The 72,089-nt window shown below is 38.8% G+C and overlaps 2 protein-coding genes and 1 pseudogene across 2 annotated transcripts; 1 reads left to right on the top strand and 2 right to left on the bottom strand.

Moving 5' to 3' along the window:
* The first annotated feature begins 20,078 nt into the window (after positions 1–20,078).
* LOC111896554 (protein MIS12 homolog) lies at positions 20,079–21,876 on the top strand. Its single transcript, XM_023892524.3, has 7 exons — positions 20,079–20,368; positions 20,446–20,503; positions 20,667–20,786; positions 20,893–20,994; positions 21,094–21,232; positions 21,313–21,450; positions 21,539–21,876. The coding sequence occupies exons 1-7, from the start codon at positions 20,247–20,249 to the stop codon at positions 21,598–21,600; spliced, it is 741 nt and encodes a 246-aa protein (XP_023748292.1). The 5' UTR covers positions 20,079–20,246; the 3' UTR covers positions 21,601–21,876.
* A 62-nt stretch (positions 21,877–21,938) lies between these two features.
* On the bottom strand, positions 21,939–23,239 carry LOC111896553 (protein STRICTOSIDINE SYNTHASE-LIKE 11). Its single transcript, XM_023892523.2, has 3 exons — positions 22,979–23,239; positions 22,624–22,878; positions 21,939–22,536 (listed from the first exon to the last, which is right to left on the bottom strand). Exons 1-3 carry the CDS (start codon positions 23,221–23,223, stop codon positions 22,056–22,058), a joined length of 981 nt encoding a protein of 326 aa, XP_023748291.1. The 5' UTR covers positions 23,224–23,239; the 3' UTR covers positions 21,939–22,055.
* Positions 23,240–25,073: 1,834 nt separating this feature from the next.
* On the bottom strand, positions 25,074–42,555 carry LOC128133309 (protein STRICTOSIDINE SYNTHASE-LIKE 12-like; annotated as a pseudogene).
* Positions 42,556–72,089: the final 29,534 nt, after the last annotated feature.

Consider the following 72,089-nt stretch of genomic DNA (forward strand, 5'->3'; position numbering starts at 1 on the left):
CACACTCAAGATTGAAACATTCCATTGAACAGTTCAATGAATCTCAAAAGATCTAGGAATTTCAAATCCAAGAAAAACCTAATAAGATTATTTCGTTTTCATGGTGGAAATTGGTGAATCGCCATTCACCTACCTTCAAATATTTTATAGCTTGGATTACAGCATCCTTCTTCCAAGTTATAAAATAGTTTGTTGGGTCCTAGCCTTAATATTTCATATTGGGTGTTATATTAAGGACTTTAGATCAACTATCTTGAATATCTCCCAAAAGATGTCTAGTTCAGACATCTATGATCCTCCCAAATCTCTTGGAACTTCACTTCCTCCACCTCCTCCAATTATTCTCCATATCCCACAAGTTCAAGGTCACTATAGCCCTATTGGCAAGCAAGGTCTATGTGTGATCACATGTTGGAGATGAAGTCACATATTGACAAGCCGGGAGAGTTGGGTGTCAAAGTCTTGAGAAAGTTGGTGGTTCAATCACTTTCTAAGTCACATAGTGAGTTCCTTTGGGACTCCTATGAAACAGACTATGACATGACCCTTAATGATCTTATATATTTGCTTGGTACTGCTGAATCAGCAATGATTTGGAAGGCTAGTAAAGCAAATTTGATTAGAAGATCGACTTCCCAAAACTTTATGGACATTGACAATGGTGACACTGGAAATCCGGAAAAGGCATTCTCTTCCCAATGGAAAGGGATCGGCTATAGTCAACTCGGTTGACCAAATGGTAAAGAGAAAAAGCTAAGTCTGTGATAGTCCCATGTACCATTACCAAAGGGTCCATTTGTTAAAATTGCCAAAGGAAGGGGCACTGTTTGCAAAGCTGCCAAATTTACCTAAGGATGTTAAAGTCAATAAGTTTGAATCTACTTCAGGTACAGTCCATTGTCTAACTCTGTTAAACTCGTATTTGGAATTCTTGTTACATAATGTGACTAAGTCACATGGTGATGTTATAAGAATCAAAGAAAAAAGAGAAAGCTTAAAGGAAGTATATGTTGCTTTTGATCGCGAAGATGGACTTCGATCACATCAAAATTTTAAAGTTGTTACTTACGAGTTTTGACACATTGCTTAGGAATATATAACAACAAGGTTTTCATATAGATTATAAGGATAAGTTTTTCCGAAAAGTTTTAAATAAAAGAAAATTTTTGATTTTATTTATTTTAAGTATCCTTACAATGGCATTTGTGAAAAAAAAAATTGTTGTTTATATGATTCCATTGCTAGTAATATAGGAAAATGCTTTTGATTCTTTCATTTGTGGTAGTGTCTAAATTTACCAAATAAGGAAAGTTTCTCATCACCCAAGTTTCAATTGGACTTAAACTTGGAATCATGCAAGTTGTATAGTATGATGAAGGAGAACTTTCAAGCATTGGCAAATTAAGACTAATTACTTGTTCACATGGATGTGTGAGTCAAGTAAAGGACTAAGGGATCGAGTACACATTCTTGTGCATTGATCAAGCCCACCACAAATAATCGTTAAGACTATTCGTCATGATTTACTAAAGTTTAGTAAATATGGTTATACTTACAGGCTTTAGTGTAATTCTGATACATTGGAAAAATTTTGATGTATGGCAGAACGAATGAGAAGAATCAAATTAGGCATATGGATAAAAGTTTCTCAAATCTGAAAAGATGGGAGAGTACTTTAGTATCATGTTATATGATCATCTTAATGATTAAGAGACCTTATCACAATTCATCCTCTAAGTGCATTATGATAGCTAAGAAGAGGAGCTATGAATTGTTGAAGTGGTCAAATCAAGAAGATGAGTCATACTTCGTTTCAAAACAAGTCTTAGAGTCATACTCCAAGACTGTAGGTTGAGTGACATATCTTAAAGAAAGGTTTAAAACACTTGTCAAATGTAAGAGTAAAAGTGTCCTACTCTTGTACATTTAAAATTGGTAAGTTGTGATGTTTTGGATAAAACAAAGACCAACTTAGGCCAATTGTGTGAAGTGTTTGTCTTGATAAAGAATCCGCAATATCTCTTGAATATTTGGCAAGATAGTCTTATATGTCAAGAGGATAGTGGGAGTCTTAAAGATCCTAAAAAGAATTTCAAGATCTAATCAAGAATAAAAAACCTGTTGTTGACATATTTATATTTTTGTGCCCATTCCAGTTAAAATTGGCTTTGCATATGAGTTCTTAGAGTTCTCAATTGATTGCATATCAACTTGGAAGCAATGACAAGCCCTTGAGCTGCCAGGTGGCAAGAAGTTAAGATTGCACAAGTTCGATCCATATGAGTTAGAATTTGTCACTAACCTAGTCTTGTGATTATGGTTTTGACAAATTCATGTGGATAAGAACACATACACCACAAAAATCTAAGGGTCATAAGGTTTCTCTTCGATTCATGAAAATGATGGTGAGGAAACACTTCCACCAAGTAGAATTTAAGTAGATAGCAATCTTTTCATTCTCAAAGTCTTTAGTAGAGCACACCAACTTGGACTTATGAGAAATACCAAAGGTCTAAACAATTGAGACTATGATTACGACATCCCTTTTCATAGTTCTGAAATTGTTTAGACACACCTGTGAGCTATCTAAGAAAAGGTGTGTGATTTTGATAAAGTCTTATCAAAGCAATCTAGTATCAGAAATCTTAACTTTGGTAAGAAAGTCAATAAAGTATTGATTTCTAGAAGTCCAGCTGATTTCTGAGTACATGTCAAAGCTAGTGGGAGCATAAGTGTTATGCTAATAATCATCATGTTAGTGGGAGCACGATAATTATGATAAGTATTGCAAGTTAGCAATGTTAATTATAGAAAACAAAAGTTTCAATTCATTGAAAAAGGTGTTTTGTTATAATTAAGGGAGAGGAAATTATACTTCATGTCAATTCTAAAAGGCTTAGAGTGAGATTTTAAGCTTAGATTGAGATTTTAATCATATTTAGTCAAGAATATATATATATATATATATATATATATATATATATATATATATATATATATATATATATATATATATATATATATATATATATATATGAATTTCATGTTGGATTGGTTCAACATAAGGAAATTATATATATTGCGTTCTCAAAATTCGACTATGATTACGGCATCCCTCTTTATAGTCAAATCTTGAGAACATGGCAAATAAAAAAATATTGTAGCAAAAGACTGATCTAGAATCAAGTTTTTATGTGAAACATCATGAATAGTGTCCCATTTGCTTTGGGTACATGAGCGATTGCATGTGCTATAATATTTATCCTTTCTAAATTTTCCAAATGCCTGGGGCATTAAGAGGGGAAAAGGTCTAGAATTGGAATTGACTAAAGTGATTAAGCAATTGTCGAGGACAATCAAAGGTTTTACCATGGATTGGTTGTTCAAGGACAGTTGGAAGTATATTGTTAACTTTGGAAGGACCATATTGACCTAATCTGAAAAGAGGCAACTCTTGTTCAGAAGGGGTAGTCAAAATGGGAATATGGAGTTGTCTCCATAGGTGGAAGATATCTGTGTAAGATTAGGAAACTTAATGCAAGAAGAATGTTCAAAGACAAGGAACTTTGAGTATGAGACTTCGGTTCCATGGAGTTGATCTCCATTGGAATACTCTGTAATGTTTGTTGACAAGTCTTTGTGACTTTGGGCATGTTCATTACAAGAGGGTAGTGCATATAAGTTTAAAATCTAACAGATTTCGATAAATATAAGGATTTGGAATTCTTACATTTACGATAACGATTTGTGAGTGTGAAATTAGAATCATTGAAATTAAGGTCAATTGGTTTATTTCACAAAGTAAGGGTCATAGAAAAACATAGAGTGCATACTTGGTGTATGACAAAGCTATTGTTTAGAAAAACATAGTGTACATGCTTGGAGCATGGGACAACTATTGTTTTAATTCAAGAATAAAGTTGATAGCTGAAACAATATGCAATGAATAATGTGTAATCATATGGTGATAAATAAAAGGTGTTTTATTTATATTCATAAGTTCTGATACCATATTGGATTCAATTATTTTTGTGTTTCATTTTGCATGTTTTGACTTCCAGAATAACTAGGTCGTTCTTCCTGAATGACTAAGTTATTCAAACCATCCACAGTCGGTCGTATGTTGGAAGTAGATATGAATCAAGACTGTCATGGGTTGGGCTTGTAGTGGTCTAAGATGTTGGACAAGATGGTGCTACAACACTCATGAGTGCTCATAAGTTCTAAGTATTGGATTCAACCGGCGCTCATTGGAATCACTTCATGGATTTTATCACGAGTGATCATGAGACGATAATATCTTATGTTCTTCAAACCTAGAGATATGAGTTGTTACTATGAGTTGGTTGTACATTGATTGCACGAAAACGTATTAGTAACTCGATGTTATAATGTAACAATTGGTAAAAATAGGAACGATCGTACGATGCTATCTTTTGATTTTTAAGCAATATGAATATTTTATTAAGAATTGTTGAAGGAATTTAACCTCTTTTATTTAAATAAGTTATTGTGAAATATAAAACAAGTAACTATTGATAAATTTCGTTATGATGTATGACATCGAACCATCACCGGTTTGTGAAATTAGCATATAACATCATTTAAATGCAACAAACTTAATTTTTGTATCAACATGTCTCTAGTTGATAAGTAAGTTAGGTTCTATGTAAATCGTTTGCTTAATAGATGTGAAGGATCTAAATTTGACAAATATACGAACCAAAGTGACAAAACGTGTTTAACGATATGGTTAACCGGTTAAATGTCACGAAATTATACATTGCTCAATAAATTTTATATTTAAATAAATTAAAATATAAAATGAATTATTATAAGGTATAATTAAAATGTATTTAAGTGTTTTTGAATAAAAAGAATAAAACATAAACATTAAAGTTCAAATACACAAAAACTACATTGTTATTTTATACTAAGTATACATGTATGTATTTGTATATATGTATTATTATCTAGTGAATGACTAGTTATAAGTCATGAATTAAAATGATTTCATGTAAGTTTTATGATGTCTAAATCAATTAAGATAAGAGAATTGGTGGAGATAAGTGCCAACTTAACTAATAAGTGCTTAATCACTTAAGACATTTTACTAAGAATGCTTATTAATCCCTCTTCTAATTTTCGAGATTAAGACCTTCCCTCTCCTTAACTAGAACTCCTAAATAACTAAATAACTAGTAGTTAGTTAGTTAACTAACTCTATCTCTAAACAACCACCCAAGCAAGTGGCTAGACAAGATCACATCACTTAAACTCACATCCCATCACAAGCTAGTCTAGGTTTTGTCCCCTTATCCTCTTCCACTCTTTCCTCCTTCATAATCACGAAATTTCATCTTCATTTTACCCTCATTTGACCAGCCAATACTCCAGGGAATTACTCTCAACCTTCATCTCATTTTCAAGCACAAGAACTTCCTTCCAAAGCCATCAAAACCATGAACTAAAGGGCTGCCGTCCCTTTTGTGTTTCAGCCACCATTTCACCCATCTACACCTTCCTTTTTGCTTGATACTTTTACCACCAAATACCCCTGGAAGTTACTTGTTTTGATACTCAAAATTATTGATTCAAAACAGTGAGTAAACTACCCTTTTTCTTGCACTTTTGCTGTGAAATTTTCGTGACAGCAACATAGCCAAAAGAGTGGCTGTTTTGGAGCATCAAACCAACAACCAAAAGTTCATCTTCAACTTTCCATTCTTCAAGTATTCACATAAGGTGAGTTCATACCCTTACATTTTCATGTTTTATTCAAGTTTTAAGGGGGGGAATACAAGTTAGAATGCTAAACATAACTTAAATTTAAATGACAGCTTTCTACAGAAAAGTTGAGTCCTGTTCACGGACTGTTTTGACCATCTTAAACTTAATATCTTTCAAAACTGTACAATATGCAAATAGTTCAAGTTTATACCTTTCTAATGACTACTCGCACGCGTTCATACGATTTTTCTACAATTTATGGCGATTTTTATAAAACTGTCTGTCATTTCAGAAGTGATTTCGGACCAGTCTGTGAAGATGTTCATTTTCACACTAGTTTGAGACCACTAAAAATCATAATAAAAATTAGGAACAAAGTAGACTCATTTTATAAACTCTTAGAGGCGACGGATTCAGTTTTTGACTTACGAGGATTTTTATATGAGTTTTCTAAAAACAGGGACAGTAAAGGGTAAAACTGTCAAAAGTGGTTTATACATTTATTAACACCTTCTAACATTTTTTTTGCAATGTTTATACATTAAGGAAGTTAAAACACAATCATTTAAATATGTTTAATTACCATTTTTACAAAAGTGATAAGTTCAAAAAGGTCTTTAGTATCAAACTTAAGGATTATTTCATGCAAAGTTTCTAATAAAAACGTAAGAATACGAACAACAATTACGAAACATACCAAATCATCTTTTAAAATTTATACATATATATAACCATATACATATATATGTTTTGTTTACAAAACTTCTTTATGCTTTTATATTATAAATTGCATGCCTCTATATGTATAGTTATATAAGAAATGTTTAAAAGACTTAGAAAGGCTATCCACGTTGTTTCCTTTTCCTCGATTTGGATGTGGTCTGGTGGGATATCGGGTACTCCTCCGAAGGTCGTTTAAATATTAGTTATATATCATGTATACATATATGGTCATAAATGTTCCACCAGTTAATTTAGTTTCGATACTCCTGGGTAGCAAAGGTGTATAAACCTACTTGGACACTCATCAATTACATTCTAGTAAACTATTATAGGAATAGTTTAGAGTAAACAAAACATTTTCACTACTACAAGAAATTACACCAGAGTCAGTTCATTCATGAGTCCAGACTACATGTTATATGAAGGAATACTTTTACATGAATACTTATACATGAATACTTTTACATAAACATTATATGGCAAATTACTACTACATGTTATATGAAGGAATACTCTTACCTGAATACTTATACATGAATACTTGTACATGAATACTTTTACATAGACATCATATGGCAATTTAATATTACATGTTATATGTCTAGATACGGTTATATTGTTCGCCTTTCTATCTTTACCTTGTGATTCAATCACATCATCGACGAGGTAGACTGGGACTTTATCTCCTAGTACCACATCATACTTTGAGGGACTAACCATTCCGATAACCACTGCTAGCTACAGAGGTAAATGAACAATCTACGGATGTTCTAGGTTGATACCATCGTGGGTATACAGAAGGGACTAACTATTCCTAAACCCGGCTGTTAGCAACAAAGGTAAATGAACAGTCTACGGATGTTCTAGGTTGATACCATTTCAGGTATACTTAAGAGACTACTAATAAGAGTTAAACAAGGAAAAACCATCACATTTTCAAGAGATGCGTACTTTCAAAACAGTCAGGTCTAGGTAAAAGACTACTTTCAAAACATTCGAGTCTTGGTAGAAGACTACTTTTATACTAGTAGGAAATATGGGATTTTCTAGAGCTTTTCGTACTTATACTAAATGTTTCATCATTCATTTACCAGTCTTTCATATCAACTAATCAAATCAATGACATTAAATACTTATGAACTCACCAGCTTAAATGCTGATCTACTCTTTCAAAATAACTTATATTCTCAGGTTACAAATAGACAGGTGTCGATACAAGGTTCAGAGAAGACGGAGCAGTCAAGACTCGTCTTTTTCTTTTTTTTGATAAGTTATTATCATATCTTGTACAATGAAAGAAAACACTTGTAACTAAAATTATACTATTGATGCAATGGATGATGTTGTTGCTTGTTTACTACTTTACATTTGTTGTGATGCATACATGACGTCCTCCGCCCCAGAACGTTTCCGCCGTTCGTGGTTTTGGGGTGTGACATATAAAACCTGCCTTTGTGTATGATTCAACAAGTAGTAGAACAAGCCATATGAGTCGAAGTTTATCCATTCCTTTTACCTTCGGGATAAAAGCGATATATGTGGGCCCCTTGATGATTTAATGATGATACATGTGAGTGCTTGGCCAAGCCAAGACTGATTTGATTTGTTCAATCAGTCAGTCATCATGAATCGGAAATCGGGAAACAACAAATAGATAGAGAGAATGATTTATAATCCATGTCTCATTCCATATGATATCTAGAATGGAGGAATATATGATCCCTTATCTAATGGACAAGTCATTGACAAAGGTCAGAGTTCGACGGAAGCTTTTGAGAGCTACGATTGTCAATCGGTTCTTGAAGTCATACGCAATAATAGTTTTAGATTTATCCATGTGGGAGACTGTTGGATTAATGTCTAAGTCCATAACTATAATTGGTAAGACTTGACCCGACCCGACATGGTCCATTTGGGTTGCATGGCATCGGGACAATTGGATAGACAAGATGAGGAAAAAGGATACTAGTGATTTATATTAATATATTATAAGTTTTAATATATTAATATATAATCATATTATCCAATTAGTATTGATCAAGAATTAATTTATAAATAATTAAGTGATCAAAAGGAACTAATTAAATATGGACTCTTAGATATATTTGCGTGATAGGCCAAGTTTATTTAAGTTGGGCTAAGCTTTCATGGATAGTCCATGGAGTGTTTAACCCATGGATCATAAGAGATGAAAGGTCATGGGTATTAGGGTTTAACCCTAATCTCCACACTATATAAAGAGGTCATTGGCTGATGAAATGACACTAGTGTGGGTACACTAAGAGGGCTAGCCGATTTCACTAGAGAAAAACCAAAGTATCCTTATTCTCAAGGTTATTCCAAGTGTTCATGGTGTTGTGTGAACCATTTGAGGTGTCACACTTGGGGCACTAGGCACTCAAACTTCATGAAGACAAGATACATCAAACAAAGGTATGTATTCCATCCATTTGATTACCCAAGTATCAATTATTGTATGCTAGATAAGGTAATACCTTGGAATATTCATATTTGTATGTATAATAGAGAAAACATAGATCCAAGGTATTTAGGGTTGCATGTACACTTAGGAGTGTTAGAATGCTCAAAACCCAACACGTGCAGGGTGGGGAGTTCGGGTTGCTTCAAATACGTCCGAACAGGGCATGTGAGTAGGGATTGTACTGCTGCTTCTACCACCACTACTTCCGTATTATCTGATCTGATTTGCTTTCAGTACAATCAGAGGGGCCACAAGAGGTCCCAGTGTCCGAGTTTAGCAGCATCAGGGAAGGCGACGACACCCGCCCCTGCTACATTGAGGATTACAGACGGCCTTCAGGGTCAGGCTGAGACGCAGTGGCAAAGAGCAGAGTCTTCCAGTTGACAGCAGAGGAGGCACGTGCAGCTCCTGATGTGGTTACATGTATGTATCTTCTCCATGATCTTTTATTTATTTCTGCTTATTGCTTATTTTCATGTGTTTTGTTATAGGATCGTTCTTAGTGAACGACATATCAGCTATGGTATTGTTTGATTTGGGGCTACCCGATCTTTTTTGTCGCTCTCACTTAGTAAGCGATTTAGTAGAGCTCCGGGAGAGCTGGATTGCCCACTTAATGTAGAGATAGCAGATGATAGGACTGTCAGAGTCGTGAGGGTTCATAAGGGATGTACACTACAGTTATTTGATGAGCAATTCTCAGTGGATTTGGTTCATATTCCCCTGCGAGTGAATAAGGTTATAGTGGGTATGAATTGGTTGAGCCCCAACGGGGAAGTGATTGATTACGAGCTGCAACTAGTGAGGGTTCGCACTCCTAGTGGGGGAGAGTTAGTTATTCAGGGCGAAAGGCCACAGCGCAGACCAATTCTCTGTTCAGCGGCGAGAGCGAGGCACTACTTTCAGCAGGGTTGCGCAGGATACGTCACTTATGTCATGGATACCCGAGACAAGGGTAAGGCGACCGTAGATGATGTACCAGTAGTGAGAGGGTATCTGGATGTATTCCCGGAGGATTTACCTGGGATACCTCCAGAGAGGCAGGTTGAGTTCCAGATTGACCTGGTCCCTGGTGCGACTCCGATAGCCAAGGCACTAGATTGGTTGGCTCCTCCCGAGATGTAGGAGTTATCTATGCAGCTACAAGAGCTAATAGACAAGGGTTTTATCAGGCCGAGCAGTTCGCCATGGGGACCCCGATCCTGTTTTTGAAGAAGAAGGTCGAGTCGCACCGTATGTGCATAGATTACCGGGAGCTGAACAAGGTAACGGTGAAGAAATGTTACCCACTCCCGAGGATAGATGATTTGTTTGACCAGCTTTAGGGAGCATCTTGGTTCTCCAAGAATGATCTATTGTCCGGATATCACCAGATGCAGGTCAGAGATGATGAGGTGCATAAGACCGCTTTTAGGACCCGCTATGGTTATTATGAGTTTGTGGTAATGTCGTTTGGGCTCACCAATGCTCCATCCACATTCATGGATCTCATGAATCACGTATGCAGACCGATGCTGGATCGATCTTTAATAGTATTCATCGATGACATACTGGTTTACTCCAAGACTCAGGAGTAGCATGAGGAGCACCCGAGAGAGGTACTAGAGACACCAAGGAGGGAGAGACTTTATGAGAAGTTCTCCAAGTGTGACTTCTGGTTGTGCGAGGTGCAAATCCTTGGGCACCTTGTCAACCAGAATGGTATTTTGGTAGATCCGACCAAGATAGAGGCTTTGATGCAGTGGGAGACTCCAAGGTCTCCAACTGAGATTCAGAGCTTCCTGGGTCTGACAGGGTATTACAGGAGATTTATCCAGGACTTCTCTAAGATAGCAGTTCCATTGACCCGACTGACCAAGAAGTCGGTGGTTTTTCACTGGGGTCTTGAGCAGCAGACAACCTTTGAGACGCTCAGGTAGCGATTGTGTGAGGCGCCAATACTCACCCTGCCAGAGGGAGTAGATGAATTCATAGTCTACTGTGATGCTTCGATAACAATATGGGAGTAGTGTTGATGTAGCGGGGTCATGTGATAGCTTATGCCTTGAGAAAATTAAAGCCTCACGAGGCTAACTATCTGACGCATGATTTAGAGTTGGGGGCTATGGTGTTCGCCCTCAAGATTTGGCAGCATTACCTCTACGGGTTCTGGTGTACCATTTACACGGACCACAAGAGTTTGAGGTACCTCATGGATCAGCCGAATCTGAATATGAGTCATCGTCGGTGGTTAGACGTGGTTAAGGATTACGATTGTGAGCTCCTTTACCACCCGGGCAAGGCCAACGTAGTGGCCGATGCCCTGAGTTTCAAGGCGGCAGCGACCCCAATCCGAGATATCTTTCTGAGGATGATAGTGATTACTCCATCACTGGAGCAGATCTGAGAGGCGCAGGTTGAGCGCCTGAAGGAGGAGTGCCGGAAGTGAAAGAGGATTACAGGCCAGGTGGCCTACTTTTATTACAAAAGCAGGGGGTTGTTGAACCTGCATGAGAGAGTCTGGGAGTCGTACTGGGGAGGAGTACGAAAGGTATTGATAGATGAGGCCCACAAGTCCTGGTTCTCCATCCATCCGGGAGCGACGAAGATGTATTAAGATCTTCGCCCAGACTACTGGTAGCCCTGCATGAAGCGGGACGTAGCCTGGTACGTGGAGAGATGAATGACATGCAGGAAGCTTAAGGCAGAGCACCAGAGGCCTCACGACAAGATGCAGCCGTTAGACATTCCTGTGTGGAAATGGGAGGATATCACCATGGATTTCATTACTAAGCTTCCCATGACAGCACGTGGAGTTGATTTGACATGGGTCATCGTGGATTGGTTGACCAAGAGTGCTCACTTCATACCGATCCAGGAGAGTATCTCGGTTGAGAAGTTGGCCAAGATTTATGTGCGGGAGGTAGTAGCACGTCACGAGGTGTCTGTCTTGATGGTATCATACCGAGATGTGCATTTTACTTCCAGGTTTTGGAAGCGGTTTCATGACGAGATGGGTAATCGTCTCCACTTCCACCGCTTTCCACCCCCAGACGGATGGGCAAAGCGAGAGGACGATTCAGAATCTCGAGGACATGCTTCGAGCATGCGTGGTAGATTTCGGTGGTAGTTGGGAGACATATCTTCCATTAGCGGAATTTTTGTATAACAACAACTACTACTCCAATATTGACCGACCTCCCTTCAAGATGCTTTACGGGAGGAAGTGTAGGATCCCAATATGCTTGGGAGACGTTGGTCAAAAGGTCATGGGGAGTACGGAGGTAGTACTCAAGACCACATAGTAGATCTAACAGGTCCGGAGCAGGTTCTAGACTGCTCAGAGCCGACAGAAGAGCTAATCCGACAAGCGGCGTTCGGATTTGGAGTTTCAGGTGGGCGACATGGTCCTCCTGAAAGTGTCACCTAGGAAGGGGGTTATCAGGTTTCGTAAGCGGGGAAAGCTAGGCCCCAAGTCCATTGGTACGTATAGGGTTTTGGCCTGAGTAGGTCGGGTTGCTTACCGGTTAGACCTTCTAGCAGAGCTCAACTAGATCCACCGCACGTTCCATGTTTCCCAACTATGGATGTGCTTGGTGGATGATTCAGCAATAGTACCCATAAAGGATATTCAGGTTGACGGCAGCCGGAATTACATAGAGAGACCAGTGGAGATTTTAGATCACAAGACGAAGGAGCTGAGGAACAAAAGGGTTGAGCTAGTGAAGGTGCAGTGGCAGCATTGCAAGGGTTCGGAGTGGACGTGAGAGCCCGAGTAGGAGATGAGGGAGCACTACCCATAGTTATTTTCAGACACAACAGACTTCGAGGACGAAGTCTAAGACAATTGGGGGAGAATTGTAACGCCCCATTCCTGGTACGCAATTATTTAATTAATCAAGTATTTATGTTTGAGCTACACGACAAGTTGGTAGCCCTGACTCGTCGAGTAGATTCCAGAAAGGACGCGAGGTTTGAAGGGTCTACTTGACAAGTCCAAGCATGGACTCGACGAGTAGGTCTGCCAGGAGGAAACCTTATTTTAGGGGTTTTGCACCCTATTTAAACCACTTAAGCCCCCTTTGGGCCTCCCTTACCAGCCTCACTGTCCTCCAGAAACCCTAATCTGATTGAGAGCTTCATCATTGAGATTTTGAGTGTGTTTTTGTGTTATTGAAGATAGTTGGAAGAGATTGGAGCTAGCAAGCTTGTGGAAGAAGAACAAGATCTAGGAATACATTCATCTTTGGCAGCTTTCTGAGGTAAAAAGCTCTTAGCTTGATAACCCATAGCTTAGATCTCCTTTAATGTTGATTTATGGGTCTTTTTGACCCTTTTGAGTATGATAAGTTGCTTTTCATGGGTTGTATGCCAAGAAATCCCTCTTTCCTGTGATATTTAGCCTCTAGAGTCATAAAAGGGGTCTTGAAACCATTTTCATCCAAGCCATGGTCATATTCATGGAAGTAGATTGCTATAACTTGAGTTTGGGTCCATTTGAGGTGCACAAAGCCGTCAAGTCTCCAACTTTATATAAATGGACCATGGAAACGACATAGATTTGTATTTTGGAGCTGTAGAAGTGTGAAACCAGTTATTTAGGTTAGATCTGCAAGGGACTCGACGAGTTCATAAGGGAACTCGGCGAGTCTGATGAAGAAACCTCGATGATGTTCATAGGACTCGGCGAGTTAATTAAGGAACTTGGCGAGTAGGAGGATCTTGTCCCTTTTCTGATTATTCCAAGACCCGACGAGTCTGAGGATGACTCGACGAGTCAGTTCGACCAGTCACAATGATAAGCAGCTTGGGAACACGACGAGTCATAGGGTGACTCGACGAGCCGGGTCGCGATTCTAGAGTTTTGAGTTCTATAACTCGACAAGTCACAAGGTTGACTCAACGAGTTTGGTCAACTTGGAGAGTTAACCTTGACCAGGATGTTGACTTTAACCAGGGGTAAAATGGTCATTTTACCCTAAGAATGGTTATCAGTTTCTGACTAAGTGTCATTATGGAATTCATAGCCGGAGAGTTACCGGAGTAGCAGATAGGGATTTCTCACTCATATTTTCAGCAGTCAGTCATATGAGGTGAGTTTCCCTTTAGTAGGAATGGGTTTAAGGCACCAAGGCCGGCCCATAGCATGTTATGATAGTAGCTAAGTGTGGGCGGGGCCCGTATCTATTTATAGTCGAGTGTGGGCGGGGCCCGTATCTCATAGCTGAGCTTGATTATATTATATGTCTGAATGATAGATTTAGTTATACTTGTTGTCTATGTGATACTTGTATGTTTTTCTGGTAGTTGAGTGTAGGCGGGGCCCGTATCTCGTAGTAGTCGAGTGTGGGCGGGGACCATATCTCGAAGTAGTTGAGTGTGGGCGGGGCCCGTATCTCATAGTTAGAGGAGTATGGGCGGGGTCCATATCCCCTAGTTAGTGGAGTTTGGGCGGGGCCTGTATCTCCATGAGTGTGGGCGGGGTCCGTATCTCCTAGTTGCATGTTATATGTGTATGGTATATGGTAGTTTGGGGGAGCCCACTAAGCTTCGTGCTTACGGTTTTCAGTTTTGGTTTCAGGTACTTCCACTAGCAAAGGGAAGGGATCGGGATGATCACATGGCACACACCACATTCATAGCCTGGGAGTTTACTCTGGTGTTTTGTTATGAGATCTTGATTTGTGATAGATACTATGATGTTTTATGTAACATGATTCATGATTTTACTCGTTACTTTGGATGATTTATGATTTTAATAATGATTTGAAAACGAAATTTTTGGTCCGTATTTTTGGGATGTTTCATGGCAACAACCATGACCACACATATATTCTCTTTTTTCTCTTCCATCACAACAACCATCATCGTCTCCATCTTCGCTCGAAACCACCATCACCATTCGTCGGCGCACCACTATCGTCGTCTTCTCCCCTACCCTTACCTGAAAGAAAAGGAAGAACGGATCTACGATTTTTTGCCTCTATCTCCATTCTAAACCCTAGCTCCACCTCCAACTCAGTTTAAAATCCTAAATCTGAGGTACATTTTGCCGACGTATTACGATAGGGAGAAGGTTTAATATCGAATCAAACTCAACAAAGTTTCATCCTTGAAGAAATAGAGTCTTCCATTGTTAACCTATTTAGAAAAAAATGAGTCTACCACCACCTGGAGTGTAGATCTATGAGGATGTGGTGATGGTAGGTGTTTCTGTCTCTCTTGCTCCGACTGGTGTTTCTACAAGACCTGGAGGTCGACGGCGGTAGCATAAGGAATGCTGGGAAGAAGAAGGAGAGAATAAGAGGTCATCGATAATGTTTTTGAGAGACAAAGATGTGGTGGTTGACGGTAGTGTGTGGTGGTCTAGTGGTGGTACACGGTGGTCGATGGTGGTGCGTGGTTGTCCGCCGGTGGTGATGATTTTGCTTTAGGGGAAAGTGGGTTTAGAAGGGAAGGGGTTAGATAAGGTGGGTGAGGTGGGGTTTTTATTTTATTTTGTAAATTTTTATTAACCGTAAGAAAAATAAAGTAAAACAAAAATAAAATAAAAAGGGCAAAATAGTCCTTTAATGTCACATAAGTTGTAACACCTCGTTTTAAATAGAATAATTAAATGGCTAATGGGGTGTTGGTTTTGGGAAGTCAAATGGCAAGAATTGAATCTCCAGGGGTTAAAGTGTAATTTTAGGACTTAATTTGTAAAGATTTTCATAAGTCAAGGAGTGTTTGGTATTATTTGGGCTAAATATGTAAAGATTCATGGAAGCAGGGACTAAAGGGTAAGTTCTGGACTTGAATGATAAGATTTTCAGAAGGCGGGGTCTGATTGGTAAATTTTGGATTCGTTTTGAAAAGAGTATTACAAAAAGGGACCAAATGCATTATTATGGAAACTTGTTCAAGGGATCGGGTATTTAACCTCTTCATCCGTCACTTTCTAAACCCTAACCCTAATCTCTATGTGTAGCCGCCACTCTCCCAACTATCTCCGACACCACCATCTTTCACACTCGACTCACTTGTTCCAACCAACCAAAGACCACCTTCCACCGCCGCCTCCTTACCTGTTGAAGCCGGAGCACCTTTAGCCGCTAATGCTATAGGAGTCGGAGAACCCCAATCAAACAATCGTTGGCACTGTTAATTATCGGAGAAGAAATGAGACGCAACCCCGACGTATGATAGTCGGGTGGTCAGGAGGGCGGGGGTTTTATGGTTCACAAATATTGTTGTGGTTCTGATCGTCCTCGTCCCTTCCGTTGTCTCTTATTACATAGCTCGTGTTGCCGGCTATCGCTGCAAGCTACCGTGAAGAACGACTGGGTCGAGTTTTCACCATTAGGAAGGGGGTGTGTTTGTCGTTGAGGATGACGGGATTCACGTGTATGGGTTCGTTTGGCCAGAAAAAAATCTGAGAAGAAAACCACCATGGCTGCTGGCCATGGTGGTTGTCGCCGACAACCGCTGCTGCTGGCCGTTTTCCTTGCAGCCGGTGCCACCATGAGCCGCCAGGGTGGCTGGAGTATATTCTGAATCGGATGTGTGTGTGTGTCTTGCAGCCGTATCTCGCAAATTTGTAGGTGTCTCGGGTTGCTGCTGCCGGAGAAAAGCCAAGGAAAACCACCATGGCTGCCGGCCATGGTGGCTGCCGCCTCAAGGACCACCATGGAGAATGTGTATGCTTCTGTAGGGTGTTATTTTATATGTGGGGGTTTATTAGTGTTTGTGTGTGTTAATCAGATGGTATTGTAAATTGTAACAAGTGGAATAATGAAAGAAAAGTCTAAACCACCACTGTAGGGTGGTGGTTGCCGCCTCTTGTCGCCGGCTGCCGTGTCGGGTGACGGTGTGCTTTGATTACATTTGGACCTCGTTTGGGGATGTATGGACAATGTGGGATCAATGAAACCCTAATGGGCCCAAAGAAACCCTAGTGGGCCCAATGGAACCCTAATGAGCGAATAAGGCCCAATGTGACCTAAAAGCCCAACCAATGGACTAGTGAACTAGTATTAGGTTGGAAAACCCTAATTAGGGTTTGGAAAACCCTAAGGGCACAAATCTCTAACCTGTGGAAATTGATCAGGACACACACACGGGAATTATTTAATAGACTTGAAATATTAAATAATAATCATTGGCAAACTAACTTAAGGCAATAATGGACTTAATGGATAAGCCCTTAATGGATTAAGTCCTTAATGGGGTAAGTAAGAAACACTTAACCCTAATCATCATTTCATGTGAAAGTCCTAATCTCACTCGGGCCTTGAATTGGGCCTTCCTTTTGGGCTTTGGCAATTGGACTATTGGTGGGCCATCCAAGAACAAGTTAATGGACCAAAGTAATTAGATGGGCTTTAGGATAAGGCCCGTGTAAGGACTTGGGCCCAATTTGGAAAATTAGGCCATTGATGGGCTATAATTGGGCCTTTATGATTATGTGATATTGGGCCATGAGAATTGGATTGGAATAATTGGATGGGCCTTAAGGAAAGACCAAGTAGAGGTTTGGGGCCAATTTGAAAAGTTGGGCCATATGTTGGGCTTTGGCCCATTATTTGACTTTTGGGCTTTTGTAGTGTGAGTTGGACCTTGGGCTTGGAACCTAATTATTAATTGGGTATTGTTTGATGTTGACAGTTCGGGAACCTGTCAACCAGTAGCTAGAGTTTTATCTGTGGACTTCAGCAATGTCATGTGAGTTTTCCTCACTATACTAAGGGGTCTAAGGCACCAAGGTCGGCCCATTGGATATGTTATCCTAGCAGTGTTGGATGTTGAGTATGTGTTAGTATTGCATGCTAGTGGTTATGACACTTAGGTAGATCTGTAGGACTACCTGTGATGTTATATGATTATTGCATGCTCAGTAGTTATGTTATATGTTATATGTTATGTGGGATGGGTTGAGGTTGTACTGCTCCGTGCGGTAGCCAACAAACCCCAGAGTATTCCAGATATGAGCTGAGGGCCCGATAGGCATTCCAGACTCATACTGAGGACTCGAGAGCATTCCAGATACGAGCTGAGGCCCGGTAGGCATTCCAGAATTATACTGGGGGCTCGGTGGCAATCAAGATGTGAGCTGAGGGCTCGGTAGGCATTCCAGAATCACACTCACACTGTGGGCTCAGGGGTATTCCAGTCTGTAAAGTTGTGGACCCGTTACGTGCTGTTCTGTTCAGTTTGTTATGTTATGATATTGCTGACATGGTTATGTGGACTGTATGTGTATCGGTATTTTGGGGGTAACTCGCTAAGATTTTGGGCTTACAGTTTCAGTTTATTGTTTCATGTATATCAGGGGATCGTGGCAAGAAAAATGCATGATCGTACATCTCCTCACTTTTTATGACTTTGTTTCTGGGATACTCTGATATGATACATTTTGAAAACAAGTTTTGTAAACGTTAATGGATTTGCAATGTTTTTAAATGTTTAAATTGGCTTGAATTTTGCGGGTGTTATATAAGTGATGAAAATGTAAATTTAAACTAATGAGGAATGACATGTGCAACTTTTAACCAAACAAGGGGCGTTCCGAATTAATTTTTGAAAATAGAGACTGACCGTGCTTTTTAACACATATCAAAAGACGATTCAAGTAATTTACTCAAAATAGAAACTCCCATTATTCGAAAAACTTTTCCAAAATAACTTTAACCAAATGCAAACTAACTATTGAACAAATATTTCTCATGACTAGAGGACGATATATTCATTAATTTTTATTTTTCACCCTTCAAAATTCATTTTGTTCCAAAATAGCAAAACGACCACCACAATTTTGATTGGGTAAATTACATCAATCGTCCTTCGTGCATATGCGTTCAATCTTTATTTTCAAAAATTAACTCGGGCCATCACTCGTTTGCTTAAAACTTGCACGCTTCGTCTATGATATATGTTTTTGTTGCAAATGTAGTCCACGCCAAATTTGAAATGAGCATTGTACCATTGGATATTTATTTTTAATTAATCAAATATTATTTATTACTTCAAAAAACAAATCTCTAATCTCTTTCTCTTTCATACGCCAACAAAATACCACCACCATTGATCTCTCTCTCTCTCTCTCTCTCTCTCTCTCTCTCTCTCTCTCTCTCTCTCTCTCTCTCTCTCTCTCTCTCTCTCTCTCTCTCTCTCTCTCTCTCGCGCGCGCGCGCGCGCGCACACACACACACACACACACACACACTCGCGCTCCCTCTGTCTCTCATCCTCCTCCATAATTTCATTCACTTCTTCATTTTCACACGAAGGAAAATGATGAATATGTTATTCCGGACTCTTGACCTTCTCTTCCGTGATGACTAACCTCCTGTCGTTTGTGCAATACTTCGTTTGTGTAATACTGTTTCATCACCGTCGACGTTTGAATCAGTAATGACATAGGAAGTTCCTTCCGTTTCTTTTTGGTCACTGATGATGTAGTACTCATCCCCCATTGTTTCCGATTCTCCGATCGATGACTACTGTTAGATGACAGTGCCAATTCAGTCCCCGTCTCCAAAATCAACACAACTATCAACGAATAAGGTTTTGAAAGATCCTATCAACGACGGATAGGGTTTCGATATATGCATGGAGCTCCACAACTGCCATCGGCAGTTGCTAGGGTTTTGATCTTTGCCTCCATCGTGGCTGAGATATGGAGACCATCAAGCTCCACCATTGGAATCGAATCCGACATGAAGATGAAGGGTGGATCGATCGCAGGTTTATATATTTCTATCACCCCACCTTTTCGCCCCTCTTTCTCTCGATCACAGATTCCTCTTCATCATTCTTCTTTCTTTTTGAGTTACAATTCTGATCATGTGAAGATCAGAGTAAGGTAAGTGATGGTCCTGATAGTAGTTTTTGATGGATGGTTTTCTTGATATCAATGGTCATTTGTGTGAGATTAGGGTTGTGGAGAAGGCGCTAAACAGGAAAGAGTTGGCAGTGATATGTGGTGGTGCCGGAAGAGCCGGCGTTGATATGTGGTGGTGGGTCGGGAGAATCTTGTTGCAGGAAATGAAAGGGGGAGGGGTGGAGATATATATATTTTTTGTTTTGTTTTGTTTTTGTTTTTTTTTTTTCTAATTTATAACTGATAAATAAATAAAAGAAATTGAAAAAAAAATTATATATTTGTTTTGTTTTGTTTTTCTAATTTATACGTGTAAGAAAAAACTTAAGTACGGTTTAATTTTTGAAAATAAAGATCACAAAACGTGACCTGGATGAGGGACGAAAACTGTGTAATTTACCCATTTTGATTATATCCGGCGGGAAATTTCCAAATTCTTCCAGATCCAGCGAAAGAGAAGAGATAGTGGAGATGGAGGGCAGCGAAAGCGAGGTGATTTTTGATTCCTTAAACCTCAACCCGCAGCTATTCCTCAACGCCGCCCTAAACATCGTCGACGAATTGATCGCGAGCGCCTTCGAGCATCTTCATCAGTCCGTTTCTATCATCATTTCCTGATATCGTTTCTATTAACTATTCACTATGCAAAAGACTAACTGTGCTCTTACAGGGAGGCTTCAGCTCAACTCAAGGTCGATGGTTCAGATAGGGCTGAAGATTTAACCAAGGTTTACCACCTGTTTCTGTTTTTCACTTCTCTTTTATTTCAGATGTTGTTCAAATCGCCTTAACTGTTTGCTATCTGCGTTTCTACTTGGTTCTGTTGTTGTGCCCTAAATTGTGGATTATTTGGTTAACAGGTTTTATTTTTCCATTCTAAATGTCATTTAGGGCTTGGATTACATTCGAAACACAATTCAATCCGCCTTGGACAAGCGATTGACTATGTGGGAGAAGTACTGTTTTCTTCGCTTATTTGTGGTTCCAGAAGGATTTTCACTGCCCAAAGATGTACATCCCTTTACTTTTTCTTCTAATCTATCACTAACTTATGTGTTTGATTTAACCCAAATATGAACTTCTAAATCTCCAATGTTTGTGTATATACAATCTTCAGGATGAGGCATCTGTTGGTGATATAATGGATGTTGATGTTGTTGGACTTGGTATCCCTGATCTTGACTCCCAGTTGGTTTCCTTGAGAACAAAACTTACTTTGGTAATAAAATTCTGATTCTACTCAATAAATTATTCTTGGTTTATATTGTTCCTTGTTATGTTTGATAAATAATAAGTTTTCTGTTTAATTTGTACAAAGGCTGAACAGGAGTCTGTTCAATTGAAGAGAGAGATTCAAGCATTGGAAAGAGAATCTGCCATTAACAACCATCAAGCAACTGCAATAAGTGAATTAACAAAGCTATCTGACCAAATTTCTGAAAATGATGCATTCCAAGGTACTTACTTCTGTATATAACCTGCCATTTTTTCTTGGAAGAATAGTCTTTAAAATTTTGGATGCCATTGTTTGTTGCAGAGCTGCAAAAACTTGCAGCAGAATTACACATGAAAGTGGAGAAGTTAAAGACTGAAAGAGAGGATGAAACTCAAAGGGATAGGTTCCAGAAATTGCATTTATGGAATGAAGATATATTAAAGATAATTGGTGGAAATGGTAAATATACATTGCAAGTTAACAATCTATATGCTAATAGTTATTATGTGTATAGTGAAATAGTGTTTTAATATATATAATAATGCAGGCCTTTCCAATGCAAAGCCAGAAGAAGTTGAAGGATTTCTTGCAGGTTTCAACACTCGATGAACTTCTACAAACCTGTTAAAGCCAAGTAAGAATTCTTCTTTTTGCTTATATGTGTATTAAATGGATCAAATATTTAAAAAAACATCAAGAACTGAACATGAATTTGGTGCTTTTAGAATGACCATGATTCAGTTATAATGTTTCTTCCTCACTCCCCATTCCCCAACACCACCACTATGTCTCTTTCTTGTTGTAGTAAATCATAACATATTATACATTGTATTAATTTCGATTCCTATGATATCCCAAAAATACCCCTAGTGATTACTTTATGCATAGAGCTAACTTGGTATAACCATTGTTTATAAAGTACTATTATTAAAAATTTCATTCAGAAATGGATATAAGTATAAAATTTTATAAAAAGGAAATCAACCTTTATACTAGGTTGCCCTTTTATTTTAACATCATTCACCTTTTATTTCATAGTAAAACACAAAGCAACACACACATGTCTAATTAGAGTAGACACCGATGAAATTAGTAAAACGAGACCCCACATACAACTTTCCATCTTGTTCTTGAACCAAACTAATCGTCTTGTTGATAAACTCTTTAGCAAACGAAACCGTTTGTAGCACAACCCCATTTGAATCAAACCGCACCCCTTGAGGTGTAATGAGAGGCGTCGGTGGCATGAATCCATCTGAAACCGCCACCCAAAACTCTCCAAGTCCTCCTGCTCGCTTTATTTTATTTGGATTCGTAACATTTAGCAAAGGTTCTGCCGTATTTGCTTTGGGCCCCGCAAGCCAGTATTTTGAAATCCGATTCCCAGTAAGCTCAGGTACAAGAACAAATGCCCCATCGCTACTGACGGCAGGCCCACCACCACCAGAGAGACCACTCAGCAAAACTGACACCTGTCTGGTACGTGGGTTGTAACGCATGAACCTCCCCGTTGAATCAGGCATAAATCCTGGTTGTGTAACATCTCTACAGAATATACAAAATATCCGAGAATTTGTAATAGCGTATGTTATAACTTATAACGTGTGTATTGTATGAAATCAAAGTGGTTACCTGATAGTATAATTCATACTAGCATCGCTGAAGTAAACATTTCCTGTTAACAAGTCAACGTCAACGCCTACAGTAAACTTGAGCCCTCCAACTATTTGAGTTGCAAGCCCTCCGAGGGGGCCCACAACTAGAAGTCCATGATATGCATCGGCTATGTATAAACGGTTGGTTGCCGGGTGAAAACTAAGAGCCATTGGCCGTCCGCATGTTGGTCCCATATTAGGATCTGTGGTGCCATCACATCGTCTTTTTGTCCTGAAAACATATTCCAAGAATTTAAAAAAAAGCGCATAAGTATATTACCACCTTAGGGGTGCATAAATATAATTAATTACACATAAAGTTGAAAACTAACCTTGTTGGAGATGTAAATGCGAAATCCACAAAACCGATTCTAGGTCCTCTCCATCTCATAATCCTACCATCGGTCACGGTAGTAAAGGGCCCGTTGACTGGACGTCCTGTAAATGCAGCTGATTCAGGACCAGTGACGCCTGCAGGCAATACTAACGTACTAAAATTGGTGAATTGGCTAGAAACAAGGTTTCCAAAAATGCAAAGAAATGTAATATAAATCAAAAGTATTTGTGGAGAAGCCATATTTGGATATGTGAAGGGAGCCATGAAAGAGCATTGCATGATGCATGTCTTTATATAGGAATGTATGTATTATTAGCCGTCATTGGGAATGAGTATCATAACAACCATGATGTGAGGTTCTTACCCATACGGCGCCATATTGGGAATAAAAGTCTTTCTAAGTTTAGAAAATCACGACAAGTTGTGATATAAAATTTAGTTATAGTTGAATATTAAAACATAAGTTTATATATAAAAGAAATTGGGCTTAGCTTAGCTCTAAGCCTCTAACTGGGCCAAGGCCCAAATTATTCAAAGCCTAATCCTCAAACGTTGGGTCAAATAGGGCTTGAGTGTGGTCCTTATTTATGTATTTATTATTGGGTTTTGCTATACAAATTTGCTTATTTTTTAATGTTACAAAACTGATCTTAATATCATTATGTATAAGATTATAGAATTACTACACTAAAGTTATAACATCGATTCTGACATTATTTGCATTTACTAAATACCATAAGCTATTAACAACAATACAAATAGTTTTCAAAAATGCAAATAAAGAATCAGTCATATGAAATAAACTCAAACCATAGGCTAAGACTCCTCAAAACATCGAGTAATGGGAAAGGTACATGTTTGCAGTGTGTTGTATGTTAAATGGAATTATTTTAAATCTCAAGACTCAAGAGTATTGTTGCTATTACATATCTCGAAAGCATTGAACTTATGTTGTAATTCGCATGTGCAACAGTCATTAAATGTTCAAGAACATTGTAGCAATTAACTTACCTGATTAAGAAGACTTGGAACTTTGTATCAATCAAAGTTACAGAAAAATTCTAGGATGTAGTGTAAAATAAAAATCCAATAGATGAATCTTCTAGATGAAAATATATAATATTGATTTATTTGTAATGATGATAACAGAGAAATAGGTAATGTACCATGAAAACTTTCGCCAAAACAAAATGTTCCAATTTTCATGGGACGGGATGAGTAATGAGAAGGAAGTAATAAGAGATTGCAAGGGTTGTTATGATTGCTATGAGAGACTTCTTTTAATAAAAGGGTTACATGCAAGAAACAACAACATATTTTGACTGAAAGTTTTATTATAATATCATTTCACTTCTTCCTATTACAACATTATATTTTCAAAAATCTACCAATTATAGCAATGCCATTCATATACAAAGCAATTTTTATTGTTATAATTAGGTATATTATTTTAAGTATAAATATGTAATGGTCTAATAAGGAAAAATTGAATGTACAATGCTATAATTGAGTTTTGTTGAGAAGCTTTCGTTACAGAAAAATTGGGCGTTTTTGGAAAAAAATTTCAAAGAAAAATGAGAATTTTGTAAACTTGTTTAGTTAATAATTTTTTTTTCAAAATTTTTCCAACAAAATGAAAAATTTTCATTTTCCAAAATTACAAAGAAGTTGGAAAACTTTGAAAAACCAATAAATATTGTTTTCCACAGTTTTCCAACTCCAAATATTTTGTAAAATACACATACTTATCCCCACCCCTTCACTCACGACAACCCAACCACCCCAGCTCACTCCTCAACTCACCCCACCCTACTCTTCAACTCACCTCAAATGACACCACTGCGTCCCTTCCTTGTTGTAGTAAATCATAACATATTATACATTGTATTACTTTCAATTTCTATGATAACCCTAAAATACCCTTAGTGATTACTTTGGGCATAGAGCTAACTTGGTATAAACATTGTTTATGGAGTAATATTAATATATATTTTCATACAATATAATTAAATAATTTATAAAAACAAGTGAAACATTGTTTATGGAGTAATATTAATATATATTTTCATACAATATAATTAAATAATTTATAAAAACAAGTGAAAGGGATAACAACATATAAAAAAATGCAATCAACCCTTAATTGGATTGCCCTTTCATTTTAACATCATTCACATTTTATTTTATAATACAACACAAACACATGTACATATGTCTAATTAGAGTAGACACCAATGAAATTAGTGAAATGAGACCCTACATACAATTTTCCATCTTGTTCTTAAACCAAACTAATCGTCTTATTGGCAAACTCTCTAGCAAATGGCACTGTTTGCAGCAAAACACCATTTGAATTGAACCTTAACCCTTGAGGTGTAATCACAAGGGCCCGTTGAATGTATCCGATTGAAACTGATAAGTTAAAAACTAACTTGAAGATCGTTTAGATCTTTAAAACATGTAAAATAATAAACAAGTAAACCGCAAGAACACAAGAATGGATCAAAGTGTGTCGAATGATTGATTCAATAATCCTCAGCAGAGCTCGATAAAGAACTTCCGCTGTAGAGGATTTAGGGTTTACAAGAACGATGAAGAAATAATCTCTAATCTATCGTAATCGCTATCAATCGTTAACCTAATATGCATGCAAGCATATATATTTATATTAAACCCTATCAGCTCACGGTTGGACAGGCCCAAACCGGAGTAACAAAACTTGGACTAAGAAGCGAGCCCAATAGACGTAATACTTAACAAATCCGCTACCCAACAATCTCCCCCTTTGCGTCAAATTGGAGCGAGATCACTTCTTCTTCTTGCTTGGGCCAGCAGCGGGGACTTTCTTCTTTACAGTTTCAAACAGACGTGAGATAAGCGCCAGGATCGTCTGTCTGAACCGAATGTACCATTGTATCATATCGTCAAAATACTTGATATCATCCGCTGTATTTTCTTTGCATCTATGGATGATCCCCAACACATGCTCTAGGCAAGCAGTGGTATACAGATGTTTATCCGCTAAGGCAAAAAGACATTTCTGTCCTTCATTCCTAGTGAACATGACGGATTTTCGCCTCGCGTCAATCTTGCCCATCTTCATCTGGTTCAGATCACTGGCCGAGCCAACAGGAGAGATCGTTGGTTTCTTCTTGAAGACGCTTGCAATCTCCTGATCCATCAGTGCAACTTCCATGATGTAGCACACCAGCATCCTCTTGAGATGGTCGATGATCGGACCATATTCAGCTTCGTTGGTCAGTAGGATGTTGTGCAAGATGATCCAGTCATGGGGATTGAGGTTCGGTAGATCTGCTAAAGAATTGGCGTGTTCGGTTTTGGCAGATCCCCTGAGCACCTTGAACCGAACGTTGATAAACTTCCCTTCAGTGTATGGTTTCAAGACCTGAACGTTGATGATCTTCTGAGCGCTCCAAGTTTGGTATTGAGGATGAGCAGCCTTCAAATAGAAATCAATCAAGTCCCGATCAACCTCCGGATGAGGATGAGGGAACTCGGCAACATTGGAGAAGGCGTGAAAGATGAACGCCTTTCGGGTCAGTGGCATGTCGAACTGAGAGTCGACAGTATTGGAACAGTCAAAGGAAATAACTGGTTCCAGCCACAAGATGCTCGGAGTGTCTATTGCTTCCTTTATCATCCTCTCGAGAGTCCAAGCAGGAAAAAGAGTTTTCCTACTCTCGAGAAGGTCGTGGGCTTCCTTCTGTTTTCGCTCAGCTTCTTCAGCTTCTCTTGCCACACGAACACTATCATTATCATCATTGCGTCGACTTTTACGTTTCAACAAGTCGGAAATGGTTTCGTTGTCTTCTTCCTCTTCTTCCTCAGCAAGTTTCTTGCCTTTATCCTTCACACCCGAACCGGAGGCTTGGCCTACATGAGGAGGTTCGGTTGTGTGAGTCGCCTTTGAGGAATTAGGTGGTTGAGATCCAGACTCCTTTTCTCCCCCTTGTTTCGGATTAGACACGAAATCGGGTAGCCCTTCAATTTTGCTTAACAGATCCAGGGCAGGAGCGAGCTTCTCTGCAAGGGTACGCCTCACAGAATGGTTAAGGATAGATGGCTGAGTGGACATCCGAAACACACGATTTAATGACCTCCCGTTCGGAACGAAGAGTGTCAATTTGTTGTTGAGAGTGGGAAAGTTGAGCACTCTTGACCTTCAGGGCAGTGGTCTTCTTTGCCAAGACATCCATTAACGAGTTCTCAACAGCCAAATCTTCTTGGAGTTTAGAGAGACGCTCGTCAATAGAAGTACGGAAGGCTGAGTTGTCGTCTGTCAGGGATTGACGAAGTGAAGCAAAAGACTTCAACTCAGTAGAGACAAACGTGGCCAACTGTTGAACAATTGGTTCCAACGTAGTCTTGGTTGCATCAGCACTCTCCTGTAAAGACTTTAACAGGGCAGAGGCATCAGAAAATAGTTTATCGACTTTTTCGGTCGTAGCCTGGCAGGCTTTCGTTGAGGCATCGATAGCGGCGGTTGCAGAAGCGACAGAATCTTGCTGAGCCCTTGAGAAGGCATCAACAATCTTCTAAATAGCAGCTTCAGAGAGTGATGATTGAGACGTAGAAGAAGAGGCAATGAACAAGTCGACCTTGTCATGGAGCTCCTTAAGATGTTTCTTTGTGACCGGAGCGTCATCATCATCGTCGCTCTGCACTTGAAACAGACTGTAGTAGACCGAATCAAATGTCATGTTTTCCCCGCCAAGGAAAGTGTCATCTCTGTCAGAGGCATGACCGGGAGATGGTGGTGGTGGTGAAGCTGGTGGTTCAGTGGTATGAGTAGGTTCGAGTTGGGTTGTTTCGGGTGTAGGTGTAGGGGTAGGTTCGGGTTGTTTTTGAGTAGGGGTAGGTTCGGGTGCTTTTTGGGTTTCGGTTGTGTTTAAGGTTTCGGGTGCTGGTGGAGGTTCGGTGGCATCAGTATGAACCCCCGTATCAGATACGTTGGTTGTAACCTTTGCATTGAATGTTGTTGTTGCATCGGTGAAGATGGGTGGTGGCATTGGGAATGAAGTTTTTGGAATGTGGGTAAAGGGGTTTATGGTGGGAATGGAAGTAGGAATAGTTTGAGGAGGAGAGGGAATTGGAGAAGGAGGGATTTGAATCTTCGGGGTAGGAGATCTGGGTGGTGTGTTGCCTCTTGGAGAGTCGTCAGAATCCGAACTCTCACCCTCTGACTCACTGGAAGAGGAAGCGATAATCAGCTTTCTCTTTGGTTGTGTTTTCCGCCTCTTGTGCTGCGGAGACTGAGCAGCTTTAGTGGGTTTCCTCTTCTTAGGAGAAGGGCTTTTAGACCCTTTGGCCACCTGTTTCCCTTTGTCAGCCTTCTTGCCTCTTGGAGCAGGCTTGTCGGTGTCATGGATCGACTTCAACATCTCCGGTGTGAGATCCCTCGGACCAGAACGCTTGAACTCTTTGTAGGTTATGATAATCCGGCTGTCAGCTGGAACGTCGGCATACATTGATTCTGGAATGGAACCATTGAAAGGAAATTTGGAAGCATCCGAGACGATGATCTTCGTGGTGTGGAATGTACCAATCGAAGACATCGGTGCGCCGGCGACAGTGGGGATGCTGTACTTGTCTATGACCCACTTCGTAATCAGGGTCCAAAACCTAGCATAAGACACCTCTGAATGTCGTGAAGAAGATGAGAGACTTTGGAGGAGTTGTTGCCAAAGAACAAACCCATAATCGACATTGATGCCATTGTAGACACCATATAAGATGGACATGAACAATCGACTTGAGCCATCAGAGCCAGAACTCCGTTCAGAAAGGCCTTTGAATAACACAGTGAACATCCCGTTCCACTGTGGCGGCAAGCACGACTTCTTGAACTTGGCGACGGAAGTAAGCGCCTCCGTATAACCCATATTGTAGAACATATTGAACAGGTGCCCCATTGGAATCGTCTCTGGATTAACCCTCGTAGGATCAGCTTCAAACCCTAACAGGGAGCAAAAGCATTGCTTGGAGATAGACGCTTTGTGATGAGAAACGTCAAAGAAGATCCTATCAACCACTTTGTCGTAATGAGCAGTTGCATAGATCTGCGACAGGAACTCCATTGGAACTGATTCCGCCCTTGAAAGTGCAGGTGCAATCGGCGAATACTTCAAACACTCGATAATGGGGAACATATAGGAATCATAAGCGTGAGGGGTTAAATCGATAATGAGGCATTGTTGAGGGCGAATGGGAAGAATGTGAGAAGTGGCGTGAACAGAGGATGAATCTGCCATTGTTGAAGAGAGTGAAGAAGATGATGAACAGTTAGGGTTCAGGGATTTCTTGCGCTCTAGGAATTTTGATTGCAGTAAAGAGGTAAATGGTAGATGATGTCGCCTTTTATACTGGGGTTTAAGGAGAGAGAAAGATCTTCCCAAATCTTCTATCGAAATACCAAGAGTTTTCCGGAGTGTGACTGATGCGTGACAGTTAGGTAACCGATGATCACGCATGAGAGAGAGTGTCAGATTCCTAAGAACACACCTCCCATCAAGCGTCGTTTGGAGACAAACCGTTTCAGATTCACACGCGCCCTTTCTGTGCCATTTAGAGAAGAACCGTGTCAAATTCGCACACGCGTCTGCGACGTCTTTTGGAGATTAGACGTTTAAAATTCGCACGCGTTCTCTTTTACCGCCGTTTGAAATCAAATTGATTGGACTCCCGCCTGAGTCAGCATCTCTTCATCTTATCCCTTTAAAGTGTAATGACATCTTTTGAATAATACTCCCACATGGATTAAAATTGACCACAACTTATAATCAACCACCAATCCAATAAAAAAGCCTGTAATTATTAGAACCAGAATTCTGGAAAATCAAAGATTTTCGTGCTAAGGGTGTAAAAGAAAAGAAATAAAGCAATCCTTTTTAGGAAAAATTGTGATGTCAATAAAGACACGAAACAGATGATCTCGGGCACGAATCTCTTCCTTCAAAGTCAAGAGAGACCTTAAAGTGTTAGTGTGGTATCCCGTTGAATAACGATCAAACACTTATTAAGAAGTGTTGAAAGGCTTCTTTTAATTAGGCTTCTTAGGGTGGCTTTTGCTTTGATTCAACAGTCCTAATCTTGAAATAAGATAGAAAGTGAACAAAGTACTTGTGAGACCGGTGTAGTCTGTTGAACAAGTAGGTGGGTAATAATTTTAAAGTGGCTGGAAAATATAAAATCTCAACAAAAAATAAAAACTGGATCCCAAGGGAAGAAATGTTATGGTGTTTAACAATTTCATAGGAATCACACAAAATAAAAATTTGAGATTTCATTAAGATACGTCCGTCAATTCATTAGTGAAAACTAGAGCAATATAATTGTTCACCGTCAATTCAGATTAGGTATTGAATTTTGGGTTTCACTCAGCTCGTAGTGGCACGAAACTAAGATCATAAACACAGTTTTTGAGTAACCATAAACCTCAGTGGTAATTTCTGAGAGTCTCAAGGTTACGTTTGTGAAACAAATTTAATGGAGAAATGCAATAGAGATGGTGTAAGAAATCAAAGTACCTCTGCTGTGAAAAATAGGACTTAGCAGAAAACTCTTATCTCATGTGAGAAGAGAGTTAGGTAGCTCACGATTAGAATAAATGTGATAGCTTAATTGGGAAGACAAGGTTTGTGTATACCAAGTCATTAAGGCTATTATTCAGAATCTGATGAGGCTTTGGGCACATACAACAGCATGCTTCTAGGGACACTTAACTATTTCAACAATTTCCCCATAAACGAACGAACAAATAAAATTAAAGCCAAAAAGCAAATAAAGAGCAAAATAATTTTGGAGTTTTTGATATTAAAAAAAATAAATGATAAAAGAAATAAATAAAAAAATAAGATTGAGAAAGAAAATAAAAAGATAAAAAAAAACTTTGGAACCGAACCCGAGCATTCGGTTGATTTCGGTTGTGAAAATTTTTGAAAAACTTTCGGTTTTGAAAATTTTTGGAAAACCGAACCCGAGCCTTCGGCTGGTTTCGGTTTTGAAAAGTTTTGGAAAACCGAACCCGAGCCTTCGGCTGGTTTCGGTTTTGAAAAATTTTGGAAAACCGAACCCGAGCGTTCGGTTGATTTCGGTTTTGAAAAATTTTGGAAAACCGAACCCAAACGTTCGGTCTATTTCGGTTACCGAAGAAATTAGATTTTCAAAAAGGAAATATTTTTGACAATAAAAGAAATGTAATAGGAACAATTATACATGAAATTTACAACCTAGAAAACCACCTTTGATTGATGAACGAAGTGCAGATTATCCAACCGAACCCGAGCGTTTGGTTCATTTCGGTACATGAGTACAAAAACCGAACCCGAACGTTCGGTCTATTTCGCTTCTTACTTGTGAGTTTGAGAGGTGATTAGTGGTACTGAATCTGATTCCATCATACCTAGCCCTTGTAGAATTTTGTTGAACGACGCTTCAGGAAGAGCTTTGGTAAAGACATCAGCCAGTTGATCAGTGGTTCTAACAAAGTGAATTTCAACGTTTCCATCTTCCACATGATCTTTGATGAAGTGATACCTCAGTGCTATGTGCTTAGTCTTGGAGTGTTGCACTGGGTTATGACAGATCCTAATTGCACTTTCAGAGTCACAATATAGTGGGATCTTTTTCATATTGAGTCCATAGTCTCGGAGTTGACTCTGGATCCAAATCACTATAGAAGTACAGGATGCAGCTGTAATGTATTCTGCTTCAGCTGTAGACAAAGACACACACGTTTGTTTCTTTGATTGCCAGCTAACCAACTTCCCGTCAAGGAATTGGCAGCCGCCAGTGGTGCTTTTCCTGTCTAGTCCACAACCTCCAAGGTCTGCATCTGAGTAGGCTTGAACGAAGAAGCTTGAGTTGGAAGGATACCATAGACCTAAAGAGGTAGTTCGCTTGAGATATCGTAGAATGTTCTTTACTGCAAGCATGTGAGGTTCGCGTGGGTTCGCCTGAAATCTAGCACAGTAACAAACAGAGAACATTATGTCAGGCCTGCTAGCAGTAAGATACATTAGAGAGCTGATCATCTGGCGATAAAGCGTAATATCAACTGCCGGTTTATCCAAGGATGGAGTGAGCTTGGTGCCGAATGCCATTGGAACTTTGACCTTTGAATCTCCCATCATGCCAAATTTTGCAAGGAGAGTCTTCGTGTAAGCTTCCTGATTGATAAAGATGCCTTCGGGTCCCTGTCTAATATTTAAACCAAGGAAAAAGTTAATTGGACCCATTGAGCTCATTTCAAATTTAGTCTCCATCAGCTTTTTGAATTCAGCCGTTAAGCTGGGATTCGTTGAGCCAAAGATGATATCATCGACGTAAATTTGAACAATCATAAGGTGGTTACCTTCCTTCTTACGAAAGAAGGTTGGGTCAACCGAACCTTGTTTGAATTTGGACATCTTTAAAAACTTTGTCAGCGTTTCATACCAGGCTCTCGGAGCTTGTTTCAGTCCATACACGGCTTTGTCCAAAATATAACAATGATTATGATACCTTTCATTTACGAATCCAGGAGGTTGCTCCACGTACACAGTTTCTTCAAGTTCTCCATTGAGAAATGCACACTTGACGTCCATTTGGTAGACTTCAAAGTTTTTGTGCGCAGCTTAGGTGAGAAATATTCTAACTGATTCCAGCCTAGCTACAGGAGCGAAAGTCTCTTCATAGTCAATTCCTTCCTCCTGACAGTATCCTTTCACTACCAGATGTGCTTTGTTTCGTATCACGTTCCCTTCCTTGTCCATTTTGTTCCTGAAGACCCATTTTAGACCAACAACCGAGGCATCTGGAGGAGTTGGAATGAGTCGCCAAACTTTGTTCCTTTCGAATTCACTCAGTTCGTCTTGCATAGCTTGAACCCAATCGGAGTGATCAAGAGCAGTGTTAACTGTCTTTGGTTCAACTTTTGATACGAAGGAGTTAAACATATAGAATTCTACTTTTGAAAACAAGGAAGTCTGTTTTGCCTTGAGTTGTGATCGAGTCAGAACCTTTTCAGATACATCACCAACAACTTGAGAAACAGGATGATCTCTGGTCCATTTGACGAGAGGAGGGTAGTTTGGATCAAAGGTTGGATCCAATTCAGCGTTTATCATCTCTTCTGGTTCGGATTGAATTTCATAGTCGTAAGACATATCGGCATGCTCCCCCTCAACAGATAAGCTTTCAGGAATGTCTTGAGTATCTTGAGCTACAGAGGTTTCTTGTGGTGCTGAACTTTCGGGCGTTGATGCACCTTCGGGTGGTGTGGTACTTTCGGTTGGTGAAGTGCGTTCAGGAGCAACTTGAGAACTGTTCTCCCCCTCAACATGTGAGCTCGGCTGTGATGATGATGGTGGATCCTCCCCCTCGACTGAAGCATTGTGATGTGGAGGGTCGTCAGAACTTGATTCTTCTTCATTCATTCTCCTTGCAGCATCGTCGACAAGTTGCTTTAAGTGATCTACCCTGTTGTCAGCTGCGCTGGCTTCTGAGAGAGTGGCCCTCTCTGGTTCATCAAATAGCTCAACGAACTTCTCAAATAGATTAGCGATTGAGGCTGTGACTTGGCCGGTTTGAGGAAAGATTTCTCCAGCTGTGTCTTCGTTGGCCTTTAGCTTTTTTACATAGCTATCATCAAAAGTCACGTAATAAGTTTCTTCTATTTTCCTCGAACGCTTGTTTAATACCCTGTACGCTTTAGAAGTGAGAGAATAGCCCAGAAATATCCCTTCGTCGGCTTTGACATCAAACTTGTTGCGGTGTTCTTTAGAATTGAAGATGAAACACCGTGAACCGAACACATGGAAAAACTTGACATTTGACTTCCTGTTGTTGATGATGTCACACCCCAAAACCGAGAACGGCGGAAACGTTCTGGGGCGGAGGACGTCATGTATGCATCACAACAAATGTAAAGTAGTAAACAAGCAACAACATCATCCATTGCATTAATAGTATAATTTTAGTTACAAGTGTTTTCTTTCATAGTACGAGACAACATGATAACTGATCAAAATAAAAGACGAGTCTTGACTGCTCCGTCTTCTCTAAACCTTGCATCGACACCTGTCTATTTGTAACCTGAGAATACAAGTTATTTTGAAAGAGTAGATCAACATTTAAGCTGGTGAGTTCATAAGTATTTAATGTCATTGCTTTGATTAGTTGATATGAAAGACTGGTGAATGATTGATGAAACATTTAGTATAAGTATGAAAACTCTAGAAAATCCCATATTTCCTACTAGTATAAAAGTAGTCTTCTACCAAGACCCGAATGTTTTGAAAGTAGTCTTTTACCTAGACCTGACTGTTTTGAAAGTACGCATCTCTTGAAAATGTGACGGTTTTTCCCTGTTTAACTCTTATTAGTTTGTCCCTTAAGTATACCTGAAATGGTATCAACCTAAAACATCCGTAGATTGTTCATTTACCTCTGTTTCTAACCGCCGGGTTTAGGAATAGTTAGTCCCTTATGTATACCCGCGATGGTATCAACCTAAAACATCTGTAGATTGTTCATTTACCTCTGTAGCTAACAGTGGTTCTCGGAATGGTTAGTCCCTCAAAGTATCCTGTGGTACTAGGAGATCAAGTCCCAATCTATCTCGTTGATGATGTGATTGTATCACAAGGTAAAGATAGAAAGGCGAACGATATAACCATATCTAGACATATAACATGTAATAGTAATTTGCCATATAATGTCTATGTAAAAGTATTCATGTATAAGTATTCATGTAAGAGTATTCTTTCATATAACATGTAGTAGTAATTTGCCATATAATGTCTATGTAAAAGTATTCGTGTATAAGTATTCATGTAAGAGTATTCTTTCATATAACATGTAGTAGTAATTTGCCATATAATGTCTATGTAAAAGTATTCATGTAAGAGTATTCTTTCATATAACATGTAGTAGTAATTTGCCATATAATGTCTATGTAAAAGTATTCATGTATAAGTATTCATGTAAGGGTATTCTTTCATATAACATGTAGTCTAGACTCATGAATGAACTGACTCCGGTGTAATTTCTTGTAGTAGGGAAAATGTTTTGTTTACTCTAAACTATTCTTATAATAGTTTACTAGAATGTAATTAATGAGTGTCCAAGTAGGTTTATACACCATTGCTACCCAAGAGTATCTGAACTAAATTAACTGATGGAACATTTATGACCATATATGTATACATGATATATAACTAATATTTAAACGACCTTCGGAGGAGTACCCGATATCCCACCAGACCACATCCAAATCGAGGAAAAGGAAACAGGGTGGATAGCCTTCCTAAGTCTTTTAAACATTTCTTATATAACTATACGTATAGAGGCATGCAATTTATAATATAAAAGCATAAAGAAGTTTTGTAAAACCGTTGAAAAGTCTAATGAAGAATTTGTGACTTGATGTCAGTTTATAAAATGGTTGAAAGTATTTTGTTTGATAAGACAATTTAAGTACACGGAAAACCACTGTTTGAAAACACCTTTGTAACCGAGTTTGAAAGGAAGCTTACAGTATGTAAGACAGTTTGATAACGAGCTTTAATCATGTAAAAACGTTTAAGAAAGTCATTTGAAGTAATATGTTTAGTAAAACTGTTAAACTTGTAGTAAATCCATTTGTATACTAGTTATAAATCACATATGATTGATTTATTAACAAGAAGTATCCCAAAATATTGATGTTTTTCGTGCCAAAATAATCGTATGTTTGTAGTATGAAAGGTGGACACATATACATACAGTATAAGCAGAGTGTTTGATTTATATATAGATAACAAAACTTTTCATTTCAAAAGATATGATGTTATCGTGATACATTTTGCATACGAAAGTTTCTTTATAATAATTATAAATCACATGTGATTCCATTGATAAAAAGTGTATAATGAAACTTTATATAACATACGATAATCATCGTGTGTTTTACTTGTATTCCCCCCTTAAAACATATAAAAATATTTATAAAACATTTAAAAGTGTGGATTATAGGGCTATGAACTCACTTGGAAATTTGAAGATAGAGAGATGGAAAACCGGGCAGAGTTTCGTCTCGGGAAACGAATTTTTCTCGGGATTCTCGGGAATCTCGGGAGTAAAATCGACCTTCAGGACTTGAGCAAAATGACCAGGGCTTCGGGTTTGAACGGGCACGGAAAACGAGGCAAAACGTAAGAGAAACGAGAAGAAATGAGCCCTTTTCCGGAGACCCTCGCATCTCTATTTATAGTGGTGCTGTACCGCCTCGGTACGCTGGGCGTACGAGGGTACGCAGCGCGTACTGGGACGTCATCGCTTACGCACTTCGGATGGGGCGAGTCGGATGGGACGGCGGGTCGGATAGCTTCGCATAGGGGCGCCGTGGACGGACCGAGACCAAGGCCCTCGGGTACGCAGGGCGTACGGGGTTACGCGGCGCGTACCTCGGATGAGGACGCTGACTCCCCCTTCGGATATTGCCGGATTTTTGAATTATTTTTATATATAATTTATTTAATAAACTTCAAAAAATCATATCTTCTTCATACGAACTCCGTTTTCGATGGTCTTTATATCCACGCGTAGGTGAGACTAAGATCTATAACTTTCGTTTAGATTCCTTTGGAAAATTATGAAATAATTTTTATTATTTATTTATTAAAATGACGTGATTAAGGAATTTCTTTAAAAATTCATAACATCTTTATCTGACGTCGGTTTTTGCCAGACTTTTTACCGCTGAAATACCATTGACGAGACCTTCAATTCTCGTTTAGGTCATTCCGGCCAAAAGTCGCTCGATCTCCGATTCGAGTTTTTACGTAACTTCGTATTGCTGGTTTTGCCGAGAATCTTTGGTTGGTCATAACTTCTTCGTTATAACTCGGATTTTAGGGTTCTTTATATGTATGAAAACCTTGATACGATTCCGCCTACTTTATTTAACCCAAATAAGATTTTAGGAAAGTTAAATTTTGACCTAAATTTGACTTGCGTTCCATCATATCGTCTTCAAATATCGGGTTGTCACAGATGATCTCATAAGGAGTGAGATTGAAGCGCTTATTGAGATATGACCTGTTCTGTGTAAAACAAGCAGCAGAAATAGCATCAGCCCAAAAATATAAAGGTAAGGAAGCGAAACTTAGCATAGTTCGGGCTGCTTCACACAAAGATCGGTTTCGTCTTTCGACAATTCCGTTTTGTTGATGTGTGTAGGGAGCTGAGAAGTTGTGACTAATTCCCTTTTCTGCCAGGAATTCTTCGAATTCTTTATTTTTGAATTCCAGTCCATTGTCGCTCCTGATGTTGCGAACGACTTTCTTCAGCTGTACTTCAATCTGCTTGATGAACACCTTTAGCTTGTGAGTCGCTTCAGATTTAAGCTTTAGAAAGAACACCCATGTAAAACGCGAAAAGTCATCAACAATAACAAGAATGTACTTGCTACCACCGATACTTTCGATAGATGATGGACCACACAAATCAATATGAAGTAATTCTAGTGGTTCAACAACTTTAGTGTTTATTATAGATGGATGACTTTGACGACTCTGCTTCCCCATTTCACATGCAGCACACAAATGTTCTCTATCGTACTTGAGCAATGGAAGACCTCGAATATGACCTCCAGTGACAAGTTTGTTGATATCTTTAAAGCTGAGATGAGAGAGCCTTCGGTGCCACAACCAGCTTTCGTCAGATTGTGCTTTTGATAACAGGCAGATACCTGGGTTTCCTTTGATGGGTTTGAGGTTTAGGGGAAACATTTCACCTTTACGCTCCGATTTGAGAATAACTCTTTTCGTCTTCTTCTCAATTATTTTAGAACCCTCATCGTCGAATGAAACTTTGAGACCGGTACCTCCAACAAGCTGAGATACGCTGACGAGGTTATGTTGTAGTCCTTCCACATAAGCAACCTTTCTAATCGTGAAATCACTGTTTGTAATCATTCCATATCCTTTTATGGTGCCGAAGGAGTTGTTCCCGAACTTGACATTTCCACCGTTTGAAAGAGACCTATATTCCCTTAGCTCTTCCTTCCTTCCTGTCATGTGACGCGAGCAGCCACTATCAATGTACCATTCTTCGTCAAACTGCTCATCACTGATAACCTGCAAAAATTAAGCAGATTTAGGAACCCAAAGTTTCTTGGGTCCTCGTGAGCCTTTCACAGGAACAAGAATTGTAAGAGAGATGTCAACAAGATATGTTCTTTTTATTAGTGTTGTTTCATCTTTCTTTTTGATGGTGAAAACCTTAATTTTATTGAGATTCGTTGCTTTTGGTTTGGACTCTGGTTTAACTCATGAAACCTTCTGTTTTCCTTTTAGTTCAGTTGATGATTGAGGTTTTTGAGAGTGAATAGAATGGAATTTAGAATGCGGTTGAGAGGAATTAGAAGAGTTTGAAGAATTAGAAGAGTTAGAATGAGAGAGCTTAGACTGAGATGATTTCTTGGCTGGAGATTCTAGGTGACCCTTTTGCTTTTGAACATTAGTGGGACCGACCCTAGAATTTTGATCTCTTTTGTTCTCTGAACCGAACCTTTGCTTTCGGTTGATGTTGTTCTCTGAACCGAACCTCTGCTTTCGGTTGATGTTATTCTCTGAACCGAACCTCTGCTTTCGGTTGTTATTGCTCTCTTGTGATTCAACAGGACTTTTCTCTGACTTTAAGTTCCTATCACGATATGAGAAATAGGCATTTTGTGACTGCCAAAACTGTTTTCTTTCAGAGAGATTCTTCTTGTATCTCTGATTCCTTTGTTGTTTTTGATTTCTCATCTGCTTCGGTTGATGATGGATATTGGCTTTTGGTTTGTGTTTTCCTTTAGCTGGTTCACTCTGAACTGATGAAGTTTCGCTTGAAGGAGTGACTTCTTTTGCAGGAATTCCTTTTTCTTGAGGAACATCTTTTGTACCACTAGTACTTGGCACATCGAAGCTATCAGGCTTATTCAAAGGTTCTGGCACATATCTGCCTTTGCTTTTCCATGAAGTCCTTTCAGACAGACCTACCCTTTCGTCAGCATTATCGATGGGGGCTGACCAGAAGAATTCGTCACAGCCATCAGCATTGTCTTCGTTTACAATGGCTGTGAGTTCAGCAGTCTGATGTTCGGTTACGCCTGTGACCTTATACACCTGATTTGGAGTGGTTCTTAGTTTTTGGTATACTACTGCCTTCTCTGCAAGAATCGGGGACTTTTGTTGGGACAAACGAGCAAACTCCACTGAATTTTCTGAAATGAGATTCTTGTGGTTTTCGGGTTCGCTCTTGACAAATTCTGAACAATCAACTGTGTCCTCTACAGAAATTTCACTCATATTGTCGTCCTCATTAAGCTCAGATGCATTTTCAACATCAATTTTATTTTCTGAGCTCAAGTTGGCATTCAATGAGTCAAATTTTTGTATGGTTTCGGTCCTCAGTTTCAGTTTATCATTTTCATCCAAAAGGTTTTTAAGCATGTCCTTAGGGTCCTTGGACTTTATGAAAGATTCGATTTTGTCTAGTCCATACATATACATTGGATTAACATCCTCAGATGAAATAACACTTTCGCAATTATACGATTCAGCATCAATTTCATCCTCCTTAAACTCAAGGAAGGGTAAAATCATGCGATGAATCTTTTGTCCTATTTCACAATCCAAATGAAGCTGAGTGATATTAGTGTAAAGACGTTTAGCAATCAAACAAAAAACATTTCTCTGTTTTAAAAGCTTTAAATTGTCTCTTTGTAAATAAATGTTTTCATCTTTTGTTTTGATTAACTCCGAATCCTTCAGTTCGATCCACATCCTCCGTTCCTCACTCTTCGAAGACACCCTGCTTAATTAGTCAGTTAGGTTAGAATTGGTGACTCGAGTTTGAGTTAAACTACTGTCTAGATGAGAGATTCTTGAATTAACACTTTTTAATTCTTTTTCATATGAGCATTGTGGGACTTTGAATGAAACAAAAACAAATTTTACCTTCTTGATCAGTTCATCAAGCTCGTTGAACTGCACACTGAGCGGTTTAGCTGTAAAGCACAAATTCTGTTGCTCCTTCGTGTCTTCATTCCCACCATCTGTGTTGTATCCCCTCATCTGAGATACGTCGGATACCATCAAGCATTTTCCACCACTGCTCTCTTCTTTCGCCACATAAGCCTTTCCATGAGAAGACTTTCTTACTTCATCATCTTCAGAGTCGGTTGACCAGACCTCCACGCCACCGAACTCATCATCCGCTACCGAACCCTGCACAATTAAAGCATTCATAGAAGGGTTAGCAGTAGATTTCTTCTTCCTGATCTCATCCAACTTTTTCAGCACCAAAGCTTCTTCATCCTTTTCTGCCATTTTCTTGAGGACACAATCTTTTGCATAGTGGTTCTTTCCTCCACAGTAATAGCAGCTCACTCCCGAATCTCCTTCAGCTTTCGGTTCCTTCTTTGATTCTTCTACCTTCGGTTCATCTTTGACCTTTTCAGAACTATAACTCCCCTTCCAATTTCAGTTCTTGTTGGTGGGAAATCTCTTCTTGATGAACCTCTTGGGGTTTGACACCATCATAGCATAATCTTCAGAAGTGAGGTCATAGTCCTCCAAGTTGAGGTCTTCTTCTTCCATCACCGCTTTGCTTTTGGACAGGAGGGCCAACGAACCCAGGCTTGAAACCACATTTTTCTCCTATAACACGATCTTTTCTTGAGATTTCAGGATGCCCACCAGTTTCGCCAAAAAATAGGATTTGAATTGCTCATGCGCTTTAACTGTGGACACAACTGCTCTCCACTCAGATCTGAGGCCGTTCAAAAACGTAACCTTCTGCTCAATAAGCTTCCTTTCGATGTCATGTTTAATCATCTTGCTAAGAAGATGATTGAAGCGATCGAACGTTTGAGTCACGGTTTCTTCGGCTCCTTGCTTGAATTCACCAAACTCGGACAAGAGTAAGGTTTGAATGGAGTGTTCAAGATCTTCGTCCATAGAGTACAATTCTCGTAGCCTGTCCCATATTTCTTTTGCAGTTGTGCATGAACTCACCAGCCTGAAAGTATCGGATTGAAGAGCAAATCTGATTAATCTCAATGCTTTGATATTGCACTGAAATTTATCTTTTTCGTCTAGAGCAATATCTTTAACGTCTTTCAAAAGATCATTATACTCCTTCTGAGTTTTAATAATCCTTGAAGTTGCTGAATGAGAAAAGGGTCCAGATACGATTGCTTCCCAGATGAGGTATCCATTGTCCTCAGATCCTATAACATAATCTTCAAAGTGATGTGCCCAGACTTCATAATCATGGGTGTAAAGGATGGGAATCTTCGTTGTTGATCCAATGCTGTTCGAAATATTAATGGGATTGGATTGCGACTCGTCCATGCTTGATCGAATAACCTATTAAAAGATCAGACTTGTAATGTATTAAATTAGGGAAAAACAATAAATACCGAGTTACGTCAATTATGGGATGACGGCTCAATAAATATCAGTAAATGCGGAATAACCCTAATCGAAACCTTTTTCACAGAAAAGAAGTGTATGAATTACACAACCTCCTGCTCTGATACCAATTGATAAGTTAAAAACTAACTTGAAGATCGTTTAGATCTTTAAAACAGGTAAAATAATAAACAAGTAAACCGCAAGAACACAAGAATGGATCAAAGTGTGTCGAATGATTGATTCAATAATCCTCAGCAGAGCTCGATAAAGAACTTCCGCTGTAGAGGATTTAGGGTTTACAAGAACGATGAAGAAATAATCTATGATCTATCGAAAGTGCTATCAATCGTTAACCTAATATGCATGCAAGCATATATATTTATATTAAACCCTATCAGCTCACGGTTGGACAGGCCCAAACCGGAGTAACAAAACTTGGACTAAGAAGTGAGCCCAATAGACGCAATACTTAACAAATCCGCTACCCAACAGAAACTGCCACCCCAAATTCTCCAAATCTCCCCGTACGTTTTATTTTATTTGGATGTCCAACAACAATTAACAAAACTTCTGCCGTATTTTCTTTGGGCCCACAAGCCAATATTTCGAAATACACTTCCCATTAAGCTTAGGTACAAGAATAAATGTACCATCACTACCAACGACAGGTCCACCACCACCAAAGAGACCACTCAACAAAACTGATACCTTTGTCATAAAAGGGTTGTAACGCAATAACCTCCCCGCTAAATCAGGTTGTGTTGTATCTCTGCACTATATATGAAAAACTTGTAAATTTGTGATATCGTATGTTATAATGTGTGTATTGTATGAAGTTAAAGTGGTTACTTGATACCTGATAGTATAAGTCAAACAAGCATCGTTGAAGTAAACATTGCCCGTTAGCACGTCAACATCAACGCCAATAGCAAACTTGAATCCTAGAGCTAGTTGAGTTGCAAGCCCGCCGATGGGGCCCACAACTAGATGTCTAGTTATGACAACTATGGTCTTCCTTATCCTTTTGGATAAAGCCTTCCTAATGAAGATGATATCCCACATGGCAATAAAGGTGAAAGATTAATCCCTTTGTTGTGCATTAATGGGAAAGGAAATCATACTTCAATTCCTCCACCTCCTCCAATAATTCTCCCTGACCCACAAGTTCAAAGACTTGAAAGGTTCAAGGTCACTCAATCCCTATTGGCAAGCAATTTCTATATGTGTTAACATCTTGGAGATTGAGTCACATATTAACAGGCTGGGAGAGTTAGGTGTCGAAGTCTCGAGGAAGTTGACTGTTGACTAGGTTCTTTAGTCACTCCCTGATGACAGATCACAACATGACCCTTATCGATCTTACCTATTTACTTGCTGCTGCTAAATCAACAATGATTTGGGGCACTGGTAAAGAAAATTTGATGGGAAGATCCACTTTCCAAACTTCCATGGACATTTACAATGGTAGCATTAGAAGTCCAAAAAAGCTTTCTCTTCCCAATGGAAAGGGATCGGCCATGGTCAAGTCGTTTGACCCAATGGTAAAGAGAAATGCTAAGTCTGAGATAGTCTCGTGTACCATTCCCAAAGAGTCCATATGTTTCTTTTGCCAAGAGAAGGGGCATTGGTTGCAAAGTTGCCCAATTTACCTGAAAGTTCATAAGGATGGTAAAGTCAAAATGTTTGACTCCACTTCAGGTAAAGTCCACTATCTAACTCTACTAAGTTCATGTTTAGAGATTCTTAATACATGATGTAATGTAATTACATTTTGATGTTTTGAAGAATCAAAGGAAGCTTAAAAGAAGAGTATGCTGATTCTGATCGTGAAGAAATGGATTTTGATCGCATGGTTCGATGATCAGAATTTTGAGCTGCAACTTAAGAATTGTGATAAATTGCTTAGGAATAGATAACAACATATTTTTCATAAGTATTAACATTGTAAGGATAAGTTTTTCCGTAATTTTTAAAATAAAAGAAAAATTTTGATTTTATTTATTTTAAGTATCCTTACAATGGCTTTTGTGAAATTTTTTTGTTTATATGATTCCATTGATAGCAATGTTGGAAAATGGAATTGATTCTTTTGTTTGTGGTAGTGTTATAATTTACCAAGTAAGGAAAGATTCTCATCACCCAAGTTTCAGTTGGATAGAAACTTGGAATCATGCAACTTGTATTGTATGATGAATGGGAATTTTCATATTTAGGAAATTAAGACTAATTCCTTGTTCACATGTATATGTGAGTCAAGTGAAGGACTAGGGGATCGGGTACACTTGGTTGTGCGCTGATCAGGTCCACCACAAAGATCAATAAGACTATTCATCATGATTTACTAAAAGTTTAGTAAATATGGTTATGCTTACAAGTTTAAGTGTAATTATGAAACATTGGAAAAGTTTCAATGTATGGCAGAACGGATGGGAAGAATCAAATTAGGCTGAAAGATAAAAGTTTCTCCAATCTAAAAAGATGGGAGAGTACTTGAAGTATCATGTTTTATGATTATCTTAGTGATTATGAAACCATATCACAATTGATCCTCTAAGGACATCTTAGTGCATTTGTATGACTAAGAATAAGAATCGTTAATCGTTGAAATGGTTAAATCAAAAGATGTATCATACTTCTTTCCAAAACAATTCTTAGAGTTGTACTCCAAGATTGTAACTTGAGTGACATAATCTTAAGGAAGGTTTATAACACTTGTCAAATGTAGAGTAAAATGTTTTTCTTACTCTTGTACATTTGAAATTGGTAAGTTGTGGTGTTTTGGATAAAACAAAGACTAACTAAGACCAATTATGTGAAGTGTTTATCTTGATAAGAATCCACACTAACTCTTGAATATTAGTTTTGTCAAGGAATGGTTCTTGAAAAAGAGAATTCTATGTGTCAAGAGGTTAGTGGGAGTCTTAAAGACAAAACCTATTGTTTTTCACTAGCACACGACTTGAGGTTTGTATCCTATCGTGTTGACATATTCTTATTTTTTGTGCCTATTCCAGTTAAAGTTGACCATGCTTGTGAGTTCTATGAGTTCTCAATCGTTTGCATAACAACCTGGAAGCAATTGTAGGCCCTTGTGCCACCGGGTAACAAGAAATTAAGATAGAACAAGTTCGGTCCATATGAGCTTGAATTTGTCACTAACCTTGTCTTGTGATTATGGTTTTGACAAATTTACATGGATAAGAACACATACATCATAAAAATCTAAGTGTCGTAAGTTTCTCTCCGATTCATGAAAATGATGTTGAGGAAACGCTTTCACTAAGTAGATTTTAAATAGTTAGCAATTGTGATATTTTCATTCTCAAAGTCATCAGTGGAGCGTGTGTGGTTAACCGACACATTAACATGGACTAGTGAGAATGGAAAAAGGTCTAAACATTATGATTACGACATCCCTCTTCATAATTGTTTAGACACATATGTGAGCTTTCTTAGGAAAGGTGTATGATTTTGATAAAGTCTTATCAAAGCATTTTGTATCAGAAATCTGAATTTTGGTAAGAAAGTCAATAAAGTATTGATTTCTAGAAGTCCAGCTGATTTCTAGGTACATGTCAAAGCTAGTGGGAGCATAAGTGTTATGCTATTGTGGAAATAATTATATTATGCTAGTGGGAGCATAATCAATTATGGTAATTGTTGCAAGATAGCAATGTTATTATAGAAAACAAAAGTTTCAATTGGCCTTAAAAAGTTGTTTTGATATAATTAAAGAAGAGGAAATTATACTTCATCCCAATTCTAAAAGCTTAGATTGAGATTTTAATCAAATTTAGTCAAGTATATATATGAATGTTATGTTGAAATGGTTCAACATAAGGAAAATCTATATATGGGAACATTATTTGCGTTCTAAAATTCGATTATGGTTACGTCATCCCTTTTCATAATATGAATTATGAGAAAATGGCAAATAGTAATTAAAACATTATAGCAAAAGACTGGTCTATTATTATGTCTTTATGTGAACATCATGAATCGTGTCCCATATGTTTCGAATATAGGATCGATTACATGTGCTGTAATATTCATCCGTTCCAATTTTTTTAAATGCCTAGGGCATTAAGAGGGAAAAGGACTGGAACTAGATATGAATAAAATGATTAAGCAATTGTCGAGGACAATCTGAGGTTTACCAAAGGTTGGTTGTTCATTGACAGTTGGAAGTATAGTGTTAATTTTTGGAAGGACCATATTGACATATTCTGAAAAGGCAACTGTTGTTCAGAAGTGATAGTCAAAATGAGAATATGGAAATGTCTCCATAGGTGGAAGTTATTCTTCAAATCTATGTAAGATTAGAAAACTTAATGCAAGAAGGATGTTCAAAGGAATGTACTTTGAATGTGAGACTTCATTTCCATGAAATTGCTCTTCACTGGAATACTTTGTAATGTCTGTTGCCAAGTTTTTGTGATTTTTGTGCATAGTCATTACAAGAGGATCAATGCATACAGGTTTAGAATCTAATAGATTTCAGTAAATGGCAAAGAATTTTGTATTCTTACATTTACGATAAGGATTTGGAATTGTGAAATGAGTATCTTTGAAATGTTGTCAATTGATCTATTTCACAATGAAAGGACCATATGTGAACATAGTGTGCATGCTTGAAGCATGACATGATTATTGTTTTAATTCAAGTATTAAGTTGATTATTCGAAACATTATACAATGAATAAAGAGTACTCAATATGGTGATTAAATAAAATGTGTTTTATTTACTCTCACAAGTATTGGGGCCATATATGATTAGTATTATTCTTTTGTTACACTTTGCATGTTTTGACTTCCTGAATAACTGGGTTATTCAAACCATCCACAGTCGATCATACATTGGAAGTAGGTATTGAGGCAAGACTATCACGAATGGGTCTGTAGTTTGTCTAGGTGGCCTAGATATAGTTGCGGTATTCATGAGTGCTTCTGGAATAAGATTCGAGTATTGGATTAAACCCACGCTCATTTGAATCACTTCATGGATTTTATCACAAGTGATTATGAGACGATAATATCTTATATTTTTCAAACCAAGAGATATGAGTTTCAGTCTACAAGTCGGTTGCACATTGATTATGTGAAAACGCACCAGTAACTTGGTGTTATAAAACAAATCTTTGTGTGTTATTTGATAAGTAAATAGAGCAAAAATATGAGTCAAATTTTATCCATTCCTTTTACCCTTAGAGGGATAAAAGCGATATCTGTGGGCCCCTCAATTATTTAGTGATGAAAAAACGTAAGTGCTCGGCCAGGCCTGGACTGATGGACAGAGAGAATGATTATAATCCATGTCTCACTCCATATGATATCTAGAATGGAGGAATATATGATCCCTTATCTAATGGACATATCATTGACTAGGTCAGAGTTCGACAACGACTTTTAAGAGCTACGATTGCTAGTCGGGTTTAGGAGTCGTACTTACAATAATAGTTTTAAACTTATCCAAGTAGGAGACTGTTGGATTAGATGTCTAAGTCCATAACTATTATTGGTATGTACTTGACCCAAGAGTAGCATGGTCCATTTGGGTTGCATATCATCAGGACAATTTGTTAGGATGGACTCTTGAGAGAAAGGTGTAGGGTCGAAAATGTTGTAAATAGTCGAAGTCTTTGTAATTGTCAGTTCGTGTATTTTTGTATGTATTTTACTAAGGCATAGTTTGGTCGAAACTGAATGTCTAGTCATTAGTATTTTTTGTACTTCCACACTCCTATAAATAGGGGCATTACTTGGAGTTAGATAAGAGAGTCTTTACAAGCCCTTATCTAGTTTTGTACTCTGAGAATTTGGAAGTAACTGAAGCTGAAACCAAATTATATTTACTTTTCCGTGTTCATAATTCATTGATTAACTCTGATCTTATTTCTTATACTTGAATTAACACTTCATCAGTTGATATCAGAGCAGGAATCTAACTACTGAGATCTGATTTTCACGTGAATCATTTGTTTTTGAGTCAAATTTTTGTCTCAAAAGTTTCCGCACATTTCTGGTTCTGAAAATCTTATTCGATGTTCAGTTTTGATTTGATTTTGCAATCGAATTGTTAATCGAGTAATCTCATTTGAGTTTCTGATCAATTCAATAATTCAATTCTTAATTTCTTCAAGCTTTTGAAAATTCTCTTTCGTACAACAATGACAAACTTCAACATGAACACACTGAATTCATTCTCACATCTGTTAGGATCTTTCACTGAAATCCTATGTTGATACCAGAGTATTACAATCAATGGGCTGATCGTATGGAGGACTACTTGAATGGATTGGATGAGGAGCTATGGAACTGTATCTCTGGAGATGTTCTTCCACCACCTGTTGTTCAAAATATCAGAAATTCTGGTTCTACTTCTGCTGTTAATGATCAATTAACAAGGATGAAAAACAACGAGAAACGTTGTATGAGGGAGCTGAGAGGAGAACCTCCTGTTGTTTACAACTACGTCCGTGGTTGTAAATCTGCTAAGGAGATCTGGATCACATTGAAGGAAAAATTTCAGGGGAGTGAGAAGACGAAGATTAACTCTGTTAAACAATGTCTAGTGGAACTGAAGGAGTTCAGACCAAAGGAGAGTGAGTCAATTGAAGTCTATTACGATTGTCTGAATGAGTTAATTTATAGATGCAATCATTGTGGAATCACAAGGTCATCAATGGAGTTCAATCTCACTTTTGTTATGGGTCTTCATAAAGAGTGGAGAAGTCTTAGCATGATGGTAAAGAATCAACAAAGCTTTGAAACTTCTTCTCTAAATGATGTGTACAATCAAATGAAAACTCACGAAAGTGAGGTTAATGAAATGGCCGAAGAGTCGAAACTGAGTATAGGTGGTCCTTTGGCTCCAGTTTCGAAGATATCAGAGAAAGAAACAACTGTTGTGAAAGCTGATTCTGACGAAGAAGGCTTCCTCATGAACTCTGATGATGAAGCAGTGGCTTACTACTCTAACAATCGAGTCAAGAAATTTTTCAAGAAGCCTTTCAATCCAAAAATGAAGCAATCTGATTCAAAAGGAAGTTTTGTGAAAAACGCTGAGAGTGAAGAGAGGAATAAGTTTGAGAAGAATGAAGAGAAGACTGTGGAATCGAAAAATGAAAAGAAGCTCAAAGGAGATTCAGGCATTGATTGTCACTATTGCAACGGAGCAAATCATTTAGCTAATGATTGCATGCTTCAAAAGAAGGACGAAAAGAAGAACCGTGTAAAGGATGAAGCGTATTATGTTGAACGCTTGGAGGAAGTACGTGCAAAAGCCAATGGAACGTATTTAGTTGCACGTGGAGAAACAGAGGATGATGACACGTATCAGATCTGGTCTTCTGGATCTAATGAGGAAGAAATGAGAAATCTGACTCATGGTGCCATGTACGTGAAATTTGAGGATGAAGACGAAGGAAAGGTGACTGCTCGATACTGTTGGATTAGTGTCTAAGTCCATAACTATTTTGGTATGTAGTTGACCCGATTATGAGCATGGTCCTTTTGGGTTGCCTTCACCATAGCAATATGTAGGATGAATTAAGGAGAGAAAGGATTAATTATGATTTATTAGTATATTATGAGAATAATATATTAAAGGAGAAATCATAATGTTTAATTAATATTAGTCAAGAATTAATTAAGAATTAATTTTGTGGCTAAAAGAGATTACTTAAACTTAGGGGACTGGAGTTGTAATTATAAGATAATTACAATTGGGGTATGGATCACCTAATAATATATAGGTTGGACGAATTCTATGGGAAGCCCATAAAGAATTCGTCCAAGGGATATGTTAAAGGAGTCCATGGGCTGCTTAGGGCCTAAGCAGTCAGATTAGGGTTTCCTAGTTGCAAACCCTAATAGCCTACATGTATATAAAGGACCCCTATGCCCCAAAAACGTGGCTAAGTGTTCCTTTAGGGTTTCCAGCCGTTTTTGGTGCCTCCCCTCTCTTCTCTCCTTCATCCAATTGCTTAGTGGTGTTTGTGAATCCATTAGAGGTGCAACACTTGAGACAGTAAGCTTTCTGAAACCAATCAAAGCAAGGAATTGATTGTTATTGCTATATAACAATCAAAGGTAATTACTAAACCCTTATTTCAGTTCAGAATATGTTAGATCTAGGGTTTATGGCTTCGGATAATCAATTGCATATTCATTAGACAAACTAGATCCAAAGCTATTAGGTTTTGCATGTACACCATAAGAATGATGTAGTGCTCAAAACCCATCAGTGGTATCAGAGCTTGGGGCTATTTGTTTGATGTATTTGATGCTATAGTTGATTATTCATGCTTAAAATCGAAATTTTTTGGTTTCTGGGGGCTGGACTTGCCGAGTCCATAGTCAACTCGATGAGTCCAAGCCAGACTCGACGAGTCAGAGTCGCAGATGGAGCAAATTTCGCGATTTTCTTGCGTTTTTGCTGTGGGATAATTACCAAAACGTTTTTATTGATAAAAATCAGATTTTTATGATATTGGGTGATTATCCTTCCCAAAATAAAAGATATTTTCATATTAATTGAATAATTACTTCCTTATATGATAAAATTTAATTATTTGGTGAATTATCTTGCAAGAAATTGAACTAGGTCAAAAATTAGATAATTACGTTATTTGAATTGTTGATCTAGAATGTTCTTGACAAAGTTTGAATAGTTTCAAATTACTCCCTTTAGATTTCATAGTTTAAATTTGAACTTAATAGTTTTAGTTTTTGAAATTTAAATAGTTGAACCAAAATGTTTTCAAAAGTTCAAAACTTGCCCTCAAGTTTTAGAATTTAAAATTTTGATTAATAGTTTAATTATGTAATATTTAAATTCTAAAACCCTAGTATTTTGAAAAGTTCAAATTACACCCTCATGGTTTTGTTAAGTTAATTAAAAGAGAAAGTTAATAAAACCACCTACTATTTTAAAAGTGTAAAATACACCCTATACTATATATATGTAACATTAAAAGTCTAATATTATATATATATATATATATATATATATATATATATATATATATATATATATATATATATATATATATATATATATATGAGTAAAGAGTCAGTCTTACCGTTAGTAGGCCTCATTCACGAAGCTGGTCTATAAGGGATGTTTAAGGAAATTGCCTATAAAATGGCGATCGAATGGTTATCCACTCTTACCCACCACACTCTTGACTAGTGGAGGGTCATTAGCCGAACGGGTAGGATAGGACGAAACCTTCCATTATAAGTATAATGAAGTATAAAAGTAACTAAATGTTTTGCAAATTCCCAAATCATAGTTACTTTAGGCAAAATGTGAAATTGTATGCTAATCCATGGAATTACACTTTGTACCCTTGTCGAAACGTTAGTGGAGCGTGTGTGGTTAACCGACACACTAATTTGGGTTTGACATTGGTGGCGAAGGGTGGCTCGATGTTTATCATAGATCAATGGAGCGTGTGTAGCTAACCGGAACATTGATTAGGTGATAGTAGCATTGGGTGCGCCACATGATTCGTATGGTGATTCTCACCTTGTTTGTGATCCTCGGTATCCCAGTCGCAAACTTGAAGGGCATAATCGAGATTAAACATGCCATTGAAAAGTTCAATGAATCTCAAAAAATCTAGGAGTTTCAATTAATTTAAAACTTAAACCTCATTTTTGTTTTTCATGGTGGAAATTGGTAAATCGTCATTTACCTAACTTCAAATATTCTGTAACTAGATTATGGCATCCCTTTTCTAGGTTGTAGAATATTGTATTGGATACTAGCCTTACTATCACATTTGGGTGTTTTATTAAGGATTCTAATCAATTAACTTGAATTTTCTCCCATTTTGTAGATGTCAAACAACTATGGTTTTCGTAAATCCCTTGGAACAAGTTTTCCAAACGAAGATGATATTCCACGATATGATCGAGGAACAAGAAATAATGCTTCACTTCCTTTACCTCCTCCAATTGTTCTCCCTAACCCACAAGTTCGAAGGCTTGAAAAGTTCGAGCTCACTTAATCCCTTTTGGCAAGTAAACAAGAAGATGGGAAACCTATGTGTGCACACGTCAAAGAGGTAAAGTCGCACATTGACAGGTTAAGGATGTTGGGTGTCTAGATTTCAGGTGAGTTGGCTGTTGACTGGGTTCTTCAGTCGCTTCTTGAATCATATAGTGAGTTCGTTAGAGAGTACTATATGATGAATCATGATGTGACCCTCATTAATTTGACCTATTTGCTTATAGCTGCTGAATCAAAAATGATTTGGCGAGCTGGTCAAACAAATTTTTCTGGTTAATCAAACTCTCAAACTTCAATGGACATTGAAAATGGTGACATTGGAGATCCAAAAAAGGTAATTTCAGAGATAGTTCCTTGTGCTATTCCAAAGGAGTCCATTTGCTTCTATTTCCAAGAGAAGGGGCATTGGATACGAAGCTGCCCTATTTACCTGAGAGATCTAAGAGATGGGAGAGTCAAGACGTATGGCTCTACTTCAGGTAAAATCCACCATCTAACTCTTTTAAGTTCCTATTCTAGATTCTAAATACATGATGTGATAAGATTACATTTTGATGTTTTGTAGGATCGAAGAAAAAAAGGAAGCTTAAGGGAATAAGCGAACTGAATCTGTTCATAAAGAGATGGATTTCGATCGCATTCTTGAAGATTGGGTTCTTGAGCTACTACTTGGAGTTAGAATAGATTGCTTAGGAAATTGAAATATCATAGTTTTCATTTCAATTGCATTGTAAGGACAAGTTTTTCTACAATAAAATGAATTTTGATTTCGTCTTATTTATTTATCCTTGCAATGGCATATGTGAAAATGGATGTTTATGTATTTCTAATTTTAGCAATGTTGAATTGGATGTGATTCCTGATTTTGAGGAAATGTCGAGAATTTACCAAATAGGGAGAGTTTCTCATTGCCCAAGTTTCAATTGGATAAAAACTTGGAATCATTCAACATGCATTGCGTGATGAATGAGAAACTTCATATTTGGAAATTAGACTAAATCTTTGACAAAGTGTCAAGTGAAGGACTAAGAGATCGAGTACAATAGGTTGTACGTTGATCAAGTCCACCACAAGAGTGATAAAGATATTCGTCATGATTTACTAAAGTTAAGTAAATATGATTATACTTATAAGATTAAGTGTAATTATGAGTTGATTAAAAGAGTTTTAATGAATTGCAGAACGAATAAAGAAGAATCAAGTAGGCAGAAAGATAAAAGTTTCTCCATTCTAAGAAGAAGGGAGAGTACCTTTTATTGTGTTTTATGATAAGTCTTAATGATTAAGAACCATATCTCAATTGATCCTCCAAGTGAGTCTTAGTGTAATTGTATGTCTAAGAAGAGGAATCAAGAATTGTAGAAATGGTTAAATTAAGAAGTAAATCATACTTCGTTCCAAAATCAAGTCTTAGAGTTATACTCCAAGATTGTGAATTGAGTGACAAGTCTTAAGTAGGTTCATAACACTCATCAAATGTGGAATTTGAAAAAGTTTTCTTATTCTTGCACATTTGAAATTGGTAACTTGTGATGTCTTGGGAAAGACAAAGACCAACTAGGACTAATTTTGTGAAATGTTTTGTCTTGATAAAAGCTACACTAACTCTTGAATATTTTGTTGTCAACAAATGTTTCTTGACAAGAGAACCTTATATGTCAAGGAGTCAGTGGAAGTCTTAATAATGGTCTTGAAAAGTTTCGAGAACAAATCAAGAATAAACCTAATTGATCATCACTAGCGCACGACTTGAGGTTTGTAACCTATCGTGGATGATATAATTTTGTTTTCTGTGCCATTCCAATTGAGTTAATTATGCATGTGAGTTCTATGAGTTTTCATTTGTATGCATAATGGCAAGCACCTTGATCGAGAAAGTAGATTGATATGTAAGGATAAGTTGCTAAACTACTTGGAAGACATGGTGGACACTCGTGTTACCATAAGGCAAGAAATCAAGATTAAGAAAGTTCAGTCCATATGATTTTGGATATGTCACAAACCTTTGTTTTGGCAAATTCACAAGGATATGAACACATACACCATAAAATCTAAGTGTCATAAGGTTTCTTTCCTTCATGGAAATGATTGTGAGGAAATGCTTTCACTAAGAGAGATTTTAAGAAGATAGCAATTGTGAAAAATTGTATTCTCAAATTTGATTATGATTATGAAATCCCTCTTCATAGTTTGAATTGTGAGATTTGGCAATTAGTCTAAACATTTGGGACTTAGTAACATAAGTTCCGAATTTGTCTAGACACACATGTGAGCTTTCTAAGGCAAAGGTGTGTAAGTTTAAGAAGCTTAGATAAAGGCTTATCGAAGCATTTGGTATTAGAAATATGAACTTCAGAAATTCAATAGGTATTGTTTTCTGGAAGTTCAGATGTTTTCTGAATACATGTCAAAGCTAGTGGGAGCATAAGTGTCATGCCAAAAAGGATATAATCATCATGTTAGTGGGAGCATGATTATTATGGTAAGTATTACAAGTTAGCAATATTAACTATAGAAAACAAAGATTCACTTTGCAAAGTCGCAAGGGTTGAAAAGTTGTTTTGCTATAATTAATGGAGAGAATATTATACTTCGTTTAAAAATCTAAAGCTTAGATTGAGAAATTTTAATAAATATAGTCAAAGGATACATAGTGTGTTCTCAAATTTCGATTATGATTACGACATCCCTCTTCATAGTTCGAATTGTGAGAATGTGTCACATAAAATATTATGGAAGAAGATTGATAAAGTATCATATCTTTATGTAAGACATTATGCATCGTGTCCCATACGCTTCGGGTATAGGATCAATTGCAAATGCTATAAAATTTGACCATTCTAAAATTTTCCAAATGCCTAGCGCATTAAGAGGGAAAAAGGACTAGAACTGGATTTGACTAAAATAATTTAACAACTATCAAAGGACTATCTAAGGTTCACCAAGGATTTGTTTCTTGTGAGTAGTTGGAAGTATAGTATTGGATGGATCATATTGACATTATGGAAATGTTTAAGAATGAGTTGTCATATGGAAAATATGGAAATGTTTCCATATTGGGAGTTGAAAATTTAGAATTTATGTCTAGATTAGAAAATTTTATGGAAAAGGATGTTCAAAGGAATGTACTTTGAGTGAGAGACATCACATCTATAGAATTGTTTTGTAACAATTTCTGATTGAGACCCTTGTAATTTGATTGGCCAAGTCTTGGTGACTTTTGTGCTATGACTTTACGAAAGGATTGTTTCATAAAATGTTAGAATCTAGCATATTTTAGTAGTGGCAAGAACCTTGTGTTCTTATACTAATGATAAGGATTGGGAATTGTGAAATGAGCATCATTGGAAAAGTTTTTCAATTGATCTATTTCACAAAGTAAGGACCATAGGAAACATAGTGTGCATTCTTGGTGCATGGGACAACTATTGTTGTAATTTGAGTAATAGGTTGATTTTCTGAAACAGTAAACAATGAATAATGAGTAATCAATATGGTGTTTAAATAAAAGTGTTTTATTTACGCTCAAAAGTTTTGGGGCCATATAGGATTAAATATTATCATTGTGTTTCAGTTTGCATGTTTTGACTTCCAGAATAACTGGGTTATTCGAACCTCCACAGTCGGTCATACGTTGGAAGTAGGTATGAAGCAAGACTGTCATGAAGAGTCTGTAGATTGTTTGAAGAGTTTAGACATAGAACAAGTTTGCTGCAGAGTTCATAAGCGCTTTGATAAGATTAGAGTATCGAATTAAGCCCACACTCACGTGAATCACTTGATGGATTATATCACGAGTGATTGTGAGTCGATAATATTGTATATTCTTGAAACTGAGACATGTGAGTTGTTATTTGTTGGTCGGTTTCACATTGATAATAAGTAAACGCACTAGTAACTTGGTGTTATAAAATTTATTGTTGTGTGTGATTCGATCAGTAAATGAAAGCGAGCATTTGAGTCGATGTTTATCCATTCCTTTTACCCAAAGTGGGATAAAAGCAATATCTGTGGGCCCCTCAATGATTTAGTGATGACACCTAAGCGCTTGGCCAAGTCGAGACTAAGTTGATGTGTTCAATTGTAGTCTGTTGTCAGTCGTCATAAATCGGAAGTTGGGAAACAGTATAGAGAGAATGATTAAAATTCATGTCTCGTGTCTATACGATATCTTGAGAATGGAGGAATATATAATCCCTTATCTAAAGGACATGCATATCTGATCAGATCAGAGTTGAAAGCGGCTTTTGAAAGCTACGATTGCTGATCAGGTTCTGAAGTTATGCAGAATAGTTATTAGACTTATCCAAGTGGGTGACTGTTGGATTAGTGTCTAAGTCCATAACTATTTTGGTATGTGGTTGACCCGATTATGAGCATGGTCCTTTTGGGTTGCCTTCACCATAGCAATATGTAGGATGGATTAAGGAGAGAAAGGATTAATTATGATTTATTAGTATATTATGAGAATAATATATTAAAGGAGAAATCATAATGTTTAATTAATATTAGTCAAGAATTAATTAAGAATTAATTTTATGGCTAAAAGAGATTAATTAAACTTAGGGGACTGGAGTTGTAATTATAAGATAATTACAATTGGGGTATGGATCACCTAATAATATATAGGTTGGACGAGTTCTATGGGAAGCCCATAAGAAATTCGTCCAAGGGATATGTTAAAGGAGTCCATGGGCTGCTTAGGGTCTAAGCAGTCAGATTAGGGTTTCCTAGTTGCAAACCCTAATAGCCTACATGTATATAAAGGACCCCTATGCCCCAAAAACGTGGCTAAGTGTTCCTTTAGGGTTTCCAGCCGTTTTTGGTGCCTCCCCTCTTTTCTCTCCTTCATCTAATTGTTTAGTGGTGTTTGTGACTCCATTAGAGGTGCAACACTTGAGACACTAAGCTTTCTGAAGCCAATCAAAGCAAGGAATTGATTGTTATTGCTATATAACAATCAAAGGTAATTACGAAACCCTTAATTCAGTTCAGAATATGTTAGATCTAGGGTTTATGGCTTTGGATAATTAATTGCATGTTCATTAGACAAACTAGATCCAAAGCTATTAGGTTTTGCATGTACACCATAGGAATGATGTAGTGCTCAAAACCCATCAGATGCTTCATGACCAAGTCTAGGGATAAGTCGCCTATGACAACGGAGGTACGTTCTATTCTTCAATATTTTAACATTCCTTTACAAGCTTATGATTCTGAAATAATTGCATTCGATGATACTGTTTCTTATTTCGATACTGCTGTGGTGTCTGCTAGCAATGAAGCTAAGAAATTGAACAATCAGCTGCTAGAGACCCAAAAATTACTTGATTCGAAAAGAAGAAAAGTAGAATACTTAGAGTTGCAATTAAGAAATGTCAATAATGATAGAGAAAATGTAGAAAATGATGTGAAATTGCTGTTAGCTCAACGTAATATCTACTGTAATTCTGCAAAACATTTATATGCAAAATTAACTGCTTTGCATCATTCATGTGACATTAGTAAGGAACAACATCGAAAATTACTTCCTTTTCTTGCATTTGAAAGAGAAAAAGTGGATGCTTTATCATTTGATTGTGAGAAAACCATATCAGAATTCAATAAAATTCTTGACAATCGATTTGCTTATGGTATTGTCAAAATTGATGAGTATCTGAATGCTGATGAACTTGTTGAGATTGTGAATGATACATTGACGAAAAATGAACAAATGAAAATTTTGAAAAGAACTGAGAATTCGAAACTTGACTCTCAATCTAATTTCGTTGATATTGAAGATAATTCTGATGGTTTTAGCAAAATCAGTGAAATTGAGGAGGAGGAAAGTGTTGATTGTTCACAGTTATCTATCATTAATGCTACATTTAAGTCAAAAGGTAAAGAAATTTGTGATGATTAGTTAGTTAAAACTGACACTGACATACCCTTAAGTTCGAAAGTATGTGATTTTGATCATGTGAGTGTCAGAGATAGTCAAACAGATAGCAGTGATGATGAAAATGAGGATGAAATGACGAAAAAGGTTATAGCAGTGTAACACCCAAGCTTTTGTAAGCCAAGAATGTAAAGGAAACCCTAAATTTTTGGAGGGACTCGGCGAGTCCAATGAGGAACTCGACGAGTCCGAGCGGGATCCGAGTCGAGGAGTAAGTGACCAACTCGGCGAGTCGGCCAAGGCGACTCGGCGAGTAGGGTCTGTGCAAGGAAAACCCTAAATCTGGGGCTTGGAGCCTATGTAATCGCCTCATTCTTCTTCCTAGTGCTCCTTTACTGTCTCTCACACCCAGAACGCCGCACCCTAAGCCTCCATTATGATCATTCATGCTTTTGGCCATTTTTGAGTGATTTAGAGGAAGAAGAAGAAGTGGGAATCTTTGAAGCATCAAGGAGTGGCAGTGGATCTAAAGTTTAGGGATCATTTCAGAGAATTTGAAGGTATTAAGTCGTTTCTCTTCTCCAGATCTTCCTTGGTTATGAGTTTTAGGGCTTTCAAGCCATGTTTAAGATCAATCTCGAGCTTGAGATCTAGATCTGAGGTTGCTACCTCAGATCCATGCTTGTTTTGGTCTAGAATCCCGTAAAGTATCAATCATTGAGTGGATTATGGAGCCTCTTGGTCTTAAACCTTAGTTTATGGTGCATTTTGCCTAGATCTCCTTCTCTACACGTAAAGTTTGCAACTTTACGTGAGGAGTAGGCTTGGGAAGGGTAGATCTACGGTTTGGAGTCCCTGCATGACTCGAAAGTCCTCGGCATGTATGTTGAACCGTATGGACTCGGCGAGTAGCTTGAAGATGAGGAGGAACTCGACGAGTGGATGAACAACTCGTCGAGTCGGATGAAGATGGGTATGAACTCGGCGAGTCGGATGAACAACTCGGCGAGTTGGTTGGAGATTGCCTTGTGCTCGGCGAGTCTGTTCTTGGACTCAACGAGTCAGGTCGTGTGGTCCCAAACCCTTCGAGTTAAGACTCGAGTCAGCAAGTCGAGTCAGGACTCAGTGAGTTGATCACGTCAGGATCCGGGAATCAGTAGACTCGGAGAGTCAGGGGCTGACTCGGCGAGTCAAGTCGCGATTAGAAGGACTTTGAGCATAAGAACTCGGCGAGTCAGTAGGTGGACTCGGCGAGTAGGGTTGACCTGGAAGGTTGACTTTGACCAGGACTTTGACTTGGGCTAGAGTTGACTTGGTTGACTGCCGGGGGTCAGTTAGACTAAGTGTTTCATTGATATTGATAGCTCAGGATGCAAGTAGAGCAGGAGTTCAGTGAGTGGTCGGGCAGCAACTAGTGGGATCATCAGCAAGATCAGCCAGTGCAGGTGAGTTCCCCTTTGTATGAATGGGTCCACGGCCACAATGCCGACCCATGTAGTTATGAATAGAAGACCCCGGGGTTAGCCCTAGGCACAGTATGTTAGTATGATATTCGGGACGAGGTCCAATGATATAGGGCGGGTTCCAAAGGAATGGGTTATGTGGTAGTTTATACTTGTTGTCTGTGTGATACTTGTATGTGCCTGGTAGGGAGGCGAGTGTGCGCGAGGTCCCGTATCTCACCAATAGCAGAGTGTGGATGGTGTTCCATATCTCAGTAGCAGTAGAGCAGGGGCGAGGCCCAAGTTAGGGAAGGAGTGAGGGTGGGCTGGGCCCGTACCTCACTATCATCAGGAGTATGGACGGGGTTCCATGACTCATCAGTAGCAGGACAAGGGCGGGGCCCAGAGATAGGCGAGGCCTTAGGTCAAGAGCCATTAGTATATATTTAGCTTATGTGATGTTACCTGATATGTGTATGTGCTATTTTATGTTAGTGGGCGGGGCCCTGTGACAGGCGAGGCCTAAGTGAAATAGATTTGTATCCGAGCGGGGCTCGAAGCCAGGCGGGGCCTGGAGCGGCGGGGCCGTTGTGGCGGGCGAGGCCCGAGGTAGGGGGCGAGGCCCAAGATAGCGGGCATGGCCCAGTATGTGCAGTATGTGGTTGCGCATGTTATGTGGTAGGGTGGGGAACTCACTAAGCTTCGTGCTTACGGTTTTCAGTTTTGGTTTCAGGTACTTCCGGTAGCGGATGATGGAGCTCGGGATGATCGCATGGCACACACCATAGTTAGGCAGCCTGGGAACGTTTACTCTGAAAACGGACATGTATTTTGGAAACTAATACTTTGTTTATATTTTGGAAATGATGAATTTGCTTAAAGTAATACTTATTTAAAAGAAATTTTTAGTCTCGAATTTTGGGATGTTACAAGGTTGTATCAGAGTCTTGGTTTGAGGGATTCGGGCATACTCTTGGGTGTGCCTGAACTCAAACCGAGGGTTCGGATAAAAGTTTTCAAAAATGAAAAGACAGTTTTGTAAAAAGGAATTTTGAGAACGAAAAACAATTTTAGAAAAGAAAAAGTGATTCAGAAAGAAAAGAACTTTGAAAAGAGAAAAAGAGGTGTGGTGCATGCAATCAGCCGAGCTCAAGTAAGTACGCCAAAATACCCATACCAGTCTATGTTATGATTATCAGTTAGTAGAACAGTATGCTAGAATAGGTCTAAGGATCTAGGGATGATGCCTTATGTGCCTATTATTTGTGCTTTTGAGCTGCAGAATAGTGCTGATTAGACAATAGTAGGATAGCCTGTTTAGGTTATGCCTGAGTTTATGAGTTTGTGTTGCATGCTAGTTCAGATTCTTGCTATGTGGATACGATTGCTTGAGTATGTTATGGCTAGATTTTCCCTTGTCCGAATGCTGCTTGCTTTGTGCATTGTGGGATTCTGAGTGATGGGAGTTAGCCATTAGGTGGATACGACACGCCACATGTGATCAGGGTTGAATAATCTCAGAGTGTTGGACTTGGTCCTATTGCGCAACTCTTATTTGAGTCCAACCGTTGTAGGAAAGAGTCTTTTACTTGAAGGATTATCTGAGCCTCATCGCATGTGATGGTATCCAGGTGATGGCTAATTGGCATCACAAGGGAACCTTCAGTAGCTGAGGACTGGTTTGAGTTGAGTCAAAGGTTTCCCTAGGGTAAGCCTAGGATGAGATAGTGCTGGGAGCAGTAGTAGTGGTTAAGGGACCTGGTGGAGTCAAAGCAATTCCTGAGGAAAGTACGGATAGATGTGGAAGGTAGTATGGGCCCGTACTACTGAAAGCAGAGGATCCGTACTTGATTTGGGAAGGGCCGAGACAAGACCGGGGACCTGGTAGGGTGTATTTGGTCTCGCATCAGTGATGAGTATTCTGATAGTGGTTATATTATATGTTTCAGCATGGTGACATTGCGAGAGAGACCAGCGGGCGGATCAGGCGTTGGAGAGGGATCGGGCTCGGGTTCAGGGGCCGAGCAGCTCGAGGAGCGGATGAGAGAGTTGATATCAGCTGAGGTTACATGCAGTATTTTAGCTCAGACTCCTGTGATCTTTGGCACGGTCAAGGAGGGTATACTGGAGATCTTGGATGAGAGGCTGGGGGCCTTCCGTACCGAGATGATGGCTTTGTTGGGGGCGCGTACCTTGACATTTCGAGAGTTCAGGGCCTGCGGGGCACCAGATTATCATGGGGCTAGGGACCCTATTGCTAGCAGCAGATGGTTGGCTGATGTTGCCAATGCTTTTCGTACAAGCAAGTGTCCCGAGGGGGACAAGGTTAGGCTCGCCTCCTATCTTCTGAAGGACAGAGCGAGGGATTTGTGGGAAGAGATTGGTCATGCCCTGGGAGATGATGCCGCGTTGGACGCGATGACTTGAAGTGATTTCTCGGCCAGGTTTAGAGCGGAGTTCTTACCGACTATTGAGGTGCAGCAGCTGGCACGGGAGTTTCAGGATTTGACGCAGACTACTGAGACTATGGCGGAGATTAACGCCAAGTTCAGGGAGAGGGCTCTTCTTGTACCGCAGTATGTCGTGGATGAGGAGATGAAGAAGGCCCGATACCATGAGATGTTGAGAGCTGACATCAGGGAGTTCGTGAGCAGGTCTGGCTGTAAGACGCTAGAAGATATGATTTCTCGGGCTAGAGAGAGGGAGATTGATTTGGAGCAGATCCGGAAGAGGAAGCCGAATGAGGTTTAGGTAGCTACAGGTTTGGGCAAAAGGCCCAAGGGATCAGATTCGAGATCGAGGGACTATCAGGACCGCAGTCGGTACGGGAAGTGTGGCAGGACGCATGGGGGCGCGTGTAGGAGTGGTAGCGGTGGTGAGTCTGGCTGTTTCAAGTGCAGTCGGACTGGTCATTTCAGTAGGGATTGTACTGCTACCACCGCACAGGGATCCGATTTGTTTTGTCTTCATTGTCATCAGCGGGGCCACAAGAAGGCCCAGTGTCCCAGTTTGTTTTCGGCAGGATGGGTGATGGCACCCGCCCCTGCAACCTTGAGGATCACGGATGGCCGTCAGGGCCGGGTGGAGGCACCTACAGTAGGGAGCAGGGCTTTTCAGATGACGACCTTGGAGACACGAGCGACGCCGGACATTGCAGGTATGCAATTTCCATTTTCAGTTCTTTTATTTTGTGCATGATTATGTTGTTATGGTCCTACATCATTATCGGTATGAGTATTTTGTTTTGAGTGGTTGATTGTGATCGAGTTATATGCCATCTGCATACCTTGGATATTTGTATGGTAGTAGGGGATGTGCTCTATTGAAGAAGGTTTCGAAGGATGCAGTAACTGTAGCATGCTTGGAAGGGATTTGGTGCGCCTTGTTAGTTCGGAGTGGTATAGTGATAGAGTTGGATTGGTGAAACCCCTAGCTATGGCTGGCTTGGGTTCCTCAGTAGATGGATTATGGAATGGTAGCAAGGATCAGGATCTCTTTTGAGTATTGAGCTGTAAGGGGTAAGCAGGATCGAAGTGGGGGAGAATTCTCCGAGTGTGCCCAGGGAGGAGCACGTAGACCCGAATTGAGTACATGACCTCCGAGGAGGAAAAGAAGTAGTTCAGCGTTTGATGGATTGAGGATTCAGGATTGGGAGTTTGAGAAACTCTTCGGCAGCCAGCACATGCGATGGTGATGGTTAGTACGTGGATGGGAATTCAGGTCGAGGATCGCCCGAAGGACTCGTGGGAGTCGGAATAAGGATCTTGAGAAGCTCGTGGCACATGGGTGCCTTTGTATTAGCAGTCAGTAGTGGAAGTGTTGTAAGACTACAGGGCAGCTGTAGCATTCACTAGCGGACAACAATGGAGGGTGATGTAAGACTACGGGTAAGCCGTAACATTCCTTAATAGATTCATTAGCGGAGTTGGGGCGAGGCCCTTATCTCCTAGTGATCAGATGGGGATCAGGAATGGCTAGTGGATGCGAATGATAGGGAGTTGCCTATTTAGCCCTAGAAAGGTGAGACCTTGGGAGAGGCCGCTCCAGGATATAGTGGGTGGGACCCGTGGGCGAGGCCCGAGCGAGAGTGGTTAGGCTAGTGGGACTAGGAGGTTAGAGGCGGGTGGGACCCGTGGGCAAGGCCCGAGAATTTTAGCAGCCCAGGTGGGACCTGGTAAGAACCTTAGTGTCAAGATAGGGGATCGAGGATTCCAGGATTGTAGCGCCGGAAGGGCACGATAGATTGAGCAGTGCTAGGTGGTTGAAGTTCCTTCGGAAGTCGCTGGGAGCAACTAAGGGTTGTGTTGAGTCAACGATCAGTGGGAGCCGGTAACCCAGACGTTGATAGTTTGGTAGGGACCAGGGTGGTCTCAGTACATCCGGGAGTCAGATGAGGAACAACAGAATTGCCAAGCAGTGGCAGTGTGAGTATGCGACGTTGGCGGGAATTTAGTTGGTTGATCGCGAGGTGCTCGACACCAAGTTTTGGCAGAGAGGAGTGTTAGTGGTTATTGGCAGTGATGACCCGTGTGGGCAGTAGCGGGAGTGATGAAGTTGGCGAAGGTTAGGACCTTCTCAGCGGCAGAGGAAATAGTTAGTTTGGAGCGTTGCCTTGGGAAGGCAAGGAGACACGCAAGGAAAGAGGGGTTGGATCTCTATGGGTTCAGTGCAGTATTCATAGAGTGCCAGAAGGTTGTCGTTTGAGTAAGCAGAGCTTCCAGGATGTTCAGGGTCGGGGTTGACCCAGGATTATTATCCGTAGGGGGTGGTGTTAGTCGGAATGACCAAGCTGATGGCCAACGAAAGTAGGCAGCAGGTGTTGGATTAATTGGTGGGATATTGGAGGCAGATCGCAGGAGGTGGGCCATGGTAAACTTCGAGGACGAAGTTTAGTTTAAGTGGGGGAGATTTGTAACACCCAAGATTTTGTAAGCCAAGAAAGTAAAGGAAACCCTAAATTTTTGGAGGGACTCGGCGAGTCCAAGGAGGAACTCGACGAGTCCGAGCGAGATCCGAGTCGAGGAGTAAGTGACCAACTCGGCGAGTCGGCCAAGGCGACTCGGCGAGTAGGGTCTGTGCAAGGAAAACCCTAAATCCGGGGCTTGGAGCCTATTTAATCGCCTCATTCTTTTTCCTAGTGCTCCTTTACTGTCTCTCACACCCAGAACGCCGCACCCTAAGCTTCCATTGTGATCATTCATGCTTTTGGCCATTTTTGAGTGATTTAGAGGAAGAAGAAGAAGTGGGAATCTTTGAAGCATCAAGGAGTGGCATTGGATCTGAAGTTTGGGGATCATTTCAGAGCATTTGAAGGTATTAAGTCGTTTCTCTTCTCCAGATCTTCCTTGGTTATGAGTTTTAGGGCTTTCAAGCCATGTTTAAGATCAATCTCGAGCTTGAGGTCCAGATTTGAGGTTGCTACCTCAGATCCATGCTTATTTTGGTCTAGAATCCCGTAAAGTATCAGTCATTGAGTGGATTATGGAGCCTCTTGGTCTTAAACCTTAGTTTATGGTGCATTTTGCCTAGATCTCCTTCTCTACACGTAAAGTTTGCAACTTTACGTGAGGAGTAGGCTTGGGAAGGGTAGATCTACGGTTTGGAGTCCCTGCATGACTCGAAAGTCCTCTGCATGTATGTGGAACCGTATGGACTCGGCGAGTCCTTCGAGTGGACTCGGCGAGTAGCTTGAAGATGAGGAGGAACTCGACGAATGGGATGAACAGCTTGTCGAGTCGGATGAAGATGGGCATGAACTCGGCGAGTCGGATGAACAACTCGGTGAGTTGGTTGGAGATTGCCTTGTGCTCGGCGAGTCTGTTCTTGGACTCGACGAGTCAGGTCGCGTGGTCCCAAACCCTTCGAGTTAAGACTCGAGTCAGCAAGTCGAGTCAGGACTCAGTGAGTTGATCAGGTCAGGATCCGGGAATCAGTAGACTCGGCGAGTCAGGGGCTGACTCGGCGAGTCAAGTCGCGATTAGAAGGACTTTGAGCATAAGAACTCGGCGAGTCAGTAGGTGGACTCGGCGAGTAGGGTTGACCTGGAAGGTTGACTTTGACCAGGACTTTGACTTGGGCTAGAGTTGACTTGGTTGACTGCCGGGGGTCAGTTAGACTAAGTGTTTCATTGATATTGATAGCTCAGGATGCAAGTAGAGCAGGAGTTCAGTGAGTGGTCGGGCAGCAACTAGTGGGATCATCAGCAAGATCAGCCAGTGCAGGTGAGTTCCCCTTTGTATGAATGGGTCCACGACCACAATGCCGACCCATGTAGTTATGAATAGAAGACCCCGGGGTTAGCCCTAGGCACAGTATGTTAGTATGATATTCGGGACGAGGTCCAATGATATAGGGCGGGTGCCCAAGGAATGGGTTATGTGGTAGTTTATACTTGTTGTTTGTGTGATACTTGTATGTGCCTGGTAGGGAGGTGAGTGTGGGCGAGGTACCGTATCTCACCAATAGCAAAGTGTGGATGGTGTTCCATATCTCAGTAGCAGCAGAGCAGGGGTGAGGCCCAAGTTAGGGAAGGAGTGAGGGTGGGCTGGGCCCGTACCTCACTATCATCAGGAGTATGGACGGGGTTCCATGACTCATCAGTAGCAGGACAAGGGCGGGACCCAGAGATAGGCGAGGACTTAGGTCAAGAGCCATTAGTATATGTTTAGCTTATGTGATGTTACCTGATATGTGTATGTGCTATTATATGTTAGTGGGCGGGGCCCTGTGACAGGCGAGGCCTAAGTGAAACAGATCTATATCCGAGCGGGCCTCGAAGCCAGGCGGGGCCTGGAGCAGCGGGGCCGTTGTGGCGGGCGAGGCCCGAGGTAGGGGGCGAGGCCCAGGATAGCGAGCGTGACCCAGTATGTGCAGTATGTGGTTGCGCATGGTATGTGGAAGGGTGGGGAACTCACTAAGCTTCGTGCTTACGGTTTTCAGTTTTGGTTTTAGGTACTTTCAGTAGCGGATGATGGAGTTCGGGATGATCGCATGACACATACCATAGTTAGGCAGCCTGGGAACGTTTACTCTGAAAACGAACATGTATTTTGGAAACTAATACTTTGTTTTTATTTTGGAAATGATGAATTTGCTTAAAGTAATACTTATTTAAAAGAAATTTTTAGTCTCGAATTTTGGGATGTTACAAGCAGAGACGAAAATTTTGAAAGAAAATGAAATTTCAAAAGAAAGTGAAATTCCAAGAGTTGTCGTTGATCAAGTGTTTGGAGACCCTGATCATTTCGAGAAAGTGATGATTGAAAAAGGTGCACATTATCTTGAAACAAACACTGTATTGTATCCAAATTTTAAGTGCACATATGATGTTATCTTCCCAAATCTAGTGTTTGTCACTGCTGGGAATGTTGACAACATCAAACCAAAATTTGTTAAAATGGTTGAAGAAGACAACAAGAAGTCTTCGGATGAAGGATTCTATTCTAACCAAAGCACTGTCGAAAAAAATTTAACGAAAAATTCATATGTTTTTCAAAGACAAAAACCACAATGCAAATGGATAGAAAAGAACCAAATTTCATAGGATATTACAAAAAAAAAATTAAAACCAAATTTTGATGAAAAGAAAAAGGCAATTAAGCTCAATTCACATGAATTCAAAGATCTTGTTGAAAAATTTTCGAAAGAAAATGGAATTTCGGACAGACTGGCACGAAAGAAAATTTTCTGGCAAGTTGTGGAAAATGAAAAACAATCAAACGTTTTCATGAAAATCAAAACCGATAATCAAAAGAAAAATCCCGCTCAATCATATTCGTCAAAGTTTCAAAATTCTAATAAAAAAGTTAATTCACCAAAATCTTCAACATGATCCTCATCAAGGAATACTAAAAGTTTTTATAATCAAAATAAGTTTTCTTCACAAAGAAACTATCATTCAAATGGAACAAATCAACAATTTGAAAATGTTAGTCAATTTCAGAATATATGAAAATTTAACAATGTTCACAAATTTGAGAATGTTCGAAAATTTGAAAATATTCAAAAAGATGAGAACAAACAATCCACTATGTCTGATAAATCACATAAATCTCCAAGTTTTACACCTAATAAACCAAATTTTCCGAATCCATCTGCTCAAGCGGCTATTAAAGTTTCGTACACTAAAGGTTCTTCTGATGTGGAATCAATCAATCAATGGCTTGAGGGAAAAGGAAAGAATTTCAATCAGGAAAGTTTTCACAACACCAAATAAAGCATGCATATGAGTAGTATTTGAGTAATACTTCATCTGGAAGTTCATTCTCACGAGATTCAAAGACTCCTGTTCAACAATGGAAGCCAGTTTCGAAAACCAAACATACTAAGAAGAATGAGGTTAATGTCAATCAAAGTCCAAAACTTTCGAAGAATTATGTTTCGATATCTATGACTGATGATGTTGACATAATTGATACTTTCAAAACAAAAGTTCGAAATTAGGCTTTAGGTTCGAAGTTTCATTCAATTTTTAAAACTAATAACCAAGGACCCAAACAACCTTGGGTACCTAAATTCTTCTGATGATTGCAGGTACTATGTGACGAGCAATATGATGATAAATGGTATATTGATAGTGGTTGCTCGCGTCACATGACTGGGGGGAAGGAGATTTAAGAGATTTTCGAAGTCTAGACAATGCTGGAGTTGTGAAATTCGGAAATAATCACAAGTGCTATGTAAAAGGTTATGGGAAAGTGACGAATGGTTAGTTTATAGTGAATCGGGTTGCTTACGTCGAAGGTCTTCAACATAATTTGATAAGTGTATTGCAACTTGTTGTGAGCACTGGCAATCAAGTTGAGTTTAATGAAGAAGGAAGCATCATTTCCAAAGTTGAAACGAACAAAGTTATGTTGAAATCAACAATCGAAAGCCTAATGTCAAATTCTTTCATGTTTTTGGTTGCAGGTGTTTTATAATGAATCTCAAAGATAATCTTTCGAAATTTCAAGATAAGGCTGACGAAGGCATATTTTTGGGATATTCGCACAACTCGGTTGCATCTAGAGTGTTGAACAAAAGAACACAAAAAATGGAAGAAACATTCAACCTAATTTTCGATGATTATTTTGTGAAACAAGTTGTCAAATGTTTCGAACAAAAATCAATCATGAATGAATCAAATGATGAAACTGATTGTTCTAATTCAATTGATTTTGATTTTGATTTAATATTTGGTGTTACAGACAAAGCTTCAAATGCTGAACTCAATGCTGATGATATTCAAATTCATGAGTCCTCGAAACATTTTGATGATTCAGTAATCACATCAGATACAACTGCCAATGACGAAAGCTTGCTAGATGTACAAGTTGAGGGGGAGCCCTTGCATTCAACTTCTCATGTTGAGGGGGAGCAACATTTCGAAGGGGGAGAAGAGCAGTCTGAATGGTGATAATTTGGAGGGGGAGCATTAGAGTGAAACTCATGTTGAGGGGGAGCATGATCAAAATAATGCCGATTTGTTAAATCATGATAAGAATAATGAAGATTCATTTAATCCTGAACTAAATGATGATATACCTGTTGCAGGATCTGAGAATGATGAAATGTACGAAGATGCACAATTGGATTTTAATCCGGCATATCCATCACTTGAGAAATTGACGAAAAATCATTCTATAGAACAAGTAATTGGGAATCCACATGATGGCGTTTTGACAAGAGCTCAGATTCGTGCAAAGAATGAGGTACTTAATGCACATCAAGAATATTGCACGTTTAATGTTTTTATTTCAAAAATTGAACCAAAGTCAGTTAAGGATGCAATGGGACACTCAGATTGGGTTGTTGCAATGCAATCTGAATTGGCTGAATTTGAAAGGAACAAGGTTTGGAGATTGATTCCTAAACCTGATGATGTTTCGATTGTCGGGTTAAAATGGATTTTCAAAAATAAAACCAAAAAAGATGGAAAAATTGTTCGAAATAAAGCTAGGCTTGTAGTTAAAGGTTATTCGCAACAATAAGGTATCGACTATGAAGAAAACTTTACCCCTGTTGCAAGACTCGAGGCTGTACGAATATTTTTAGCCTATGCAGCTCACAAGGATTTTGATGTCTATCAAATGGATGTCAAGTGTGCATTTTAGAATGGAGAGCTTGAAGAGATGGTATATGTCGAACAACCCCCAGGTTTCGTTAATGAGAATTTCCTAATTATGTTTATATCTTAGATAAAGTCGTGTATGGGTTAAAACAAGCACCAAGAGCCTAGTGTGCAACTCTTACCAATTTCTTAAAACAGTCAAAATTCAAGCAAGGATCAGTTGACCCCACATTATTTCGTAAGAAAGTTGAGAATCATTTAACGCTTGTTCAAATATATGTCGATGATATTATTTTTGGCTCTACTAACCCTGCTTTGTCTAGTGAATTTAAGAACTTGATAAAAAGTCAATTTGAAATGAGTATGATGGGAAAAATCAACAATTTCTTGGTTTGAACATTCGTCAAAGTAGAGAAGGTATTTTCATCAACCAAGAAAAATACACGAAGAATGTTCTGGAGAAGTTTGGCATGACAAACAACACGAAACTGAGAGTACCAATGGCGGTTGGAACGAAATTAACACCTTCGTTAGATACACCTGCTGTTGATCTCACATTGTTCAGAAGCATGATAGGTTCTTTACTTTATCTTACTGCAAGTAGACCAGATATCATGTTTCCTGTTTGCAATTGTGCTAGGTATCAAGCAATTCCAAGAGAACCACATCTTACTGTAGTGAAAAATATTTTTCGTTATTTGAAATGAACAATTTCGTTAGGATTGTGGTATCCTTCGAAATCAGGATTCTTTATTCAAGCATTTTCAGATGCAGATCTGGGTGGTTGCAATCTTGATAGGAAAAGCACGAGTGGAGGATATCAGTTACTTGATGGGAAGCTTGTGAGTTGGCAATCAAAAAACCAAACTTGTGTTGCAATTTCTACTGCTGAAGCTGAATACGTTGCAGCTGCCACTTGCACTTCGCAAATCATTTGGATTCAAAGTCAATTACGTGACTATGTGATCAATATGAAAAAGATTCCATTGTAATGTGATTCACAAAGTGTTATACGCATTTTTCATAATCCAGTACAACATTCAAAAACTAAACATATTGCACTTCGTTATCATTTTATAAAAGATCATGTTGAAGATGGCAATATTGAAGTTCATTTCGTGAAAACAACTGATCAACTTGCTGATATTTTCACGAAACCACTTGATGAAAAATATTTTGTGCGAATTTTGCAGGTCTGGGAATGTTGGATGCAAGTTCTGTTCCAGGATGAAATTTGCAAAATTAACGAACTGTTGACAATGAAAAAGTGTTGATTCAGAGGAAAAATGTAGCATTCAGAGGCTAATTGTATTAACTATTCAGAGGTTACTGTTCACGGTCAACGCTTCGACACGCTTTGTTTTCATAAATTGGAGCTAAAAATTTTCGTCTGTTTGGTACATTATTAAATTTTCGTTAGTTTGTCTTTTACTTTTGAAAATTGAAAAAAACCAAAAATATTTTTGTTTATTTGCATTTTATTTCAAAAATACCAAAAATATCAAAAAGATTTTCTTTTTTTGTTTGTTTTAATTTTTGAAAAATTCAAAATCACAAAAATATTTTTTCTTTCTTCAAAATTATAAAATCCAAAAATATTATCTTTTGTTATTTGCATTTTGCCTTTTGTTTTATGTGCAGACTTAACGAATATCTTTCAAGGGTCATGCTTGTGTTTCTAAGGGAAGGTATATTTTTGAAACTATGTACTAGTTAAGATGTCCCTAGAAGCATGCTGCAGAATGTCGACCCAAACCTCCAATGACTCAATGTGTGTTTTTGAAAGCCTTAATGAAATTTTTCGTTACGAAAATTTGTTCCCAATTAGGCTTGTATTCACATTAGTCAACTGAGCTACCTTACTCTTCTCAAATGAGTTAAGAGTTTACTGTTTGGTCCAATTATAACAAAGGTACATTCGATTCTTAAACCAATCTTTTTCATCAAAAAATAGCTTACACATCACACACTAAATGACATATGTCCAAGAGGTCTTTGATCGAAACCAATCAAGACTTATACATATAAAAATTCTATGTTTATGATCTGACATCATGAGGCCGTGATGAAAGTGAATCCCAATTTTTCGTGAACCTAAGAAGGAATTGACGGGGACTTTTGTTCTAGATTTTCACGAAACAGTTGTTTCAGTACCATATATCGTATACTCAAAATCATATTATTTTCTTTTGAGCGATCTTGATCAAATGTTCGAAACCCACGACATTTGTTTCCCAACAAGATCCAACTTATAATTTTTTTTAAGAATATGATTTCTGTATGAGTATAATTCATTTGTCCAAGTCACTTTAATTTTTTATCCACATCATACTTGTCACTGATTACACTGATCAAACAAGTGATTTCGGTTACAATTACTCACTTTATGTATAGGATGATATATAACGAAATTTTCAAAAGCCACCTGTGTTGCCTAATAAAAGAGCCCTTAGATACTTCTCTATAAGTATTCGATTGTAATTCATGGGAAACTACACAAGCAGTTGATTATAATTAACGAAACAAATCTTTGCCTAGGATTTAATTGTTTTTCTATCGAAAACAAATTTTTTTGACAAAACAGATCCAAATTTTCGTTAAAATTGCTTCTTATCTTATTCATTGGCACACTGCACTCACGAAATCCTTGAAGTTCTGAGTAATACCAACTTAGGCTGAAGATTTCACAAGATTGGCAAATGACTTCGTTTCTAAACCCAAAAACGAAAGAGCCTAACCTCCATGCCGAAGGTTTTTGGTCATATGTACTTGGTACTCATGAACAGTCTGATGTAACCATTTGGCAACTTGGCCCATTTTTCAAGGTGCTTTATCTGACATGAGAACTGTAACAGCTAGTATTGTGGTTTTCAAGGGAGACGTGGCAAATGTGTTAATGATGACAGTTAAACATTAAATCGGGACAACATATATAAAGGATTTTAAACACTCCTTTATACTTTACGCGATTAGAGTATTCAAAGATCAAAAGCCCTAATTTCTCTCTATCCTGAAAAGCTTCCAAAACTCATCAATGGCTGCCACACAAACAACAAACACTGAAGAAGTAACATCCAACCCGATTATGAAGATCCAAAGTAGCAACTATCAGGTTGAAGGTGATGTTTCTCTTTATCTTGAAGAACTGAAGATGCTCATTGTCGCTCTGAAACATTTTGGTTTGTCAACTGTAATGTTTAACTCCTTTGTTGTTCCTCTTTATTGGTTATCCATGGCCGGATTGACTGCTACTTATAGCAAAGCCATGGAT

This window comes from Lactuca sativa, chromosome 4, assembly GCF_002870075.4.
Source record: "Lactuca sativa cultivar Salinas chromosome 4, Lsat_Salinas_v11, whole genome shotgun sequence".
NCBI classification, from domain to species: domain Eukaryota; kingdom Viridiplantae; phylum Streptophyta; class Magnoliopsida; order Asterales; family Asteraceae; genus Lactuca; species Lactuca sativa.

Bases quoted from the DNA above. Each gene is read 5' to 3' on its own strand.
- LOC111896553 (XM_023892523.2), bottom strand. From the start codon at position 23,223: ATGGCTTCTCCACAAATACTTTTGATTTATATTACATTTCTTTGCATT. The intron at 22,879-22,978 runs GTTAGTTTTCAA...ATATGTTTTCAG, and splicing joins GCATTTACATCTCCAACAAG to GACAAAAAGACGATGTGATG. The intron at 22,537-22,623 runs GTAACCACTTTG...TATATTCTGTAG, and splicing joins AGTATGAATTATACTATCAG to AGATGTTACACAACCAGGAT.
- LOC111896554 (XM_023892524.3), top strand. From the start codon at position 20,247: ATGGAGGGCAGCGAAAGCGAGGTGATTTTTGATTCCTTAAACCTCAAC. The intron at 20,504-20,666 runs GTTTACCACCTG...AATGTCATTTAG, and splicing joins GGGCTGAAGATTTAACCAAG to GGCTTGGATTACATTCGAAA. The intron at 21,233-21,312 runs GTACTTACTTCT...TGTTTGTTGCAG, and splicing joins TGAAAATGATGCATTCCAAG to AGCTGCAAAAACTTGCAGCA.